At 35.1% G+C, this 71,912-nt stretch overlaps 5 protein-coding genes and 1 pseudogene across 6 annotated transcripts; 4 read left to right on the top strand and 2 right to left on the bottom strand.

Annotated features, from left to right (window-relative positions):
- Positions 1 to 486: 486 nt before the first annotated feature.
- LOC142643074 (myb-related protein 308-like) lies at positions 487 to 2,018 on the top strand. Its single transcript, XM_075817614.1, has 2 exons — positions 487 to 1,131; positions 1,427 to 2,018. The coding sequence occupies exons 1-2, from the start codon at positions 869 to 871 to the stop codon at positions 1,938 to 1,940; spliced, it is 777 nt and encodes a 258-aa protein (XP_075673729.1). The 5' UTR covers positions 487 to 868; the 3' UTR covers positions 1,941 to 2,018.
- A 15,375-nt stretch (positions 2,019 to 17,393) lies between these two features.
- On the bottom strand, positions 17,394 to 21,421 carry LOC142643798 (proteasome subunit alpha type-7-like). The gene is made up of 3 exons (XM_075818514.1): positions 21,060 to 21,421; positions 19,025 to 19,439; positions 17,394 to 17,736 (listed from the first exon to the last, which is right to left on the bottom strand). Exons 1-3 carry the CDS (start codon positions 21,230 to 21,232, stop codon positions 17,572 to 17,574), a joined length of 753 nt encoding a protein of 250 aa, XP_075674629.1. The 5' UTR covers positions 21,233 to 21,421; the 3' UTR covers positions 17,394 to 17,571.
- Positions 21,422 to 33,704: 12,283 nt separating this feature from the next.
- LOC142643072 (amino acid permease 3-like) lies at positions 33,705 to 37,266 on the top strand. The gene is made up of 8 exons (XM_075817612.1): positions 33,705 to 33,836; positions 33,920 to 34,055; positions 34,682 to 34,915; positions 35,163 to 35,256; positions 35,452 to 35,666; positions 36,002 to 36,162; positions 36,291 to 36,518; positions 36,632 to 37,266. The coding sequence occupies exons 1-8, from the start codon at positions 33,789 to 33,791 to the stop codon at positions 37,055 to 37,057; spliced, it is 1,542 nt and encodes a 513-aa protein (XP_075673727.1). The 5' UTR covers positions 33,705 to 33,788; the 3' UTR covers positions 37,058 to 37,266.
- Positions 37,267 to 38,875: 1,609 nt separating this feature from the next.
- On the top strand, positions 38,876 to 57,172 carry LOC142643071 (amino acid permease 5-like). 2 transcript variants are annotated; one of them, XM_075817610.1, is made up of 4 exons: positions 38,876 to 39,028; positions 39,222 to 39,440; positions 40,224 to 40,380; positions 56,742 to 57,172. In XM_075817610.1, the coding sequence occupies exons 2-4, from the start codon at positions 39,358 to 39,360 to the stop codon at positions 56,826 to 56,828; spliced, it is 327 nt and encodes a 108-aa protein (XP_075673725.1). In that variant the 5' UTR covers positions 38,876 to 39,028; positions 39,222 to 39,357; the 3' UTR covers positions 56,829 to 57,172. The 2 variants fall into 2 exon arrangements, with proteins under 2 accessions (XP_075673725.1, XP_075673724.1); XM_075817609.1 differs by having other exon boundaries at positions 38,888 to 39,440.
- On the bottom strand, positions 40,948 to 44,984 carry LOC142643070 (protein EARLY-RESPONSIVE TO DEHYDRATION 7, chloroplastic-like). The gene is made up of 4 exons (XM_075817608.1): positions 43,988 to 44,984; positions 42,769 to 42,935; positions 41,739 to 41,823; positions 40,948 to 41,330 (listed from the first exon to the last, which is right to left on the bottom strand). The coding sequence occupies exons 1-4, from the start codon at positions 44,896 to 44,898 to the stop codon at positions 41,141 to 41,143; spliced, it is 1,353 nt and encodes a 450-aa protein (XP_075673723.1). The 5' UTR covers positions 44,899 to 44,984; the 3' UTR covers positions 40,948 to 41,140.
- Positions 57,173 to 60,619: 3,447 nt separating the features above from the next.
- LOC142644654 (pentatricopeptide repeat-containing protein At4g13650-like) lies at positions 60,620 to 62,750 on the top strand (annotated as a pseudogene).
- Positions 62,751 to 71,912: the final 9,162 nt, after the last annotated feature.

Raw genomic sequence — 71,912 nt, 5'->3', positions numbered from 1 at the left:
AGGACAAAAAAATCTGCAAACAACTCACTATTAAGCATTAAGAGCATCTAGACAGTATAAAAACTTAAAAAGAGCTAAGAAATCATAAAAATGTTTAGTAATCTCTATGCTTACTAATGAGTCACGAGTTCTCAAGAAAGTGCAATCTTATTAATAAACAGCTCAGTAGGGCCTATTAAGAATGAAAGGGGAAAGGGGTAATTGGTCCAAAAAGATGGGATGTACCTTTAATTTCAACAAAATCCCTAGTGGCTGTTAGTTAGTTCCAACAACATGATAAAAAAATCTAAGCTGTACATGTATTCTGGTACATATATGTGTTGTCTAGTGAATTGGAGAAGTTTTTTAAGAGATTAGCAAAATAATTAGAAAATAATTAGGGTAAAGTTGTGCAGAGTATAGACAGAGAGAAAAAGTAAAAGGCAGAGATCACACCTTGTCTTTCCCATACTTTAATATACCTTACTTTACACCTACCTGAAGGTTGCCCATAGTTAATGTTCCTTTAACTTATTGTATGATTGATGCCAATATCATCAAGAGAGACGCCACCAGCCACTCCCTCTAACCTGTCTCACCAACTCACATCTAGAAGCAATTAGAGTCACTTCCCTCTTTTCTCTCTCTCTCTCTCTCTCTCTCTCTCTCTCTTATAGTCAAAAGCCTATAAAACCATACTGAAAAAGCTCTCACAAAGGCCGGCCTTAATGTTCCAGCAACACAAATAATATAAACTATGTCCTTCATTTCCATCCCTTCCAAACAAAACAAAAAATCATTCCAAAGAGAGAGTTATATACTGCTATAGCATTAGCAACAGCAACAACCCACAACTACTACTACTGCTTCTACTTGTAATTCCAACTCAATGGGAAGGTCTCCTTGTTGTGAGAAAGCTCACACAAACAAAGGAGCATGGACTAAAGAAGAAGATGATCGTCTTATTGCTTATATAAGAGCTCATGGTGAAGGGTGTTGGCGCTCACTACCTAAAGCTGCTGGCCTTTTAAGATGTGGCAAAAGTTGCAGACTCCGTTGGATCAACTATCTCCGTCCTGACCTCAAGCGTGGCAACTTCACTGAAGAAGAAGACGAGCTCATCATCAAACTCCATAGCCTTCTCGGGAACAAGTAAGTCCAACACACTCCCCTAGGCTTCCCCTATTGTCAAAGTTGAATCTTTCTACTGTCACAACAAACTGGTATCAAAGTTTATGCTTTCAAAACACTTTCTGCTATGGACGTAGGCTGCTAATTGTGAAAGCGGAAGCTTCTATTGCCACAACAAACTGGTATCAAAGCTTCCGCTTTCACAACACCTTTTGTTGTGGACTTAGGCTGTTAGGTCAAACCATGTTAATTTTTAGTGTTGTAAATTGTTAATATTTTCCAAACATTAATGGGGTTTCTTGAATTTTTGCCATAGGTGGTCTTTGATAGCTGGGAGATTACCAGGCAGAACTGATAATGAGATAAAGAACTATTGGAACACTCATATAAGAAGAAAGCTTTTGAACAGAGGGATAGACCCTGCAACTCACAGGCCAATGAATGAGGCTGCTGCAGCAGTAGCAGCAGCAGCAGCAGCAGCAGCTCAGGTTGAAGCAACCACAATATCTTTTGCTGCTGTGAAAGAAGAAGAAAAAAGCGCTAGTGGGTTTAGTGGGAAAGACACAAAAAACCCAGTTCAAGAAAAGTGTCCAGACTTGAACCTTGAGCTTAGAATTAGCCCTCCTAGCCACAACCAGACTGAGCCATTGAAGAGTGGTGGGAGGGTTACTATATGTTTTTCTTGCAGCTTGGGTGTGCAGAATGGTAAGGAGTGTAGCTGCAGAAATGATAGTGTTGGTAGTAGTAGTAGTGATAGCAGTGCTACTGGTTATGATTTCTTGGGGTTGAATGGTGTTGTATTGGATTACAGAGGCTTGGAAATGAAATGAGATGGGGAACTGGGTTTGAAATTATGTAACATCATCAACAGATTAATGGAGAGAATTTGAGAAAGAGATTGGTATTAATTTGAATCTCTCTAAATTTCTCTTCCTTTTTCTTTTTTTTTTCTTTTTTTTTTTTTCTCTAGTTTGTATAATTAGTATTAATATTAAATAGTTATATAGTACTAGTACAGTTGATCATTATCATTATTGGTGAATGTCTTTCATTTATTGGTGTATTCAATGTTTTGGCCCTTATTTTTTATTTTTTCAATTTTTACATTTTAGTTCATCAGTTTAAAGGGAAAAAAACAAAGCTCAAAGGGGTCATGTAAATTGTCACTATTGGTGCTACAGCAGATACAGATAAAAGAGTTGTTGAAAATAATCTAGGATTGGGTTTTGAGTTTTATTTATTTATTTATTTTTTTGGGGGAAATATAAAATCATTTCTTTCAACTATAATTAATTGTAACCTCTTATCTTTTTTTAAGATAGTCCAAAAGGCATGTTTCTCTTTGATATTATCTATCTTTTTGATGAATCTTTTATTATAGTGTAATATTTTATTTATGTGATACAGATGAATTCAATTTCATGACCACTTTCCATCCCCTTTCTTTTCTTTTTCCCTCATTTCAGATTCTTCTGAGTTGTCCTTTTGGGTAAGAGGGTTGGATTTTAATTTCAATGGATAAGTTGTGAGAGGAGGAGAAATCAGGAAAAGATGGAAAGGTGGGTAACCCATCCTTTCCAGTTTCCACTGCACAATTTAAAGCAGAAATACACTACATAAGAAACGTGAAGAAACTAACAACTGTCCTTACTAGTAGTACCATCTTTTTACCAACCTGTGAGTTGTTACATTTATTATCTAAGCCATAACCCAACAAACCTATAATTAGAAATGGCAAACCTCTTAATCATTCAACCTAAAGCCCCTTTTGCCCTATAGAGTATTGACCCTTAAGCTTCCCCACGAGGATTAAGTCTCAAATTATAAATCTAAAAGGTATATCCCGTATCTCAGTTTTATGATTCCTTGTGTATAGTTAAATTCAAGATCTTTTTTCCCTTCTTATGAGGGAATTTGACTTTCTCCAATGATATAAAATGAGCACCCTTTTTTTCCCCCTTCTTTCAAAGGAAATGTTTGAAGGGGACCATGCTAGTCCTTGAGCATGTCACCACACTACCAGGTGATAGTAGGTAAAATCTTGAGAATGGCCCAAAACAATTGGTTGGGTACTAGTATTTTGGAATTAAGAGTGTCAAGAAGACCCCAAGTAAAGGTTTTATAGTTATAGGGGTTTAGCCCCAAGCTACATGCTACAAGAAAAGTACTAGCTCTCAAGGTGAGAAATTCTTATTTATTTATTTATTATTATTTTTTTACATATAATTTCTAGGTTAGCTCAAATCATTAGAGTAGAGTTAATTTAGTGGTATATTTTGACAAGTAAGAATAAATTTGGTTGTGCACATGGTCCTATAATTATAGCACGATGCCAACTTTTTAAATATTTCCATTCTTAGTGGTTTTGCTTCGAGATATAAGTTAGTTAGTTTGTAATGTTTGACTAAAGGTTTACACTCTAAAGTATTGAAAGCATTATCTTTCCATTTTTTGTTAGCTTGGTACCAACTATGTGAAAGATGGAATGCAATTATTTGATCATGAGAAGTTGTTGATCAATGTTTTCAGGTGTTAGTGTGTATTTCATTTCATAGGTTGAAGAGGGGAAAAAAAAATCGAATTAAAGGGTCATCTTGGTTATAACAATAACAAAAAATTGAAATACCCACACAAAAAAAAAAAGCTACACAAAAAATGGATCTGAAAGAAGTCTCATAGTGTTGACTTGACGTGCCTAGATCATGTATATATAAAAACAAAAACAAAAAAGGTTGGTTCAAGAAATAATATTGGTAATATAGTTGATCGAATCAAGCCAAAAGAAGAAGAAAATATAAAATAAACATTTCTTGTATGTTTCTTTGTCTTATTGTCAGAAGAGATGAGCCAGACACATTTAATCTAATCATTCCAGAGTCCATGCCACACATACCAAAGATGCCAAAGAAATCAACATTTTTAACATTTAAAAACCTAATTAAACCTTTCCTGTCACAATGGTTGCAAACAGCTAGCCCAGAAATATTGAAGTTTATTAAGGATTTAAAATTTGTTTTAAGAGGCAAATACATTCTTTTTTGGAAAAAGTATTTTGGAAGTAATAGGAATATATGACAAATTATTAATTGGAAGTTTGCTTAGAAGGTATTTAATAATCAAACGAGGCTAAAAAAATTTCCATTTTAATATAAACACAAGCACCTTTCAAACAAAGTGTTCTTTAATTAATAAATGGCAATTAAAGTTTGGAATTTTCTTAAGGAGGTATTAGAAAGACTTTGCCACTGGCTGAACTTGATTTGCTAACTTATTGTTTAAAAGATTTCATTTTTCCAAAATAATGATTAATTATATTTGATTTTGATTTCTTAATCTAGTCTATTCAGCATGTAACAAGATTGCTATTTTGTATTAGGTTACTTTTAAAAAAACATGATTAAAACACCCGATGTTATAATGATTTAGACCTGATTTTTATTGAAGAGTTAAACCTTAGCATTGGTTTTAAATTATGGGTTAACAAATCAAATTTGATGACCCAAAAAATTAGGTATATATAAAAAATGTGCAGCTATGCCGAGATAACTAAGTGACATATACAAAAGAATGCTGTAGAAGGAGATAGACAGTAGGGCATGTATATGAATCAAAAGATTCACAAACAGTTCAGGCTTGGTTTTATAAAAAGTTTTTTCATATTTGTTTATTTATAAACAATCCAAACGCAAGTTTTAATTTTAGGTTGTTTAATAAACAAGTTGTAGACAATCAACAAAAAAATGTCTGTGAACAAGCCCATGAAGAATATATATATAAACAATGAAACTCGGTAACAAACAACCTAAGTCTAGACTTATTTATGAGGTTGGTGTAAGATTGATAAGAGATTGAAAAATTAAATTATACCTCACTAAAAATTTAATTAATTGGGAGTAGGGACCACTTGTCCAAACCAAATGAGATTTATAATATTTTTTAATATAAGTTTGATAACGTACTTTTGTTGAATCTCGAGCTTGAGCTTTTGGACCTTTTGACAGGCTCAAGTTTGAACATTGGTTGTAACCTTGGTTTGAGCTCGAGCTAAGCTTGAACATTTTATTTTTATTATTGAGCCAAGCTCAAATATTTAATGCTCAACAAAATTAGGCTTGTTTATAGCCCTACATAGATAAAACATGTAAAATGAGATAATAATTATCTCTTAAAATTTGGCTTGTAATTAGTGTTGTGGAGTAGACACAGACATATCCAAAATTGAACATGTATCAATCTTGTTGTACTCCCATCTAACTCCCTAAACGGCATCCTTACCATATCTCTTTAATTCTTTATATTGGTTACAAAAGTTAGGACACTATGTTTGAAGTTATAATTCTCAAACTTATTAGGTAATAAAGTTAAAAAGGATAATGGGTCACCGAGACCTAAATTACCCACCACCCAAATTCTATCCACCAGCATTAATTTATAGTTTTCACTGCCTTCATAGTTGAGTCTAATCTGTGCTAGACCTTTCACTAGTTTTTGGGTTCAATCTATAATGTTCTTTATGACGTTAGCTTAAGATTACACCTACAAATTTTATAATCTTCTTCCTCTTGTTTGTACTTATCAAATATTTTGGTTTTTTTTAGGTACCAGCTAATCTATTAAAAAAATTTCCTAAAATTAAGATGTAGAAACTATTATATAAATTTAAGAAGAAGCTAAAACAGTGAGCAAAGAGAATCTCCCAAAGAAGGAAGAGTTCCAAAAAAGCAATCTAAAGACATCTAAGATAGGCCATGAGCAAAAGGACACATTAGTTGTAGTTGCTACCTATGCTATGAAAACCCAAAAAACAATGGCCCCTTCTCACATAATATATATTAAAAAAAAAAAAAAAAAAAAAAAGGGTGTCACTTTTCAACTTTTTTTTGTTCACTTTTTTCAAAGGTGTTAGGTAGAGACATTAGAAGCTTCCATAAGATATTTATTTATTTTTCTTCCCTATATCTTGCTCTAAAAGAAAATTGTGTAACAAGGCTATGATGTTGTTGTTGTCTTTTTTTTGTTGTTTTGTATTTGTTATTAAAAATTATTGCTTCTCTCAACATCAAGGGGGTAATTATTCTTCTGCCTTCTTTGTTAATGGGTTCAACTTCCACCAACATCACATGCATGATGGTCATGGTGGGTCCTTTAGGTTTCCTCTTGAACCCTACTTTAGCTTAAAAGCACCTTATGGGTTTCAAAATATTCAATTCTTGTATTTAATAATTGTCTACAACTTATAATGTTTTTAAATATTTTGTTGGTTTTTGGAAAGTACTTTTATCCAATTCTTTTTTGATAGATGACAAAATTGAAAATTGTGTAGTACCAATATTATGGCAAAAATTTATGACTTGTGACTGATTCAGAGACCCACCTTGCAATCAAAGCCATTTTCCTTTTTTTTTTTTAATATAAAAAAAATTAAAAAAGTCAATATAATACACTGCATTTGTTATTTATTGAAGTTTAAACTAACCAAATCCATATGACAATGTTATGGGATTGTCATGTTTTCTCTGACAATTTAAATTAATGAAAATGACTATTCTATCTTCTATCAATAAATATTATCTACCTAGTTAGTGATATATATGAGTTTGATTAAACAAATATTTAGTTAATAATTTTTATCAAATTAATCTTTGTTAATATATAATTCCTTCCCATGACCGTTATATCTATCAAGTACCAACATGCTAGAAAAATTATAAAAATAAGTAGGTGTATAAGATCTATAAAATGTTTTAAATTATAGTTCATTAATTTTTAAATAGATAAGAAAATTATAGATAAAATTATTATAAATTAATATAATTTATGTGCATTAAATTTGACGTGTCTTACAAGGATTTGGAAGATATATATAATTCCCTGATAGACTCACAGAGTATTTATTAATTGAATGAAAAGTTTACATCAAAAAATTGAACAAAAAGTTGTTGAATGCTCTTTAATACTACAGTGTAGTATTCAACTAGACTGATGTGAATCAGTCATATGGTACTACCAAAAAAGTAGGTGTACCATCTTTTTTTGGGAGTAACGCAGATAGATCCTAATCCAAACTGAAGAACTTTGTATAACTCTTTATTTCTTGGGATTCAAAAAGATCATAATGTCTCTCAGTCTCATGTAAAAGGGGAAAGAAAAAGAGAGATTAGGGGAAAAAAAATAGGGATTTTTACCAATTTGGTTAAAGAGAAATGAAAATGGTGATGCATGAGATTTTTCACCGGAGCACACCTTTTTTTTTAAGTTGTATATGATTTTCAAATTAAAAAAAAATTAAAATATTTTATAATTGGAATAGTTCTTAATTTCCAACTATTTTTTTATTTTATAAACAATAAGGGTATAAAAAGATGGTATGATTCAACGATGAACATATTTTAAAATAAAATAAAAAATCAAAAAAGTATAAATTTATTATATGGTGTAATATTGACAAAAATAATACAAAATGTAACTTGAACCTAGGGCTTGAATCATTATTTCATTATTGAGGTCCAAAAACATGAATCAATTATTAATACCAAATTTCAAGAATAAGTGTTTGTTTGGCATGGTTTAATTTTGCAAACTTATTTTATTATTCAGTTTATTTTTACTATTATTTATAGGTCCCGCTACACTTTTTGGTACTATTCATGAGTTATATTGTACTATTTCAGTTAATTTTTACTTTTATCTACAATATTTTTAACAAAAAATTTTTAATTTCAGCAAAATAAGTAGATCTCAAACAGACCCTAAGAAATTAATACGTAACAACCCAAACTATAATATATTCAATATTAATAAGGTATAAATAAGAATAAAAAACAGCAAATAAATATTACTTAATATATTTCTTCTTAATCATTTATCAAAATAAAACTCGAAGATAATAAATTTCAAAAATCATATATTATTGATCGCAAATTAAAGTTTGCAGTAATTTTTTTTAATGTACAAGATTAAAACATTCATCATAAAATCATTTCAATTTGTTACAAAGTCTAATTTCGACATATATTATTTTGATATATGTCCAATATCTTTTTTTTTTGTTACTGCCAAATAAAATCACATCCAAGAGAACTGTGTAAAATATATTAACGCCATGTTTGCTAGTCCTTGAACTAAAGAACCTATTAGAATGCGTTTGGGAGCTGCGTTTTGCGTCCACGTTTGGACGCAAAACGCGTTTCAGTAATTTTTTTTTTTTTCGTTTCGGCTGCGGGGGGACAAAACCGCAATGCTCGCACTGTACGTGTACTGTTCATGTACTTTTTTAAATTTTTTATTAAAACTGGGTCCCACGGTATTATTTATATATTAAAAAATTATTTTGCTACAGTATTTTTCAGTTTTCAGTTTTCAGTTTCAGCTGCATCCAAACGAACAATTATAAAAAAAAAAAAAAAAAAAATCCATTTTCATGTTTATGTTTATGTTTTTTTTTTTTTTTCGGTTGAAAAGCTGATTCTTTTGAAGCACCCCATATTCTTAGGGACCACATCAAAAAAATAACATATTTGATGGATTAAAATAAAACCAACTCCATATTTAATTAACCTAAATTGGTTGACCCCACAAATGGTGGGGCTAAATTATTCCTTTTTGAAATTTAAATGGCCAAATTTGAACCTTATCAAATTCGAAGGACCAACATCAAATTTTTAATTCAAATTTTAAGAACCAAAATTCTAATTTATCTTATTCTATAACATGTCCATTGTTTTTCTAATGTTTTAAGTAAAAAGAAAAACACCCAAACGAATTGTCTAGGTAGAGAGCTACACAATAACATGGCAACACTAAGATATCAATGTCTCAAAACTTTTTTACTTTGGGTCTCAATTAACAAACAACTAGATTTTAAGAGACAAAGTACAATTTTTTTCATTAAAAGTCCAAACTTTAAAATTGTTATTGGGTCAATGGCTCTCTTGTTCAATTCATAGTTCCCACTCCCCAATCTTATAAAAGATCACATATGTTAATAGCATTTCCATTTGGGATTTCAAAAAAATTCTATTTTATAATCTTAAAACCTAATTTATCTATTTTATCATCTTATTTTACAATTCACCCAACATTTCAGTTTCTATTTTTATATACAACTCATTAAAATAATATAAATTACAACATCAAATAATATAAATAATCATGTATCTCTCTCTTCTCTTTCATTTCTTTTTCCTCTCTTCACATTTCTCAATTAAAATAATAGTCTTTTTTTTACATCCAAGTGAACAGTATCTATATATAAGAACCAACTTTTCACAGGTTCTAAAATTTTTTAAAAATCCATATCTAGATGGAACAACATTTTTGAAGTTTTGGATGTAAAATAGCAACTGGGGGTATTTATACCCTCAATGCTAGTGCTCTAACTATTTTAAGTTTGTGCTTACAAACCGAGTATAATCTATATATTTTTTCTAATGTGAATGGAATTATGGAAATAACTTAATAATGATAAGAAGAAGAAGAAGAATTAAAATTTGGGTTGTAATAGTTTAAGAAAAGTGGGGGACCTCAATTTGGAATTTTGGATAGAAGATCATAGGTAGAGCTTGGAAGCATGTCTCTATCCCAAACGCTACCAACTCCTCTCTTTTTGGGCGGTAGTTGGCAGCCGTCCGACGTAGGATCATGTGCGTTGTTGCGGCTCTGGGGCCCCCACCAGTCACCGTCGCAGCCTATTGGGCCCCACCCTTTTAATTACATACACATTGATACATTACATACAACTCTCTCTTTCCTTCTTATGAATCTTATCTTCTTCCCAACTTTTTTTTCCCCTCATAGCCCTTTTCTTTTTTCTTTCTTTTTGTACTTGCCTTTTTTTATATTATATATTTTTGGGTTGTTGTCAAATAAAACCAAAATATAATATATATATATATATATTGAAAATTAATTAAAAATAATAATAACCTCTCTTTCTTTTACAACCATGTCAAACACTTAATAAATTATATATATATATATATATATATATATATATATATATATATATATATATTTCAGTACTTTAACTTTAAACCAATTTCAATTTAGCCATATTATGTGTGCGTTTAACTCCAGTTTAAAAAAGCAACTTATTTTACTATTTAACTTATTTTTGCTACTATTTTTGGGCTCCATTGCACTTTTTACTTTTTAGTAATATTCATGAGTCTCACTGTATTATTTCAGCTAACTTTTACTTTTATCTAAAGTAAAAAGTTTTCAGTTTCAGCAAAATAAGCTGATCTCAAGTGAACCCTATATGTCTAGTTCCATTCAATTTTGTTGTTAGTTTTAGTATTTTTATTTATTTAAAGAAAACTTTTTTTAAAATGACAATTTGGTGAATTTATGGGAATTGGATGAAGGATGACAAAATGACCTTATTGGAAACAAATGGAAGTTAAAAAATTGAAAAAAAAAAAAAGGGACTTAGAAAACTTATTGAAATATGTAAAAAGTAAGAATGTGTTACATATAACTAAACTTAATTTTTTTTTATCAATATGATAAGATTTGAATTTATGAAATTCGCTTCATATTGATTGTTTATTTATTTATGAAACTAAGAAACCAACAGGTTTCTTTTTGGTTGGTATGGAATTAGATCTTAAATCCCTTATTGAAAGACAATAAATTTCACCTATTAAGCTTGTTTGAACAGAGAAAAGTTATTTAATCTCATACTATAAATTTGCAAAACAACTTTCAAAATTTTAATTATGACAAAGTTGATATTTGCAAGAATAAATGAGTGTGACCCCATCCCATGAAAGCTAAATGGGACCTTAGATTCTCGTACAATAATTAAACGTAACCTAAAACAAGAAAAGGGGTTAGCCTACCAACTTTGGCAATGTTCAGATTTGTGAATACAACCAGTTGTATATTTTTGGTCCTTCTAATTTGACAATGTTCAATTTATAACACAGTTTGCTTGTATATTAGCCATTTTGATGAATAACGACATTTTTGAACTTTTTCAATTTTATGACATTAATGTTTGATAATACCTTTTCTCTCAAAATATATTAATATATCTTAATGAATAATGTTAGGAATCTAATTTTTTTCCACAACATTTTTTAATTATTATGCTAAAAAGATAAGTTGTGATTAGCGCAATATTACCTTTTTGGGGGTTAAAACTTAAAATGGCTAATATATTAGGCTAAATAGAAATATGTCTATTACAAATGTTTGTTGATTTATCAAAGATGAGCAAGTTCTCCTCCACATTTGATAGGTGATGAAAAATTACAAATAAGAGTTTAAATTAGAGCAATATTACTTTACTTTCATACAACTCCACCACTAACATCATTTTCATAATATGTTGTCTCAACATTTGTGGGGAAAAAAAAAAAGTGAAAAATTTGGTGAGATTACAGTTGTTATATGTTAACTCTAAAATGATCCAATTGTCAAAGAACAGGAGCAAATATGGTGATTTTGTCAAAATGTGAATCTATAAAATATGTGGGGGGGCACTGTTTTAATGTCTTTTCCTGCTCAAAATAAGGTTAGTATAAGAGAGTTATGGTGTGGAATTGCTGTCATTTGCTGAGTTTCTTTTCAGTTGGACCTAAAGGCTAAAGCTTTGCCACTCAAAACACAAATTAATTCAGTCAGTCGATAATACCAAGAGTTCATATTTTTATGCATGAACATCACATTTGGGTCATCATGACCTATGGAAATTGAGACTTTTATCAAATCCATTATTTATGTCATTGTTATATCCAGATGAGTGAGGCTTTTCAATCAAAACGAAAGGTAAATCGAGGGACCGAATAAAAAATTTTAAGCTTTAAAGGAGCAAAATCAAAATCACCAGAACCTTAAAAATATGATTTGTAGTTTGCTCATATAAAGAAAAATGAAAAGATGATGACTTTCATTTTTTATAATGTGAAAAAACTACGAAGAAGAAGCAACTGATAAATGATAGTAATGTCTTATTGTTTTGGATAGTCAGAAACTGATAATGGTTATATTTGGCCTAATTAGGTACAGTGGTCCACAGAGAAAATGGTCCAGTGCTCAACTTCCCTTAACGGCTAAACACAATATTGAAAGGTCCCAATATTTTGGTGTTGGGTCAATTTTGGTGACTTTGATGAACACTACTGCTGTCCCTGACTCCCTCTCCTATAGGCTTTACTAATTTTGCTAAGTATAGTGAAGTGAGCAACACAAAATTGTCAATGGAAACCCTTTCCTTGCGTTTAAATTTATGGAATATGATAATAAGTGTACTTAGGCATTTATTAAAGAAGTATCAAATTGGGTCCAAATTTGCATTGAAAAATAGGGAAAAGAGCAAAAGTTAATTAAAATATAAATTTCTCAGTGATTAAAAATGGCTCGATTCATTGTTTACTCATAAAAAGTAGCTCGATTGCGTTGAATTTTTCATCAATAGGATTCCCAATCTGCACGTCGAATCCCTTCCAACTTTTACCTAAAAAAAAAAAAAAAAAGCAACCTTAAAGTCTTGAGAAGCTGAATTTTCTCATATTGATTGAGGGTGTAAAAATAATCTGTATTACTTTTGACTAAATCTTTTGAATTTTTTTTTTTTTTTAATATATGGTTTAAGAAACAATATTTCACATCCACCTCTCATATTTGATAAGACCTACCGTATAGCAATGGTAAAGGGAGTGACTAGTGAGTGAGTCCTAAAATTAGACATTAAAAAAAAGAGGTGACGAATTGCTAGCAACCTATTTTCTTACTAGCAACCTAGTAGAAGTCTGTATTGGGAGGTCACTAGTATTATATTTGTAGTTAGTATACAAATAATACAATAATAATGATGAAGATGATGATGGTGATGGTGTACAATGAGTGAGAGGAATGGTAACCAAGGGGTATGCAAAATGTGCAAGATAGTGAAAGATTAGCTGGTTGGAAAAGTTAATGAGGTTTGGTGGGATTACATACTACTCATTGATGAGAAATATCACAAATGCGACATTTTCACAATATGTTCTATGCAGCAAACTATTAGTGATAGATAAAAAAGTGAAATTAGTGATAGGTTCAGATGAAGACTAAATAATTAACTATTACTTAAGATTGCTTACAAAAATATCGTAAATATAGCACTTATTTTTGTTAATTGAGAGAGAGAGAGAGAGAGAGAGAAGGGGGGGGGGGGGGGGGGGGGGATAAGCACAAAGTTATGTTAATGTTAGAAGATGGGAGGGAAGGATAGGATTGAGTAGTATGTGGCTGAGATCCATGGATGCGAATGTTGTTAGGTGGTAGTTGCTTTGGTGATTGTGATGGATCCCAAAGTCTTTCCCCTTCGTATGGGTCAACTCTATGTCCCTTTCACTATGCTCAACCTCACACACACACACTCTCTCTCTCTCTCTCTCTCTTAGATAAATTTATTGGAGGCCTCGTTCTCTCACTAACTTGAACCCCTTCTATAACCTAACTTTATTCTTAAATATCCCTACCTGCCCAACATCTTCCACTCTTCCAGCATCATCATAATAAAGTAAGTTTAATGACATAATTTTTGTTTAGAGTCTTTTGAAGTCACATATTATAATTAGTGTATAATAAAGATATACAAGTAATGAGTTAATTATGTGAAAATAATATTACTCCAATGATAACTTATCACAAAGTATAGGATGCAAGTGATTTGCTTTTATAATTGATCAATATATGAGAGAAAGAGTTCGCATTTGAATTTTGAATTTGATTTTCTTTTTTTGGCAAATATAAGGTAGATTATTTAATGTAGATAAATGGATGTATTTCAATGGGGTCATGATGGGATTTTTGACACCAAATGTGAACCGTCCAGTGGCGTTTATTGTTTTGTCAGGAATTTAGTTCTAAGTTCTAACTCGTGAGGTACGAGTCAATTTGTATGAAACATCATATCACATAATGTAGATAACTTTACATTGCAAGATAAGAAAAAGAAAAGAAAAGGTTTGGAAGAGTCTAAAGCCTAAAGTCTAAACTGTGATAACATTGATTATCTCATGCCTCGGTTTCACGGGGGTGGACCTCTCTAATTACAAGGATTTTTACGTATTTGGCGAATTCGCATGTTGTGAACAGTCCGCCTATGGCTACGGATACTACTATTTTCATGTTTAAATTTCACAATTTGTTAACGTTTGCAATTGAAAATGGGTAAAGTAAAATAGTGGGTGTGACAAAACAACAAGTTGTAAAATTGGGTGTGCAATTAATTGTTTGTAGAGTTATTTTAACCTCTTTTTTGTAATTTAATTGTCAGATGTGTGTGAAATTTTTTCTTGGAAACTTGAACTTCAGCTCTTGCCCCCCCACACCTCACAAGTATTTATACTTATGGAGTGACCATTGCACCAACGGTGTGCAGTGGTATTTAACTATGCGGTGGTAAAGCTGTACAATTAAAAATCTATAACTAAAGATTTTAATTCAAACAACAATTCCAAACCAACCCCCTTGCAGCATTGGAAAATTAATGCCAAAAGTGTGAATCACGAAACATACTCACCACCAACTGCCTTTTCAAATAGTGATGTTTTCAACATTTTGTTATCTTGAATCTTGATGTTTCAGAGTTGCAAACTCAAATTGGGCTACTGAAGCTGTCTCTTGTTGAAATTCCACCTTAATTTGCATATGTAATTAATGTTCTCTAGCAACAACTATGCCACACATTGATATGTTAATGTCCAGAAGAATACAAGAATTGAGGTCCAAAATGACCCATCCAAAGGAGTGCAGAAGAAAAAAGTGATGTCCAACAGCAACTTCACTGGGGCAAATGTGTTTCTCAAAGGGAAGGAGCAAGTTAAAGATGCAAGAAAATCTATGTTTGAATGATTTTCAACATAAAAAAATTGCATGCTCATCATGATGCATTAGACTTTTACATGCAAAAACATTTTCTGTGTGCCAAAAATTTCAAAAGAGATACACGGGATCCGCATATGGAGGACTTTTACCTCAGGAGCAGACAAACCTTACAAGATTGGGCAGCACAAAATTCAGTCCATCCATTGGTTTTGTTTTGAGGATACGGTGCAAAGACAAAATTCAAGTTTTTAATCATTAGTTGCATAAAGATTTCAACATAATTAAGTACAGAATTACAACAAAATGATTTCACAAGCTTATAATTCTTGCAGGATAATTGAAGCAACAAACATATGTCACGGCGGTTGATTGCTCTTTAATTATGATGAGTTCTTAAAAAAACAGTATTAACTGTGCTATTAGTTTATTTAATATTAACTGTGCAGTCAAACCCATGTCTTGCCGCCTAGGATAATTTTTAAGGTTAAAACTTTCTTCCTTTTTAGAAACATTAAAGGTAAATCTTAGATGTCATTTTTTTGCTTCAGTATCTTAAGTTACTCAATATAATTCAATCATCTATACTATATAGTTTATTAAATTCGTGGTTGAATTTAATTGTCTTTGGAGACCACTGCGCGTGTGGGGGGCAAGAGCTAGTGGTGAAGTCTCAAAGAAAGTTTCACATATATACATAGGGCTAGATCTATCTCAGATTAAAAAAAAAAAAATTGTATTAGGAGGAAAATAACAGACTTTGTAATACATTGACTAACACAACAAACTGCTTGAATATTATTGAAGAATCTAAAGTACAGCTGCATACGAATTTGCACAATTTTCAATAACTTACGAACTTGTCCAATTTTCAATAACTTTCTTTCCTTAGAAGTTTTTGGAAGTGGTTGGAATTAGATGGCTGTGTATATCTCAGCAAGTCAGCAATATCATTGTCTGGTATGTGGTCAAGAACACATGCTTAGTTACAGACGGCAGGTGAAGACTTGAAACCAGGTGTTGTCAATTGTTTCTGAACTTTACAGCAAAACACACTACCTGATACAGTAGCCCAGCCAGTCAGAATTTGCTAAATTGTGATTCCAACTTTGAAGAACATTCTCTAGAAACTGTTTTAATTTTCCCTTACGTTTGTGCCACAATCTTCTGTTGAAAAATGTGTCATTAACATCATGTTATTTTGGGAAGTCATAATTAGGTATTCTACAAATCTAACAAGACAGCTTTACGTGGAAACGAGTAGTTACAACACCGTTATACTACTTTTAGTGCCTCTTAGTCTTTAGAGATGAAGTGGGTAATAATATATGATGAATATGTCAAAAAAATAAAATATAATACCAAGTCACTACAAAGTAACCTTACAAGCTATGTGTTACTTTCACAGGACAATAATCTCAAAGTATAACAGTAAAGAGTCACCGGTTAAAATAGGAGAAATTATTCAATAACATGGAGGAATAGACACATGGTCCCTCTAACCAATATAAAAGATAATGTAATTCTTATTCTTAATCAAATTCTATTTTTTATTTTTTTTTTAAATCAACTTCTAATTTTATAGTCGGTCAAAAACAAAGAATAGTCGAGAGAGTTGGTATTGCCTAATCTCATTTATAACATGCTTAAAATCTTCCTTCCCCCATAACTATCAAAAAAAGAACTTGATGGAAATCATGGATCAATACTGATTATTGACCACAAAGTTCCTTACGAGCCCACCTTAATGAAGAAAAGGAAAGAAGCAAGTTGCAGCAACATGAAAAAGCGACTGGGCAGCAAGAATATATAGTAAGGCCCAACAAGTTCACCTGGCCGAACCAAATATACATTGTCAAGCACTTCAATTAAGAGCAAACAAGTCAACTTGGGCCATCATTACCTCGATTTTGATGTTAAAACAGATTGTTGCAAAATAAATAAATAAATAAATCCAAATGGACTCTTTTGCACCTTGTCCAAAGAAAATCTGATGGCTAATTAGTCTACTTAAGAAATTTTGAGGGACTAAGGCCAGTGATTATGACTAAACACAGAATTATTGGTTGAAAATTCTAGTGGACAGACTAAATTTGGGTGTCAACCTAGTATTGAATCCTAAAGCAGCTAACATCTTCTGAACAACAAGATTAATTACGATTAGGACAGCACAAAATGTGTGAAATTATTGAATAGCTTCTTTAAAAAAATATGTAACTAAACAAGAATTTTTTTTTTTTTTTTTTTTGGGTAGAAGTCATGAATTTTTCTAGGACAGTATCAAAGATCTCATTGAGAACTTACAGCATCTTACCAAACAAAAAGTATGAGAAAAAATAGCAGACACCAATTAGATCCTTTCTCTATCCATACTAAAGGATCTTGGCATACCTATTTCTTCAAGGTTTGACTATGAACAACAGCCTGCAAATAACAAAAAGCAACATACCCATTGCACTGAAAGATGACCATCAGCAATTCCAGAATAAATAAAAGAAAACAGATGGTTTGAGAAGAAAAGTATTGAAATCAAGTCCTCATTGAACTCAGTGTGGATGCTAAAGTTACATGAAACAGTGATGTTCAATGGCAAAAAATTAATTGACTCGGAAAGTGCAGTTGAAATATGATAATAAAACAGAATTAGGTTTCCTTTGTTGCAGGGGCATTCTTTGCAGCCTCTGCTGCCGCCTTTTCTGCTTCAATTTCAGCAACAATGGCATCAATTTCAGCTTCCTCGAGTTGGTGCAGCCCATGCTCTTTTGTCATCACAGCAATTTCAATGTTCTTCCCTCCACTCTCAACAACCTAATAGGTAAAATCATAAAACATACAACAGGTAAAAAAACACCAATTAAAACTCCAGTAAAAGAAAGATCAAAATAAATCACTACCCAGACATGTAATATATGTCAAATTTGTTCCTCCATGACAATGCACCCTAGCTGTATAAGGTTTCAGTTTGACCACCACAAAACCAAGACTGAGTTGGTTTACTGTTTATATTGCAAGAATCCAATTTGAGCTCTGGTTAGGTTAATCAGGAATCACACTTTTTGGGCTTTTTTTTGGGGGAGGGGGTATAGGTCGATCAACCATAACTAATGCACAAGCAGCCCATTAAGGGCAAGTTATGTGTGCTTAGCTATTCTTGTCTTCTGGCTTGGGTTTCATTACTTGTTTTAAGTGGTTCTCCATATTACTTACTTCCATTAATCCATTTCAATAACATACTCTCTTTTCTGACAAGAAAGAAATGCAAAAAACACTTGGAAAACATAGAACAATACATGCTTGGGTGCATTCATCCTTAAGAGACTAAATAACCACTTTTATGCACTACAACATCTGGCCAATTGTAATAGCTCATTTCAATCCACAAATAAAATGTAGAAATACTTTATCTAAGCAATGCAATGATAAATGTGACTTTAATACATAAAGATGTGAACTAAAAAATAAAAAATAAAAATTTTGTGTACTTAGCTACAAGCCAGTGATTAGTTGTAAAAGACTTTTGATAAATGCATCATGATATGACTTGATCATTTAGGCTTTAGCCAACTAGAAATATTGAGGACAAAGGGCATCAAAATTACTGGATATGCTATATGAATGGACTACTCCACAATAATTTAGTAGCTCAATTTATGTTAGTCAACGTACAAACGAAAAGGTGTAATTGCTCAGCACATACAATTTAGCATGGTTTTTAATTCAAAAATTTATAGGCCTATTTAAATTAATAATTTTTATTTAGAGATAAAACTCAAATCCAGTTATTCAACAAAGTGCCTCGTATAAATTTCCACAATTTTTGTTTTGAATATCCACAGCCAAATTACACTATGTTCAAGTAAAAGGGTAAAGTATTGTAGGTTGCAGAGATCCTAATTTAAAGCATCTCACATGAATGGACTGAATTGTGAGCATAGTACATGCAACATTAGTCCAAAACCTGCAATTTTGATACAGACCAGTTCTGTTCTGGTGGTCTGAATATATCAAACAATAATAAGTCCAGAATAACAAAACAATGGCATATACAGACAGATTCACACGCAAGCACACAAACACAAGACCAAGTGTAACTTACTTCAAGCAAAGCACGAATTGCCAACTTGACAGTTTCTTGTCCAGAAGTTTCTTTATAATTCTTTTCCAAAAACTCCCTCATTGAATTTGAGTTTCTCCCCGTCGCATTGGCTTTCCATGCCTGAAATGTTCCTGATGGATCTGTCTGATAAAGAGATGGCGTGCCAGTGTATGGGTCAAAACCTGCAATCAAAGTTGAAAGCCCAAATGGTCTTACACCCCCACTTTGTGTATACTTTTGCTGCAGGCCTGCAATGTGACGTGTTATATATTCGACGGTTGCAGGATCCTCAACTGTAAGCCTGTGGCTTTGACATTCAATGCGTGCCCGATTTATTAAGACACGAGCATCTGCTTTCAACCCAGCACATGCTAGCGCAATGTGATTATCCAATGACACAATCTTCTTAACTGATCTGAGAACAGAAGCAGCAAAAAAAGATGAAGCACACAAAACTGGCAAGTATACTAAATAAGGGTAATGTAAATAGCTGCTGCTCATATATGGTGACCAATTGTTCTAAACAAGGGTAATGTGAACAGAAGCAGTAAATAGATGATGTAATTTTATTTTACTTTTGATTGGTCATATAAACTAATAAACATGCACCAGGTGGGTTTTGAACCTACAAACTAACTATCCACCCATTCTTGTGGGAGAAGGAAGTACCATTTGAGCTATAGCTCATTGGTTGAGGAACTAGATGTAATAATACCCGCAGCTCTTAATATACAAGGCAATAATAAAATCCGACAACAAAAACAACATCAATAATTAAGATAGAAAGCTAAGGTGTCGTTTAGCTTTTTGCTGTAAATAGCAAACTCAATCCAACAACAACAAAAACCAAGTCTTCATCTCAAAATTTTTGGGTTGGCAATGAATCCTCAATACACTAATCAGGTCAACTACATATATTCTTTTTTCCATTCTATTCTATCTGAAATCATATTCATAGTTTCTTTTTTACTTTATATGCTGATTTTACTACTTCTACTGATGTTCTTTTAACTCTTCTTCTATCATATTTCGTTCATTTGACATGAACCAACTCACTCTTCCTCGCTGGGGAATTAATCACTCACACTTGCACATGACCAAACCACCTCAAACGACTCTCTCTCTCATCTTTTTTATCAGTAATGACCACCCTTATTTGTAAGAGAATTTCCTCGTATCAAATAGTATCTTTCCTTATATTGCAACTTATCCATCTAAACATTATTATTTCAGTTGCATTCATTTTATTACTTCTTAACAGTCCAACATTTAGACTTATCAAAAAAAAAAAGTCCAACATTTAGTACCACAAAGCATAGCTGATATTATAGCCGTCGCATAATATTTTCCCTTTCAATCAATGGGCATTCCACAATCACACAATACACCTTATGCATTTCATTCACTCTTGCTCATATCCTAAAATCTCTCGCTATCTAGTATCTCTTGATCATCAACTCTTACAAATCCCTCACATTTGTGCTCTATTTTAATCTTACTTAGCTCATAGCCTTTAAATTCTGCCCACCACTCCAAATTTCTAACTCTGCATCTAGATTCATCCACTAAAACTATATCATCCGGAAAAAGCATACGCCAAGAGACTTAATCTCGAATCAATCTATTAAACTTAATGCATACTGTCTCCACTTGTTCTCATCTTAGATACACCTTCGTCATACATATCCTTAATCAACTTAATACACTCTAGACGAACTCTTCTCTTCTCTAGGTCAATAAAAACCATCTGGGTATCTTTATATACCACCCTACTACCTAACCCTTCCTCACTTTCCACTACATCCAGGTCCCGCTGCAGCTGCATTGCGACCAGGCAACCCCACAACGAGTATTCATAACAAAAGTAACTAAAAATCTCATTTTTTTTCTAGGCTTGAAACTCACTGTGAACAAAAATAAACAACACTAAGCAGCAAAACCCATATGGAGTTAACATTAACAAAACTAAATCCAAAAGAACCCAAATTTTAAAAGTGATTTTAGAATCACTACTTGCTAGAGAGAGAAAGGGTACCTGGAGTCTTGGAGTTTGGGAGTGGATTTCTTTTCGACGCCAAGAACGACGGCGTCTAAGCCACGGACTCCGACGGCAGCGTTTCCTTTGCGGACGGCTTCGAGGGCGTACTCCACCTGGAACAAATGGCCGTCCGGTGAGAACACTGTTATTGCACGATCGTACCGAGCCATCTCTCTCTCTCTCTCTCTACTTTCTTCTTCTTCTTCTTCTTCTTTAGCTGTTTTTGCTTTTGCTTTTTTATTATTTGAGTGTGTGCGCGATCTGTGACTTCTGAGAGAGAAAAGAGGGAAAGAATAAATTAAACAATTTCTTTTGCGACAAGGCACTCTCTGATAGCGAGTTTATTCCAGGCATTCGCTACTCAAACGGTATCGTTTGGTTGAGTTTATTCAAAGGCTTTTTCTACCCACAAGTATAAGTGTTTTGTTTGGAGAAATAGGGTAAAGATTGAGGTTTAAGTTTTTAAGAATGCTATCAACTTTTTTTTCATTCTATTCTATCTTATATAAAAAAAAAAAAAAGGGTAAAATTTTATTTCAGTGCTCAACGTTATTAAAAATTTGTTTTTGGGTCTTAAATTTTATAAAACTTTTTTTTTTTTCATTCTTAAAGTTTGTAAAAAAAATATTTTTCCAATAATTTATAGAGACAATAGTGACAAAGAATTTTTTTTCTCTAGTTTAAGGATGAAAAAATATTAAAGGATGAAAAATAATCTAATTACATTTTAAGGATGATTTTTTTTTTTTGTAAAGTTTAAAGACCAAAATAATATTTTACTATTTTTATTGATTGTGAGGGCCAAAAACCACAATAAAAAAAAGAAAAAATAGCTGAATGGATCTTATGGTGATTGACAAACACAATTTATTCAATGAAAATATAAAGGGAAGACTCCACAATGAGAACTCAAACAATTGATTTATAGAACAAGATTACATTCACATCAAGGCATGCTCAGTACAAAGGAACAAACCACTCTTTCCCGCAGTATTGGATTACCAAAGACAAGACTTACTCTCTCTCTCTCTCTCTCTCTCTCTCTCTCTCTCTACCCTTTTTTTTTCGATCCCCCACCATTCGCCAGTCCCCCCCCCCCTCTCTTTTTATAGACATATTCTCTACCCTTATCCTCCCAGCTATCCTCTTCCTAGCCGAATTCTCTAGGATTCCCTTCTTCTTTATTAGGTTCCCCCATTTCTTATCCTGAAACATGATTTTTGGGAGTGTTTGTACTGTTCAGGTTATCTCATACGTATTTAATGTGACAGAGATTAGGTAGAGAACTCCTTATTAATATGGAGGTAAAGATCTCTATTATCCTTATCTATTGGGAGGATTTCCCAAGGTTATATTTGGGAACAAGGTGGATTATCCACGTTCATTACCTTGATAAGGCTTCCTGAGATGTAGCCTATTGTCAATTTCGCGAGAACGACCCGTAGGGATTCCCTTTGCTTCTTAAATAGATGGTCCTGTCTCATTCTACTCCATGGGATCTTCTAGACATTTAGACCTTATTTTAAGTAATGCGTTTGGCCCATTCCACTCCATGAAATCCTCCATGCATCTGGGCCTCAGTCCTGGGTGTAAATTCTTCCATCCCCCCCACATTAATAAATACAATAGTATTTCAAACTCATATCTCTTATTATTATTATTATTATTATTTTAATGTATGTGATATAATTTTAATTTATGGTGTCTACTTCAAATTGATTGCTCTTTATTATTAGTAGATTTCTTATTCGACGATAAGAGACTTTACCAATTAGATTAATTATAGACTTTTTCTAATTATTGGTAATAAGCATTTTCCTCATTGTTTTTACCGTTTATGTCAAATTTAACAAAAATCCTAAAAAATTGTTGATTTTCCATCAAATTTAACGGATACCCTAAGAGAAGGGATTAAAGTGTTTATTACTACTAATAGTTAAGGAGAACTTTGTTTAGTTTTAATGTTTAGGAAGATACTGAAATTACAACATGATTGAGGAAATAAAGCACAATTAACCTTTCTTCTTTCTTCCCTCCAAAAAAAAAAAAAATACCTTTCTTCTTTGGGTAGTGTGAGCCCAATGTATGGAGCAGGTCACTCACAATTTGTGAACCAATCCAACTAACCCACAATCCATGAGTGGTCAGCTCCATGTATATAACGGGTTCACTGCTTGGGGTGGGGGTCCGGTACTTCAGTTTGTTTATTTAATTATGTCAACCCAAATGCAATAAATTGGATTGGGTCCAAAGAAATCCTAAGCTCAACCCAATCATGAAGGGAGGGCTTGACCCAAGCTCATCCCAATCTAATTTGGGGTTCATCAAGATTTTTTGACCACTTTAAGTTGGGTGCAGCTTCTGTCCAGTGCCTTCAGTGCACTGAACCCGCTATGATCATGACATATATCCATATTGTCATGATTGTGTTGGTCACGTTTTTCACTAATCAGCTTTTACGCCCTTATCATTATCTAAAAAATAAATTAAAAAAATAAAGAAAGCTTTCATGCCCATGTTTATTTTGGGAACATGATATGACTCTAGTAGAGCATGTTACGTAATAGTGGAAATTGAATAGCTTTCTATGACAGTGATTGATTATGCCCAGATTCAGATGATGTGAGGCTAATTTGGCATTGGACTAATATAAACAAATTTTAAAGAAAACCCCGTTTAAGAAAAATGAATATAATTTAATTACCTTGTAATATAAAAAAAAGAAAATGTACGAAGAGAATGTTGAATTATGAAAAAAAAAAAAACTTATATCATTTACTTTTCCTAGATATTGAAAGAGTTTACACTTTAACTAAATTAAATCATTAAAAAAAACGACAAAAAATTAATTTGCAAAAGTAATGAGGAAAGTGTTAATTAGGGTTGAGGTTTAGAAGATGTTCTAAGACAATAAATTTATGATATTTTTGTACATATCTTTAGCTTGTGACAAATTTTTATGTGAAATTTGTTTAGTACTTTAATTGAAAAGTAGACACTAAAGACTTCAAAATAGATATTGATTTGACCAAATTTTAATTTTAAATAAGTGAGGTATGGTTGTTTATAGTTAACGTCATTGTGATGTCTCAAGTGACTAATGTAATGACCAAACCAAGACTTCACTCGACTTTTGCTCAAGCTAATTTTTGCTCAACCTTTACTCGAGTGAATTTAATGTCGTTTGTTTTCCTTGTTTATTTTCTTATCAAACCTAGAGTTTAATCAACCTATAAAAGTCTCATTTTGCACTTTGCACATTTTTTCAAAAGAGAGTAGCAACCGTTCTTTAGATCATTAAGTGAGCCATAATTTCCTTGAACCTAAACTATCGAAATATCTTAATTTCCTTTGGTTTTCTTTTTCTGAGTTATTCTCAAACCATGTATAGCCTTCATATGCATTTACATATTTCATAGAGGCACTCTAGAGCAAGGAAGTCAATACCGTACCGGAGGCTGTACCAGTTTGGCTACCGGTACGATATATTTCAGATACCGGTTAATACCGGTGTACCGTTTCGGGTTTACCGCTATTTTTATATATATATATATATATATATATATATATATTATATACACACACCAAAATCTTTAGAACCATGTTTATAAGCATATAATATTTCACTTATATTATAGTAAATATAAAAGTTTATTATAAAACATTACCTCAATTCAGAACAAATTATTCATAATTTTAGACTTTAACATCAATTAAAAGGAAAAAAAAAACATACAATATAAAAAATAGAAAGCTTAGTTATTCATTGCATACTAAAAAAACAAATAATACTAATAATTAAGTTAACGTAAATAAGTTACTATTATGCCTTTAAAAAAATTCAAAAATTACAAAACTAAAAAAAAAAAAAAAGCTTTTTTCTGTACCAGCCGGTACGCTCGGTATTGCCCGAAATTGGCCGGTACAGCCGGTATTGCCCGAAATTGGCCGGTACAGCCGGTATTTTTTCCGGAACAAAATAGAAGTGTACCAGTACCGGTGCACTGGCCGGTACCGGTACGGTATCGACCACCCTGCTCTAGAGAGAGTTTGAGTAACAAAGTTTAGGGTTAATGTAGACTATTTTGTTGGTGGAGGAAGTTCTAAAGAAGAAGGCTGGAGTTTTGGGGTCACAATAGTGGGAAGCAAACAACCTTTGTAACTGCAACAAAAGACTTCCGAAATGGTTTCTCTTTTGAAGAGTTTTCCAAAAGTTTTTCACTTCCTAACCAAAAATGCATGTTCTTTTTAATTATTGCTTTAGATTGTGGTGATTTTTATCGCAATTGTATTAGTAGTTTTGCAGTTAATTTTGGGACATACACAATCTCTAATCCATTGCTTCATTAACTGTGATCGATATATTTTTTCATCACCATTTAAAAAATCTAAATTTCACAATGATAGTTCTGAGTTGAGACTAGTGATGGTGTGACTTTGCAAAATGTTTTGTGCCTCCAAAATTAGGAAGGAATTTTTTTTTTCTTAAAAAGTTTCTTCAATCTATGACGTCCGCTCTTGATAATAACTTTTTTATTATCAGATCAAGATACCAGTCAGTTTTTGGTATAGGTATAGACGGATACTAAACCCTAGAATTTTTACTTTACCATTAAGAACTTTACCAATTGAATTAACTGAAACTCATTTTTATTTTATTTTATTTACATGACTTATGGAGATTTACCTCATGAAAATCCATTATGGATAGTTTACCCCACTTTAAAAAAAAAAAACATATTAAAATGCATATGGATCAAAAAGATGTTAATTACTATTTCTAGATTCTAGTTCGACTTTCTCACATTATAAATTATAATATGAGAAAAACGAACTAGAATCTAGAATTAGTAATTTTTTCACTTTATTTGAAAACAAGATAAGAAAGAAATTTATAATTTATAAATATAATAATACCACTTTTCTCATATAAACAACGAGTGAATTAGTGATAGCCCTCTCCATTAAGAAAAATTATCTTATAAAATGACTTTACGTCCATTCTTTCACAGTATGTGAAATTTTTTATAAACACGAATCCTATGCGTCAGAGAATAATCAATAATTTCATGGAATCGTTCCATGAGATACCGAGTCTTCCATAATGCGTCAATGGTAGGACCATTGGTAGTACTGCTCATTTGGGTGCTGGACCGGAAGGTCAGCCCTCTTTCAACAAAATTTTTTCCTGCATGTGTGTGAATGGTGTGGTTTTTAACAGAGGTAAAAGGCATTCCAACACGTACAAACTTTTTGACTGTTTTTAGGTGTGGTATTTTCTCATCTGCCAATTATTCCAATCATGAATTTTGTACATCTTCTAGTTGCCACTATCAATACTGTCCTTTGTTCACCACTAAAGCACCAATTAGCAATGTTGCTTGTCTTGCTTGAGCTTCATAATTAAACATGTGCAGATGTGCTTCACATGTAAAGTCGTGGCACTTGACTAGCAAGCTTTTCAAAAAAATCTGACTCTAACAGGACAAACATGCTTGACTTCCACCAATGCAATACGATGAAAGTCTTGTTTCTTATTAATTAGTATTGAACTGAAATATTCTCTCAGATTTACTGAATTTGTACGTTGACACAATACACTGAGGAACAATGAAAAATCAATCATGTTTAGGACCAATGATATGTACAACCGTACAAGTGATAGTATGAATGTATGATACTATGCTTATTATTAGCTGAAGAAATACAAAAATATCATAGCAAAAGGCAAACTCTCAGCTTATATTCTTTGCGCTTTAATCGTTTTGTTGAAGATTTCATGTATATAATCAATGTTAGTGTGAAAATAAGAAGAGAAAATTGAGAATTCCACTATCTGAAAAATAGGGTTTAAAATGAATTTATATTGTGCCCAAAAAAACCCTAATCCAATATATTAAATTTTCTAATATACTTTCGTCATACCCCCAACTTATTGTTAAGTCGAGACATAACAAATATAATTTAAAACTATATATATTGGACCTCATAAATTCCGTTCCATTCCATTTTGTTAAGCTAAATTAAAAATCAGTGTTACTTTCTCATCAGAACATTAGCTACTATTACTAACATGTATTAACCCTAAAAACCTGTCATCCTTTGTAGTATAAGCTTGATTTGACCAAGCAAGAGGGTTAATGTAGTCAGGAATAGAGTTGCCACTAAACTTTGGTTGTATTTTTTACTTCTAATAAAATTCTTATGGATTATCAAAATGACTGTATCTCAATAAATAAAAAAAATCATATTCTTAGAGTTCTCAACGGGAAACCAAAGTGTCCAATTTAGGCAAATATCTTTAAATAAGATGGTTGTTGAAAAAAAATTGAAACCAAATTTTCACTGAACCAATAATTAAAAGGTGCTATTAGCAAACCCAAAAAAAAAAAAAAAAAATCTAGTTGTGTGTAGTACGTGGGCTAGTAGCCACATCCCGCATATCTTATTTGCATAAGTTAATTTCAAGAGGCTCATCAACAATCTCAAAGAACAAAAAAAAAAAAAAAAACCCAGATGTAATAAATTAATAACTTATATATGTATTTTTTAAAATGGAGTGTGGTAGATATCAAATTATCAAGTGCTAGGCTTTAGGGTTCTGGCGATTGTGGTGATAGAGTCAGCAAGCACTTGGGGGTGCAAAAACCTTCACGAAAGAAAGGGAACCTTAGAAGTGCTTTATATTTGAGTCTTTTGAGACTAGTCATTGATAGTTTTTTTTTTTTCTAGTCATTGATAGTTGACACAAGATGAGACTCCACTTTCCATATGGAGTAAGATTGGGATGGTATTTGCCTGTTAGTACATTACCATAAGACCCTTGTCCTCGAATAGAAGAAAAATGTCATACAAAATCTAATAATTAAATAACTTAGGACCCTTTGTATGTTGTCTATAATGGAAGTTAGACATACTAGCACTTGGTTGTGATGAAATGAAATATATCCAAATTTAAAACACTTAATTTCCACTATGAGAATCAAACAAAATAACTATTATTTTGGGTGATGATTAAGACGTAGACCCTCCAATTAAGTAGTGATTGTGTGGTTCCTATTCTGCCACAAGCATTTGTTAGGTAAATTGCTTTGCTACATGATGAGGATGAATACCCTTTATTTCATTGTATTGCATGATGTTCCTAGAAAGAATAGGACTTCTCATACTTTTATCTAGATAAAAGTAGGAGAAGTCCTAATCTTTCTACCCAACACTTTCAAATGGAAGATCTTCCATTTAAAATCAAAGTCAAAATTAAACCTTTTTACCCTACACTTTTGTTCCATTGACAATTTATCTCCAAACTATTAATTTGCTTGATTAACACCCAATTTGAAAGAATTGGATTAATGTGTCCCATGTTGTCTAAATTGACTGTTAAATAAGATGGAAATTTGTTGTAATAATGAAATTACCCATTGGTTGCAATGAAAAACTATCTGAAAGTTTGAATTTGTGCTAAAACCCAAGAGCTTGTTTGAACCCCCAATTAAAAATTACGGCTAGATAGCTTTTACTCTAACTTAAGCTAAGTGCGAAACTAGAGTAAATGAGCGCAATGAACAGATAAGGTTACCCTAAGCCATACTCATCCATCATCAACAATAAAATGAAAGCTTAAAGACTAAGGAAGAAAAACAAACCGAAGAACTCGACCCTCCAAGTTAAAATCGATCCACTAGAGAATAAAGTTGGAGTACAAGAACAACAAAAGACCCTCCAAACCTAGTCTACCCCATGTACTTGAGCCTCCAAGCTCCTGCTACCAACAGACTTCTAGGAATCTTGTTTTCTCTAACTTTCTAGATCCTGCAATTCAGCTCGATTGCATCTGCCAATGATTGACTCTTCTAATACTTTCCAACAGTACCAAAATCTCACTTGACACTCAGAATGGGTGTGATAAGTGTTTGGGCTAACGACCTCACAAGGATTTAGAAATAGAGAGATAGAAGTTGAGGAAAACTACAAGGAAATGTGTAGATGATTGTGATACAACAACCTTTAACTCTCAAGTGTATTTGCTATAGTTTTCTCTCTGAAAAGCACTCTTTACAATTCATGGGTAATGAGGGTATTTATATCGTGGTTAAAGACTTTGGTAAAGTATCACAACTTTTTGCCAAACTGAAACTTTCACAAGTACTTCGCGAGATGACCATTTTCGCGAAACACTTGCAAAATTTACAATCTGTCATGACTCTTCATCTTCCAGTCATGTGCTCCACACGTGGCCTTTTTGCGGGTTGCTTCTCGCGAGCTAGTCGTAAATTCCACTGATTCACCTTTTGAAGCTTAATTCCTCACCGATCTCTCACACTCATCCCTTACAAATAAACCTACATACATACAAGGAAAAAATAATTAAAGAAATTACAATCAAATTTGGCATGGAATTAAAACCAACACAATATAATTGGAAATCACAACATTACACCATCATTTTCTCTCATTTAAATTCTGATTAGACAGACAAAGTATATTGATATAAGTCTTTTCAATTAAGGTGTCAATCAAGGAAATTGATAGTTTGGAGGGGGGAGGATATTCAAAATTAGACAGAAACTAGAGCGAAAAATGTAATATGTCCTAAATTGTAGGCAATACATGGAAATGTTTCAAAATTGAAGAATGTCTCATATAATTTGTTTTTTATTGGCTAAAAACTTATTTTCGTCCCTACATTTTCACGCGATTCCCATTTTGGTCCCGAACTTTTTTTTCCACCACTTTTACTCCCTATCCTGGCAAAACACGTCTCGTTTTTATCCCTGCCGTTACATCAAAGACGGAAATTGCACATGTGGCAAAAAATTTTATTTTGGCATTAAAAATGTCACGTCAGCATCTAAATTAAAAAAAAAATTATTAATTTTAACTATATAAAAAAAAAACAGAAATAAAAGCCAAAAATCACATGAATTAAGATCTAAGTGTGTCTTGAACAAGAACAACAAGAACACAAACCCAGATCTAAAACCACAAAATTAAAATCCAAAAATCACAAATCCAGAAATTAAGAACAACAAATTAAACTATAGGTCCACATCAAATTAAACATGAACAAGAAATTAAACATGAAAACAGAGTGATCCCAGCCATGGCCGACTCTCATTCACTCTTATTTTATACTTCTTTTTCTTCGTTCTTTCTAGATCCATTACTTGCTCTATTTGTGTTTGTATCTTTGTTTTTCTTCTTTCTTTTCAGATCCAAGACTCTCTCTTTCTCTCTCTCTTGGTGCTTGTTTTTTTTCAAATTTTGAATTTGTGATCTTGTGCTTATGTTCAAATCTCAGCAGCTGATGGGTGTGGCCATGGGTCTCGGCCATGAGGTGGTGCAATTGCTGATCTGCTTTTGGGCTGCTTAAGAGCCTTCCAGGCGCCGCACCGGTGCTTGAAGAGAATAAAGGAGTAGCCTTTGGCCTTACCAGAGATGTGGTCGGTGATTGCCTTGTAATCCTCGATCTCGCCGTACTTGCCAAAGACGGAGGTGAGGGTTTTGGCGATGGTGTCCCAGCCAAGGCTGTGGATGAATATCTTGAGATGGGCGGGGTTCGAATTGGCGAGCTCACGCACGATTTTAACCAAGTCTGGGTGCTTGTTCACTCCCTTCTTGATTAGAGCCACGAGCTGGTCCTTCATGAATGGCTATAGAAGCTTCTCCACGTCTTTGTCCTCATTATCGTCAGTTGCTAGGTTTGTGTTTGTTGCTTTTGTGTTTGGTTGACAAGGAAGATCTGTTGCTAGGTTTGTGTTTGTGTTTTTGTTCTTGCTAGAAATCAATTTGTGTTTGTGTTTTTGTTCTTGCTAGAAATCAATTTGTGTTTGTGTTTTTGTGTTTAATTGACAAGAAAGGGCAAGAAAATGCTAGAAAATTTGGGCACGTGTTCTTATGTTTAAATTTGAATCTGTGTTCTTTAGAGTTCTTGTTGAAGATGAACTAGATTTTAATTTTGTTTTTTTCTTTTTTGTTTTAATTTCTTGTTCATCTTTAATTTGATGTGGATCTATAGTTTAATTTTCTGTTATTATTTTCTAGGTTTGTGATTTTTGGATTTTAATTTTGTGGTCTTAGATTTGGGTTTGTGTTCTTGTTGTTCTTGTTCAAGACACACTTAGATCTCAATTAATGTGATTTTTTGTTTTTAGTTCTGTTTTTAATTTTTTTTAATTAAGATGCTAACGTGGCATTTTTTAATGCCAAAATAAAATTTATTATTATTATTTTAATAGTTCTGTTTGCTACATGTGCAATTCTCGTCTTTGATGTAACGAGAGACAAAAACGAGATGTGTTTTCCAAGATAGGGAGTAAAAGCGGCGGAAAAAAAAGTTAGGGACCAAAGTGGGAACGACATAAAATGTAGGGACGAAAATGAGTTTTTCACCTTTTTTATTTATGCATTTTAAAATTGTTCTTGCATGGTAGGATTTGAACATGTTAGTTAAGGCCTACCTTAACTAATTAGCAACTTGTCCCATCCCTCAATTACCCTTTGAGCCAATTCAACAAGCTCTTCAAAGCTTATGAAAAAAGAAAAAGAAAAAAAGAACATGCTCTTTAAAAAAGACATCGTCAAAATGATTGTGGAAAAGAACCAAAATGGTTGCAGCGCAAACCTTTTACATTGTTCACCATTATAGCTTTGACGTATTCGTGATGGTGTCCTTGCACAAAAATGGAAACATCTTCAATGGTGGGAGCTATCTAAAACTTGTATGCGTCATCTTGCTGAGGTCAAATCCTATTGTGCATGAGAGAAATCTAAGTATTACACTTGTAATTGGAGACAATACGTAGCATATGTAGTATATTGTAAGTTTGTAATAGAAAAAAGAAAAGAGGAGAAAACAAAAACAACAAAGTAAGAAGAAGAAGAAAAAGCTTTGCTTAGGTTTGTAAAGATGTGCCTCGAATAATTCTAAAGTGAGTGCATTATGCTATAGTATTGCCTATTGGCTATTGCTAAGAAGTTCCTGTCTCCATCGTGGGCCTCCGATCCCCAAAAATATACAAAGAGATTTGCTGTCTAGATTTTTCACTTTACTTATTACCAAATGACTAATGTGAGCAAATTTAACCTTTGCTTGATCTAATTTCTCTAGCCAAATCATTTGTTTGAGTGATTGGCTAGCTTTTATAAAAGGATTAGAGACCTCTAATTAACTAGTGCTTTGCGCTTTCACCTAAAGCTATTACTGAGGTTGACTCTGCTACACCTCCACACCCACATAATACATATTTGCATTATACATGGTTATCCAATCCTATTTTATGTCTATTTTTTTTGCTAACATAACACGTAGGTAGTGCCTAGAACTCTTAAGAGCACTTAACTCATATCTGGAAGAGTATAGTCCTTTCATTTAAATCATGACTAATAATCTTGATTCAGTGTAGCCCTCCAAGCAATTACCTTGAGAATCTGAGATTGACCCGAAAGCATTGGATAGGGGCACGCTCATTTGGTAACACAGTATGCAATCACTCTTTTTCAAGATACAAGTTTTTAAAACTTCATTTTTTTCTAGGTGCAATATTTTCAAACAACTTCATTCTCAAAAAGTTGAAAAATAAGTTGTATCGAACAAACAATCCATGATTTAGGGATTACATGAGACTTGAAAATCACTATATGAACTACTTGAGATTAATCCTATGTGTATGTCTATTTATACATAATGGTGCCTTATAATTAAACAGTATGATTGTAAATTGTGATTTGGAAGGGATTACACTTTAAAGACTATTCCTACTTCTATTGGATTTGATACCATGTCTTAATGTTTAGCAGTGTCATTATGTCTATCTGTAACATTTTTTTTAAGGTCTAAAGCGATTATATCAAAAAAAAATTATTCACTTTATGTTTTAATTTAATCAAAACTGAAGTGCATAAAGTAAGAAATGAATTTTAAGCCCAAAAGGGTTTTGTGCAATCGGCTGAGAATTACTCATTTAATAGGGTTTATTAGTTTGAATCTCTCCCTCCTATTCTCCACCTTACTGTAAAAGAAACTTACTCGTCTAGAAAAGATGGGGGGTGGGGATTGAATCTTGTATGAATAAAATTCTAAGAGGAAATTTTGGAAAAAAAAAATTAGAAGTGTGTTCCATTTGTTCTATACTCCAAAAGGACTAATTATGTTGGCATTATCAGGTTACCTCTAATACTATTGTCAAGACCCTAGGATGGGCTAACCACATCTTCTTTATATCCCAACAAGACTAGTCAATTTACAGTTAAGATTCTTCGTAATCACGTATATAGTCCAGTTCGACCTAGTAAACACTTGATGTATGACTTAACACATGGCCACAACACACATTTATCTAATCCAATCCATGTAATCAGACATATGATAGTTAATAAGCATTTTGCACTACCATTTCTTCCTAAAAAACTTTACTAATTATTTTTTTAAAAATGGTAAGAATTGAATCTTGTACTAATACTCTAAAAAATTATAATGTTACTATTTGACTTTAAATATAGGAAATTTTAGAAAAAGCACTAGGAAGTGTGTTACATGATTGAAAACAAGTACGTTGCACTTCTCTCTCTTCCTCACAGTAGTTTAGATCATTATCTTCTCCTGTATATATAAGGCCACTCTCCTTATTGTGAAGTACCCAACACCTTCAACCTCTCTCTCTCTCTCTCTCTCTCTCTCACACACACACACACAAAAGCATACCATTTTTACCATTACAAAGAACCATGTTGGCAAGAAGTCGTACTCTTCCATCCAGAATACACCATGGCGCTGTAAGACCAACTTAAGCCTTTTATACCTCTCTCTCCTACTTGAAGTACTTATTTTTCTTCTTACATGTATGTTCATTATTCAGGTAGAAGAGAGGCATGACGTTAGGCACTACTTGCAAGTAGAAGTTCAACCAAAAACTCAGGCTGAGACTGAAGCCATAAACCCTCTGTCCAACTATTCCAAGTGCTTTGATGATGATGGCCGTTTGAAGAGAACAGGTAAATATAACATAATTTAGCTTTAGTTTAGAACTTTAATTAGTATGTCTAGTTTCATGCATGAGGATACCATTTTTAGTAATTTATCATTCTTTTTGGATAGTAAACTTACCACTGAAGTAGAAATAGTATGCCTATGTTTTGTAAAACTGACACCTAATCACAGAAGAAGTACACTAATTATACCTTTGCTTATAAATTCACAATCTTTTGAGGCTCATGGGGAACGCCTTTCTTCAATTTTTTACAATTTTCTTAAGTTCCAAGCACATCATTTACTCGTAAAAAGTCATGAAAAAGCCATTATCTATATTACCATGTACATAGAAATGGTATACAGTCCATTTTTAGCTTATTTCTACAACTTATTTTTGAATATGGATCCTCAATAGACTAACTTGGGTCAGTCACTTGTATTCATTTTTGTAACTCTATTTTATTCAAAGTCATACTCTTTGTTATCTCTTTAATTCACGTCATTTTATTATTACTTTTTACTAATGTTATTATTTCTTTCTAAATATATAAATTGATCTGTTCTCTAGGACCAACTTATGACTTCATTGTAAGACCATATCATCCAATGAGTACAAAAAACTGATTACGATAATGATATGATTGTGCAGGGACTTTTTGGACTGCAACTGCACATATTATTACTGCAGTTATTGGGTCAGGAGTCCTCTCACTGGCATGGGCCATAGCTCAGCTTGGTTGGGTTGCAGGACCTGCTGTCCTGATCCTATTTGCCCTTGTCAACATCTATACTTCGAACCTCCTAGCACACTGTTATAGGGCCGGTGACCCTGTTACTGGACAGAGAAACTACACCTACATGGATGCAGTCAAGGCTAACTTAGGTGAGTGAGATGGTGTCTATAACTATAAGATAGGAACATGATTAAGATTTAATTTCCAAGATCTAACAGTGTTTAGAGTAACACATCATTTAAAATTTTAAAATAACGTGGCACTAGATGCATCTTTAGGTTTGTAATATTTAATTTGAACCATGAAATGGATCCATTTCAAATGGAAAGGATCCTTTTTCCAGCTAGGAGAGTATTTGTTTTTGTGAATCTAAACTTGATGTCCATTTGGCTGCAGGGGGAAGAAAGGTCATGTTATGTGGGTTGATTCAGTACCTGAATCTGTTTGGCATTGCAATTGGATATACAATTGCAGCATCAGTCAGTATGATGTGAGTTTCCCAAGTATACTAACTCGTGTTTTGCATTCTGTTTTAGAATATATACATATATATTTTTTGGTTGAAGCGTTTTAGAATATTACTAGTTTGTAACAAAAGCTTGCATGTTATGTGAGAGGAGAGAAAAATAATTTTTTACTCGAGATATATCAATATCCTTTGCTCTTATGTTTGTGTTTTATTCAGGGCAATAAAGAGATCAAACTGTTTTCATAAGAGTGGTGGGAAAGATCCGTGTCACATGTCAAGCAATGGGTACATGATAACATTTGGAATCATGGAGGTGTTGTTTTCTCAGATTCCTGACTTTGATCAAGTATGGTGGCTCTCTATAGTTGCAGCAATTATGTCATTCACATATTCAAGCGTTGGTCTTGGTCTTGGCTTAGGCAAAGTTGCAGGTATATACATACTGATAATCTGTAGTAAAATTTGTAGATATATGCAGGCCACACTTGAGCCAATCATACGCGATTTATTTACTCAACTATGTGATTACTAGATATGTCATCACTCATTGCACATGGTTGGTATTAGCAACTAACAATATTGAAAGCCTAGAAACTGAGATCATTGTTTTCAATCTCCCTTTCCTTTTTTTTTTTCTTGTGACCAACCTCACTCATTAAAAAATAAGAAAGAGAGGAAGAAAGAAAGAAAGATTGAAACTGTTTTCTGCATAGAGAACCAAGTCACCAAGATAGGTATGACTAACTGCTACCTTTGTTATTGGCAGAAAGTGGGAAATTCAAAGGAAGCCTAATGGGTATTAGCATAGGGACATTAACAAAAGCAGGAACAACAGTCACTGCTACTGAAAAGATGTGGAGGAGTTTGCAAGCTCTTGGAGCTATTGCCTTCGCATATTCTTTTTCAATCATTCTCATTGAAATTCAGGTACTTCATTTATATATGTCCGGCCAGAAAATTTAGATCATTTATATTGTTAATGCATCCATGACAACGATCATGATCAAATACCATTCCAACATATCAAATAATTTGTGAAATGCTTGCCTCCATAGGATACAATAAGATCACCTCCTGCAGAGCACAAGACCATGAAGAAGGCTACTTTATTTAGCATCAGTGTAACTACAGTGTTCTATTTACTGTGTGGGTGCATGGGATATGCATCCTTTGGTGACCTTGCCCCTGGAAATCTTTTAACTGGCTTTGGATTCTACAACCCCTACTGGCTATTGGACATTGCCAATGTAGCAATTGTCGTTCACCTTGTTGGTGCATATCAGGTATATATACACTCTCAAGCAGCAATTAGAAATAGATTTCTGTACACCTTTTGGTCTTAGTGAGATTAAGAGTCTTTCTTTGCATCTCAAATTAATATACATATAAACTGCAGGTCTTTTGCCAGCCTTTATTTGCATTTATAGAAAAATGGAGTGCAAAGAAGTGGCCAAAGAGTGACTTTGTAACAGCAGAATATGACATACCAATCCCCTTCTTTGGTATTTACCAGCTTAACTTGTTCCGTCTAGTATGGAGGACAATCTTTGTTATTATGACAACCCTCATATCCATGCTCTTGCCTTTCTTCAATGATGTTGTTGGAATACTTGGAGCCTTTGGATTCTGGCCACTAACAGTTTTCTTCCCAATTGAGATGTACATTTCTCAAAAGAAGATTGCACCCTGGACAAGCAGGTGGGTTGGGCTGCAGATAATCAGTGTTACATGTCTCTTCATTTCTATAGCTGCTGCTGTTGGCTCCTTTGCCGGAGTTTTTCTGGATCTCAAGACTTACAAGCCATTCAAAACTAGTTACTAAAAGAGAGCCATTAGTTTTTTATATAGTTTTATAGATTACTTTTGGGATTCTAGTAAGGAATAAACCAAAACTAGCTTCCAAAAACACCACTATACACTTGCTGTATAATGAATGGCAAAAATATTGTATATGCTGTGTTGTCATGCCAGGGCGCTTGGCCACAAAGCTGGGACTCTAATTTGAATCAACCCTTCATTTAAGTTTCAAAATCATGTTTGTTTTTAATAACTTAAGTCTTTGCTCCTTTCTCCAATATGGCCTAACCTCACATATCTACACGCATGGATCCAAATACTTATTTGTTGATTTGGTAAAAGTTGAAAAAGGCACAGTTGTACTGAGAAAAAGTAAGTTTTAAAAAACAGTACATAAGCAATAAGTTAAAAAAGATAGATGAAAGAAAAAAGATAATCCAAACTCATGTAAATAGCTTTTATATACCCTGATATCTATGTTAATGCAAATGCAAATGGACTATATTTTTTGGTGAAACTAACCAAATTAGAGAAAACATTTGACAAGCTTTATTTATATACTAAATCATCCATTGAATTTTTATTTGAACTTAATACAATCACTAACAGCTACCAAGAACCTTAGTCTATACCAACTCAAAAAAATAAAGATGAAGTGTTTATAGTATCTCTAGATATATCTGGTATTCATACAGAGGAGAAAAACTCAATGGCCCTGCCGTTACTTCTTATATTTAGACTTCAGTGCAGCAGAAATTGCTTCAGGAGCAGCTTTAGCTAGAGTTGTGGGTTTGAGAATGCTCTTTGGGTTAAAAGCCTTTCTGATCTTGAACACAGCCCAAGCAGTACCAATAGCATGTCCTGCACCTCTTCTGCTTGTTCTCCATACCTGCAATGACGAAAAAAAAGACCTTCAATATTTTCATTGCTTAAAATTATACTCAAAAGAGAACAAAGAAAAGCGGGCACAAACAGTATATCTTGGCCAAAACCAGGTCCCATTCCAAACATGGGAGACAGCTTGTGCTGTTTCCCCAACTTGTACCTGTTTTGCATTGAACTACTGTCCAAAAAAAAGAAAAAAGGTTAACTTGGAATCTTGAATGGAATTATGGTATATGGGGCACAACTCAAGATAAGGTTTTCCACATAGGCTGCTGTGTAGCAACCCAAAATTAGTGGAACAAGACCTCAACCAATGGCAATAAAAAGTATCCACTAAAAGAGAACCGCAACACTACAAAAAAATTATGACAATCAAGATTGTACCAATATTGATTAGAGCAATATTCTTGATGACAATGATGATGCAGTTGTTGCATCAATGTTGTTTTCATATTAAGAATTACCTCTGTGAAACAAGCCCAGTAGTTGTCTATCATTTTGTCTATCATTTTGTTTTCTACAGATGATCAACTTAGCGACATTTTTACCAAGAGTTTGCCCACGAATCGTTTCCAGATTCTTTATTCCAAAATCTTGTTCACTGTGGTGGCCAAGGTTTTGATGGGGGATGAAGGCTAACGGCTAGTTTTCAAATACAACCAAAACGGTATCGTTTCACATTAACATAAACGTTGCGTTTTTGGTCAGGAAAATCTAGCTGTAAAAACATCAGCAATAATCTATATGTATTGTCGGTGGTGATGTTTTGGACACTGCCAATTGAACTTATATCCTTCTGTAAAGATCAGAAGCCAGAGTTTGTTAGTTGATGACGTGTCAATCACGTGTGTAATTAGAGGTTGACAGTTCCCGATCTTTACGGATCTTTAGTTAGGTAGTTAGATTAATCTATATGTGAAAGCTGTATATATTATAGTACATGTAATGTGAAATATCGGTCAATGAAATAGTTGCTAATCATTTTTTCTTTAGTCTCTCAATTCACTCCCTTTTTCTCTCTGAGCCTTACCTTCCGCCATTGTTGAAACCTTGATTTTACAAGCAATCTTTCACAACTTATCTCTTCTTGGTAAAACTAATATCATCCAATGTGAGTTTCCCAAGTATACTAACTCGTGTTTTGCATTCTGTTTTAGAATATATACATATTTTTTTTTTGGTTGAAGTGTTATAGAATATTACTAGTTTGTAACAAAAGCTTGCATGTTATATGAGAGAAGAGAGAAATAAAATTTGTACTTGGAGAGAAATCAATATCCTTTACTCTTATGTTTGTGTTTTAGTCGGGGCAATAAAGAGATCAAACTGTTTTCATAAGAATGGTGGGAAAGATCCGTGTCACATGTCGAGCAATGGGTACATGATAACATTTGGAATCATGAACGTGTTGTTTTGTCAGATTCCTGACTTTGATCAAGTATGGTGACTCTCTATAGTTGCAGCAATTATGTCATTCACATATTCAAGCGTTGGTCTTGGTCTTGGCTTAGGCAAAGTTGCAGGTATATACATACTGATAATCTGTAGTAAACTTTGTAGATATATGCAAATCACACTTGAGCCATGGGAATTTTCACGAATTTTTAAACTTGTGAGAAATAAAAGTAGAAAAAACTCCTAAACTTCTGAGAAATAAAAATAGAAAAAATATACGTTAAAGAAAAAACAATCACACAATCAGACAGTATTTACGTAGTTTGGTAATTTACCTCCGTCCATAGAGTTGCAGGAATTTCACTATTATCAGAAAAAAATACAAATGGCAGCTACAGTCCTTTTTTTCTCTCAAAAAGGACAACAAACCTTAATCACAAAATAGCGTTTTCTACCTTCTGTGCACAGGATTCACAATGGGCTACAAAACAGGCCAAAAATTTGGCCCAACCTTCCGCTCCATGAACTAAGCCTCAGAAAATCTCTTATTAAAAATCATGCAACATTATTCGGGTTGAGTTGGGTCGTCAATCAGATCAAACACAGCTAGGCTCCACAAAGCCTAACAAGCCAATCATATGTGATTTATTTACTTAACTATGTGATTTCTAGATATGTCATCACTCATTGAACATGGTTTGTAGTAGCAACTAACAATATTGAAAGCCTAGAAACGGAGATCATTGTTTTCAATCTCCCTTTCCTTTTTTTTTTCTTGGGACCAACCTCACTCATTGAAAAATAAGAAAGAGAGGAAGAAAGAAATAGAGATTGAAACTGTTTTCTGCATAGAAGTATAGAACCAAGTCACCAAGATAGGTATGACTAACTGCTACCTTTGTTATTGGCAGAAGGAAATTCAAAGGAAGCCTAATGGGTATTAGCATAGGGACATCAACAAAAGCAGGAACAGCAGTCACTGCTACTGAAAAGATGTGGAGGAGTTTGCAAGCTCTTGGAGCTATTGCCTTTGCATATTCTTTTTCCATCATTCTCATTGAAATTCAGGTACTTCATTTATATACATCTGGCCAGAAAATTAGATCATTTATATTGTTAATTCATCCATGACAACGATCGTGATCAAATACCGTTCCGACATATCATCTGGCCATTAGTTTCTTATATAGTTTTATAGATTACTTTTGGGATTCTAGTAAGGAATAAACCAAAACTAGCTTCCAAAAACCCCACTATACACTTGCTGTATAATTAATGGCAAAAATCTTGTATATGCTGTGTTGCCATGCCAGGGCGCTTGGCCACAAAGCTGGGACTCTAATTTGAATCAACCCTTCATATAAGTTTCAAAATCATGTTTGCTTTTAATAACTTAAGTCTCTGTTCCTTTCTCCAATATGGCCTAACCACACATATCTACACGCATGGATCCTAATACTTATTTGTCGATTTGGTAAAAGTTGAAAAAGGCAAAGTTGTACTGAGAAAAAGTAAGTTTTAAAAAACAGTAAGAAAAAGATAATCCAAACTCATGTAAATAGCTTTTAAATACCCTGATATCTAGGTTAATGCAAATGCAAATGGACTATATGTTTTGGTGAAACAAACCAAATAAGAGAAAACATTTGACAAGCTTTATTTATATACTAAATCATCCATTGATTTTTTTTTTAACTTAATACAATCACTAACAGCTACCAAGAACCTTAGTGTATACTAACTCAAAAAAATAAAGATGAAGTGTCTATAGTATCTCTAGATATATCTGGTATTCATACAGAGGAAAAAAAACTCAATGGCCCTGCCATTACTTCTTATATTTAGACTTCAGTGAAGAAGAATTTGTTTCAGCAGCAGCTTTAGCTAGATTTGTGGGTTTGAGAATGCTCTTTGGGTTAAAAGCCTTTCTGATCTTGAACACAGCCCAAGCAGTACCAATAACATGTCCTGCAGCATCAAGCCCCTCACTTGTCACCTGTGCTGCTTGTTTTCCATACCTGCAATGATGAAAAAAAAAGACCTTCAATATTTTCATTGCTTCCAATTATACTCAAAAAGAGATAAAAAATTATACTCAAAAGAGAACAAAGAAAACCAGGCACAAACATTATATCTTGGCCAAAACCAGGTCCCATTCCAAACATGGGAGACAGCTTGTGCTGTTCCCCAACTTGTACCTGTTTTGCATTGAACTACTGTCCAAAAAAGAAAAAGGTCCAAACCAAGTTACAAGAACTTAGAATCTTGGATGGAATTAGGGTATATGGGGCACAACTCAAGATAAGGTTTTCGATATAGGTCGCTGTCTACCAATCTCGAATTGTACCGATATTGATTATAGAAATATTCTTGATGACAATGATGATGCAGTTGTTGCATCGATGTTGTTTCATATTAATAATTACCTCTGTGAAACAAGCCCAGTAGTCACAACTGAAGTGGTTGACATAACATTCCTTCCAGCAACTTCAACAGCATCACAGACCCTGCCTGCATACATACATAAATAACACAAACTTGAGTGGCAGAAACATGAAACCTACCATAGATTCTACAACTGGACAAAGACACTTAAAGAAAGAAACACTTGCTCCATATCACAAATTCTTTGGTCGTTCCCATTTTCAAGACCCTCCTTTTGTCTTCTAAAACTTCCAGTCCCAAATTAACCCTCCATAGATATGCTTTTATATTTCAGTTACTAGGTATCTAATGTATTATAACTATATTACATCTAAAGGAAGTTTATATTTCACAGTTCCAAGCCGAACAAATTGTCATCAAATTTGGCTGCAAGTCCTAATACTTGACTTTCTAAATAAGTAGCTATCAATAAACTAGAAGTCTGAAAAAAAAAAATCCAAGAAGCTGCCTATGAGTTGAAAATTTGCTCTTCTAAAGTAACATAGTAAGAGTAAAAACAAGCAGCTTCACCTAGTGTCAGCTTGCTTTGGTAGCTATTAAGGCTGTGTTTGGTTGGGAGTATGAAAAAGTGGAGAAATGGAAAACTCTTTGAAAAAAAGGAAAAAAGAAATAGACGTTTAGGAAGGAGGTGAGCTCCCTCCCCCCATTTTTCTCCCCAATTCAGGGAGAAAATAGAACACCCCAAAATGGTGGGCCCAAGGAGAAATTATCCGAGACCCACCAAAATCACTACCCCCTCCCTCCCCTGTCCCCCAAACCAAACAACCCCACTATTCAAAATCCCCCCTATTTTCTCCTCTCCATTTTCCATCCCCCACAAATCACACCAACCAAACACACACTAAGTGACCTGAGAAGAATGCAAATGCATTTTAGCGTCCAAGAGTTGATCAGTCTAAACAAATGATAAAGGGAGAAAGCCTCTCCCCGCCTCTCTCTGAACATAAAATAAGGGAAAGGAAAGAAAAAACCTCAATTGACAAATAAATAAAGAATCTTAGATGAACTTACTAAATCCATCCAAGGAAGCAAGGATAATCTCTCCAGGGAGGAGGCTAAAAAATTTCTTGCCCACTTTAGAGTTCACTATTGAGGTTGTGAAGAATCCTGAGACTTTGACAACCCCAGAAAGGACTCCAGAAGCCATCTTCTCCGTCATCTTTGTCAACTTTTTAACCCTAAAATGATCAACCATAAAGTAGCATAACATTACTTATCCAAATTAAAATTACATAATCAAGTAAAAGGTAAATAAATAAATAAATAAAAAAGCAGGGGTGGGAGGTGAAGGGATGAATTATATCAAAGACAACACAATCAGCTAAACTGACTTATAAAAGTCAACAACTATATCCTATATTCTTTGAACAAATATGGGACCTGGTTCTAGGAGTGTGGCAATCAACCATTCTGTAAAAAGGTTTGCAGAGTGTAACCATTTTAACAGCTAAATGGAAATTCAACCTATCATCTCCCTGGCACTGCCAATTATTATTATTGTTTGAGAATTGTAATAACAAGGGGTAAGGAAGATTTGAACCCTAGTTCTCTTCATAAAGAAGACCAATCAATTGAGCCACAAGACTCTTGGCCCCCACTGCCAATTATTATTAGTCCTCACTGGAGATGGAGGACTGTCCAATAAAATGCAATGCCTGGGTTAAATCTTTTACCAAAAACACAAAAGTATCCCAACAATGTTTTGAACCAGGTGTTAGGCAATGCAAGCAGCAAACGGATTTTCATGTACATACCTCACCACCTCCCTAAACCGGCCTCAACCCCAACAAGTTCACCATATTAACAGTCCAAACCCCAGCCAACATCTATCAGAACTACACATTACATGAAACAAAAAACTAACAATAGGCAGAGTTCTGTCATGATAGCTAAAAGAGCAAAACTTAGAAGTTTCTTAGGTATTGTACCTTACATTTCCCAAATAAATTCAAACACATGGCTGCGTTGGCCAATGCAGGCTATATGCAGCACAAACAATGTTATTATGAGCTGTACCTAAAATTTAATTAGAGAAGCTAAGATGCCACGCCTAAGAAAATATACCTAAGCTTACCTATAGCTAAAATCACAAGTATTCTGAAAATGAACATATACAAACCAATCTACCACGTTAACCAACTAAAATTAAAGGCCAAACAACACAGATACAATAACAACCAAAGAAATCAATTATTCACAAAACACAATTTCTAAGAGATTAAATTCAAACCTTTCGATCCTCCTCATTGTTTCCGGACTAATCTCTGAAGTAGACCCTGGCCCCATCCTCTTCTTCAAGAACTCATTCCCCCAATTCAACCTATCCACTGTCACATCCCCACACCACAAAATCCCCCTGATCAATTGCCCTGACCCCGCTGCAATCAACCTCGCCACCCTACCACTATAGTCCTCCACATTGGGCGCCAATGTAGTCCAATACGCTGCCGAGCTCTGCACCATCAATTCCCTCTTGTCCTCCTCCTCCAACTCCTCCGGAGCCATCTCTCTGGCCACGAAACCATCCAACACCTCACCATCCCCAACTTCCTTCACAGAAAAACAACTATACCTCTCCAAAACCTGATCCAATTCCTTCAAAACACCCTCTTGTCCTTTAGACGCAACCGTCAACCCATAATTCAACATCTCACACTCTTTCCCACCAAAATCTTCGGCCTTTTCATCATTTTCCAACGACCCAGTTGCGGGAACACGAAGAGAAAAGAAGTAATGAGACTCATCAAGCTTCACAGCCGCTTCATCCTTCGCTAACGGCCATTGAATTTCATCACCAACGCGGGCAAGAACAGCCACGGTGTTGTTACCTTGGTTAAGACCAACTATGACAAGTTCACCACAAGCGAGCTCTACGCTTTGATCTTTCTCTATGAGATGAACTACCACGCCAGGAACTCTAACAAGAACATTCTCAGAAGAATGTAAAGTTGGGGTATGTGAAACAGTGTCATCTTCAGGAAAAAGATTCTCCGCTAATTCCTTCGTTTCAACAGAAGGGTATATAGTAGAAGCAGAAGATGATGATGATGATGATGAAAATGGAGAATTGGCATCTGGGTTCGAGAGAACGACTTCTGGGTACAGCGGATTTGGGTTTTGGTTTCGGTTTGAAGCAGACATGATTTGAGTTTTTTTTTTAAGGTTTGATTTTTGGGGTTTGACTGTAAAAGGAAGCGAGAGAGTTCGGATATTTATAAAAGTTCGAGGAGTCTTACGATTGAAGGAAAATGGAAAGGGCGTGTCGGTAAGATTTGAAGGAATCTTAGTTAGCAAAGGAGCGAAACGTGGCATGTGGTGCATGAGCCGCGTGACAACCGTAGACCTGGAGGTTTCTTTTTTGTTGGCAAAGGTAAAAGGTTGTCTGATTGTACATTAATAAAGCTGTTATTCTCTCTCCCGCGCTTCGTAGTGACGCCTGTTTTAGACTTTTAGTTATGATTCTCGCCAATGGGATCAAGATACTAATTTTGCGTAAGATATTTTAACACTTTAAAGATTGGAGGAATTATATTCTTCTCAAAAAAAAAAAAGGAGGAATTATATAAAGTTTTGAATTTAAGAATTAAATAAGAGCCAAAGAAACTTGAAGTTGTTATAAATAAAATAAAATTAAAAAAAGAACATTGAAGTTTTTATTTTTTATTTTTGACAATTGAGTATTTGGACATTTTTTAGTATCTGACTATTTTTTTTAAGTGTATGCAATTTTCTTGTTTCCACTCACACCAGGTTATTATAGGAAAGAATCTTCTGAAGGTCACACAAAATGCTGCAAAAGGTTTCAAATTTAGAGTCTCATAAATATCATAAGGCTTTAGGAATCACCATGGTTTTAAAAACCGGTACGATGAACGAACCGGAAAAGCAGCTAATTACCGATTTTAAGGTCGGACCGGGGTCCAACCGATGGTCGAACCGGTGACGTAATAAATAATTTAATTATTATTTATTTAAATTATATAAATAATTAATAAATTTTTTAAAGAAGTATATAACATTTTTTAAAGAATTTAACATAAAACATTACAAAAAAATCATGCTTAACATAATAAACTATCAACAAAACCAAATAAATAAGTTCCTTAGTCATTATATTTACATCCAAATAGCAAATAACAAATAAGTTCATTACATCCAAATAGCAAATAAGTTTTAAAGTTTCAAACAAACAACTAATAAGTAATAAGTTTGAAAAGTCAAGCATCATTTGTTATGAAGAAAATTGAAATCAATATCATCATGTAAACCAAATGCTCCACCACTAGCATCATTATCATCATCCTCATCCTCATTTTCTTCATCTTCAATACGAATAGGATGATTTTTATCTCTAAATCCGGGAGGAGCATCATCTTCATCACCAAATGATTCCAAATTGATGTCATCATCATCCTCAATCACTTCATTATCCATATCTATACAAATTTCAAAACCAAAGAACAATAAATGAAATAACGATTCTAATAATCATTTATCATAAAATCATAAATAGTCTAATTAAAATATGCAATTAGGCAAAGAATTGTTATAAGCTAACCTCTTTGTACATGACTAGAAGACCCTTCTTCGATTGGATGAGCTCCCTCTTCATATAATGCATTCTCTATCTCTTCATGATCCAGAAATGGAGGTTCCTCATCTTCCACTAGCCAAAATTCAGTTTTATCGATACTTGCATAATCAATAGGATCAAAATTGAACTTCTTCCTTTTGACTCTATATCACAAAATGAACATAATGAATAATTGATAACCAAATCACTTATATTTCACAATCACAAAGAACCTACTCAACCAAATTAGTGAATCACTCATATTTTCCCACAACAACGTTAATTAAAAGAGATTATATAATATATACCTTTCTTTCAATCGGTAGTTATAATGAATATACACAAGATCATTAAGTCGTTGATGCTCCAATCTATTTCTTCTTTTGCTATGTATTTGTTCAAAAGCACTCCAATTCCGCTCACATCTCGAAGAGGCAGCTGTTTGGCTAAGGATCCGAATTGCAAACTTTTGTAAAGTTGGAGCACAAGATCCAAACAACTTCCACCACTCATCTAAGTTCCATATACAACACAAAACAAAGATACAATGAATCAATAAACATACTTATTCCAAAAATATAAAAAAGAGCTATAATCTTTAAAACATAATTAACTAAAGTAAATGATATCTTACTCGGCTGAGATGTCTTGGCTGATTCTTGAGCAAGTTGGGTTCCAAAAGTTTGTTCACGCTCTCGAAATAGCCTTAATTCCTCCACCAACTTCAATCGGCCAACTGAAACTTTTGATTCAATCACATCTGTCACAGCAGATTGTGTCTCTAGCCTCTTATTAAGAGTAGATGAGTCATATAGGAATGCAGGATTCAACCAATAAGCAGCAGCATGAATATCTCTATAGAATTGATTATCCCAACGATCCTTGATAATATTAACATAAGGCTCCCATAGTCTCTTCTTGTCCTTAAAATTTTTTTTTATTCCATCAATTACTCTATACATGCCATCATATACATAACCCATAGCTAGTTTTTCATCAGAATCAACAATGCGTAATAAACGAATCAATGGTGACATAATATGCACAATTACATGACAATCATTCCAAAATTGATTATCAAGAATGATTTTCACCACTGCCTTTGCTTTCTTATCTTTTGCATATCTTGATTCAACATAAAATTTGCTAGTCACCAATGCTTGTAAGTCATGCTTATGTTCCTTAAGACTCCCTAAGGCAATGAAAGTAGTAGCAAACCTAGTTGGCCCTGGACGCACAATTTCCGTCCAATTTTTTCTAGTCCTCAACCAAGCTTGCAAAGCCACATGATTATAGATGAACACTGTGATCTTGGATGCACGCTTTGCAAGTTTAGCTACATGATCCATCTTCCCAATCTCCTTAAAAATTAAGTTTAGTCAATGTGCTGCACAAGGTGACCAACTAATGTTCCTATATTTTCCATACAAAATTCTTCCAGCAACTACATAATTTGCAGCATTGTCAGTAACCAAATGTACTATATTTGCAGGACCAACCCAATTAACAATTTCATCAAACAAGTTACTCAAATTAATAGCATCCTTAACCAAGTCAGAAGCATCAACAGAACGTATAAAAACAATTCCTTTAGGACAATAAACAAGGAAATTAATCAATGTTCTATGTCTAGTATCAGTCCACCCATCAGCCATTATTGTACAACCAGTGTCAGCCCAATATGAACGATAAGAATCAACAATCAATTGGACTTCTCTTTTTGCTTCTCTCAACAAAGGCATTCGAAGGGCATGATAATTTGGGCCTCTATATCCAGGACCATAAGAAGCTACAGCATTGAGCATAGGTTGATAATAACTAGAATTTACAGCATTAATTGGAATGCAAGCATCATACATCCATCTTGATACAGCCATATCAACCCTCAATTTCTTTTCTTTGCCAGCAAGAACACTTTTAATAGAAGGTTGAGCTCCCGGTGTTGTTCTAGGAGTGAAGTAATTACCAATGTCACCAACCTTTCTCTTGCCAAGATTAGATCTTAATGGAAAATTACTAGGACCACCACTTCTATTTCCCCTACTTAACCCCTACCTCTAGGAGTAATTTCTTGGACATCTTCAAATTCTGGTGAGTCCTCTAATGGAGAATAATTAGATGCTTCTTGATCCTTTTTTGTTTGTTCTTTAGATTTAGAAATTTCCTTCAAATTCTCAACCATTTGAAACCTAACATCATAAGGTACACCCATACATGCAGCTACATCACCTTTAATTCCAGCTAGATGTCTTTTCATCCTATTAATGCCCCCTCCTTTATAACTTTTCCCACAATGTATACATCTATAGCTACTTTTTTCGTCTTTCAACTCTTCAGTCACATGATCCCATGCAGGATCACATTTTGCTCTCACAGATGAAGAATTAACATTAGACCCGGTTGTAGAAGCATGTTCATTAGATGGTACAGAGGCAGACTCCATTTCACTCAACAATTTCAGACTTGCAGCAACTATTTTACCAACAAATAAATTCATCAACACAACAATCAACATAATGACATACACGTATAATTCTCTATAAAAAATATTTCGCAAACAATAATCTCTGTAAATCAAATCCACAACAAATCCCCACCATACAGAGAATCCACAACATGATCAAAAGCAAAATCAAAAGGAAAGAATGTTACCTGATGAACCCAAGCAGAGACACAGAGAGCAACACGTCAGAGGAAAAAAAAAAACCCAAGAAACAAGAATTGAAAAAAACCCAAAGAACAACACTTCGTACTTCGTAGTCCACGATCACAACCATAAATTTCTCCTGAAAACAAGAATTGAAGCATGGAAATGAGAAATTTAAGTGAAAAAAGAAAAGAAAAATGAAAAGAAAGAAAGGGAAATTGAAATGAAAAAACAAAGGCAAAAATGAAATTGAACCATAGTTAGTTAGTTACCATACCCATTTTTAACTATATGTGGAGGCAGAGAGAGTGATCGTGGGTGTGGCGAGGGCCGGGGCGAGGGGCCGGGGCCGGGGCTGGGCTTGTGCGCGCGAGGGGCCGGGGCGTGCGCGAGGGTCACGGTGGGCCGGGGCCGGGCCTGGCCGGGGCTCGCGCGCGCGAGGGGCCGGGGCGCGCGCGAGGGTCGCAGGGGCTGGCCGTGGGCGCGCGCGAGGGGCCGGGGCTCGGGCGCGCGCAAGAGGGCGAGGGGGCGCGGGCGCGCGCGCGGGGAGAGGGGGCGAGGGGAGAGGGCCGGGGCGCGCGCGCGCGAGGAGCTTGGGTGTGCGCGAGGGCCGCGAGGGTCGCGAGAGGCTGGGGCTGGGGCGTGCGCGAGGGGGCGAGGGGCTGAGAGAGGGCGAGCGCGAGGGGGCGAGGGGCTGGGGTGTGTGCGCGCGCGCGAGGGGCTGAGCGAGGGGCTGGGGCGAGGGCGAGGCGCTGCACTGAGCGGTGAAGGCGTGAGGGAGAGCGTGATCACAGGGCTGAGAGCTTGAGGAATGAGTTGAGGAGGCTGGAGGCGACTGAAGAGAAGTGAGAGAGGCAGAGAGCTGAATGAATCTGATAGGTTAGGAATTAGGATTGATTAGGTTTAATTTTTTAGGCAAAACGGCACAGTTTTGCCAAGTGACCGGTTCCCGGTTCGACCGGCCGGTTTTTCGGTTTTTAAGGTTGAACCGGCCGGTCAGAACTGTTCACCGTTTTTAATGTTATTTTTGGTTTTACCTCATAACCGGACCGGATTTGAGGCCGGTTCCCGGTTGAACCAGTCGGACCGGCCGGTCCGGTCCGGTTTTTAAAACTATGATATTTGCATAACAGGTTCCAATTTATAATTTTATATGTTATATATAAACTAGGCATGAGACGCCTTAAAAATCATAAGAATTGATAGTATGATGGATGAAATTTAAAATTTTTAAATTTATGACACGTTTTTCAAATTTATTGAGCTTACTATCTAAGTATCATAGAAGAATAATATGACTAAAAAAAAACCTTAAAGTGTAAGTTAAAAACATGCTAAAGTTAAATAAAAGTGCTACGTCCACAATATTTTCATAATAAATCATAGGTGGTTAGTTGTTATTGGTTTAAATTTGAATCTAACATTAAGATTACTGTAAGGACCTAAAAACTCAAAAACCCGCTAAGTATCCCACTGCTGGTTCCTTGACCAAAGGTCCGAATACAATATATTTGGTAGAGAGGGTCGAACAACAAAAGTCCCCCTTCCATATCTTCCAGCCCCTATTTATATCATTCGTTCCTATTATCTCAGCCTTACACCTTGCCATCTATCAAGTTTTTCCCCCCGACACCTGTCTGTCGGTAACTGAACAAAACTCTAACTCTACGTTACACACTGTTCAGGTCATATCTACATTAATGCAACAGACAAAGTTGGTATTTTCTAATTAATGCGGCCAGAACGGTTGGTGCCAGACATTTAATGCAATCTTCTAGGTTATCCTGCCACATTCAGATATTTGCAATATGTCCCTTATGTCACCAGTGCCCATGCTACCTCATCTTCGAGTATTATCAGGTGAATTTCCTTATTCCTTTATTTCCTCTTGCTTGCTACGTGTCGGCCTTCCCTTCCTCGGGTCCTCGGGTTCCTGGGTCCTCGACACCTCACAATTACTTTTTAGCCTTTAATAATAACTTGTAACAATCTGCCATTTAAAATTTATTGTAAAAATATTATAAACATATCATTTCTCAAAGGTAAAAGATATAATTTATAATTTAGGCTTCTTTCTTTCTATAGCTCCATCACTCAACCATTTTCGTATATATATTTTTTTCACTTCAAGTCTACACATTAATGGACTTGGAGCTTTGGACTGGCGGAGGCCCTTAATTGGTCCACCCAACATGTCGGACAAAATATTAAGCCAGGCCGAAGTCTCGAATGAGCCCAATGCCTGAACATGCTAAAAAATAAACATCCAGCTCTTTACATGCTAAAAAATAAAAACAACTCTACGTGATTCATGATCTTAAAGCAGATTAAGAGAGTCCCATTTGCTATTCTGCAATTCAAAAACTTTTCCATTACATCACAACGTTATTGACCAAGCATTGACCCATATGACAACTCCAAACTCTTACGCAACTATCTGAAATCCGGAAGGATTAAAGATGCAGAGAACCTGTTCGACAATATGCCTGACAGAGATGTTGTCTCATATTCTATAACGATTCATGGCTATGTTGTCGGTAAGATTTGAGGGAATCTTATTTGCAGAGGGGGGAAACGTGGCATGTGATGCATGAGCCGCGTGACAACTGTGGAGGTCTCTTTTCTTTTTCGTTTGCAAAGGTAAAAGGTTGTCTGATTGTGAATTAATAATGCTGTTATTCTCTCTCCCGCAATTCGTATTAAGAGCATTCACATTAATTGATGGATAGTCATGTATAATATAAAATTTTTTTAATTTTACACATTTTGAGAAAAAAATCTCCTACATTAATAGAGCTAAAACTAGGTAAAATCGTGCAAAACCATCTACGAGCTACAGTAACTATATAAATACACACGGCTACTATAGCTCGTTTGTACAATATTTTATCATTTTCTCCTTCGCTCCTTTTTTTCTCTCTCTAATCCGTACTCAACAAACTCCATTCTCTCATCTTTTTCTCAACACAGAATATACACAGAGATATACTTTGCTCAACAAAAAAAAAAACACAAACATACACAAACAAATACAGATCGGTGCTTGATTGGTCGAAGCTCCTGGGTCTTGCCGCGGATCGAAGCTCGCAGATCGCGATCGGACTCGCAGATTGCCGATCAGAGCTCGCAGATCGCGATTGGAGCTTGCGGATCGCGATTGGTCTCGCGGATCGCGATCGGACTCGCGGATCGTCGATCGGAACTCGCGGATCGTCATCAGACTCGCGAATCGTGATCTGAGCTCGTGATCGGAGAGGGAGTTGATCGAGAGGGAGAGGGAGAAGGAGAGTTGATCGAGTGGCAGAGGGAGAGGGAGAGTCTGAGAGAGAGAGAGAGAGAGAGAGAGAGAGAGAGAGAGAGAGAGCAAAAATCAGAATTGAGTTGGGAGAGAGAGAGCGCGGTAATTATATGAGGTAGTTGGGAAAATAATAAAATATTAAAGAAAATTTATTATTTAATTAAAAAGAGTGGTAGGATAGATGAACTGATATGGGTGTTTTGTAAAATTGGATGTGTAAAATAGAAAAAGTGGATTTTTAGTATAAAAGTGGATGTGTAAAATGAAGTAACTGATGTGGATGCTCTAAGGGTGTGTTCGTTTGGGTGAAAATAGAGAGAATGAAAAATAGAGGAAGAAAAATAAGATGAAAAATGTTGTTTTTTACTATTCGGTTGGTAAAGATGTGTTAGTTTGGGGTGAAAATAGGGAGGATAAAAAATAGAGGGAGGAAAATAAGGTAGAAAATATTGTTTTCCACTATTCGGTTGGGGAAGGAAAATAGGGAGGATGGAAAACCTAGAAGAAAGTTTTATCTTTGAGCTTACATTTTTTTTCCTCCTAAATTGGGAGGAAAATGTGGGGAGAAAAGTGCTAAAGTAGAACTTTTACAAAAATGCTCCCTTCCCACCAACTCATTCATGACCACCTATTACCCTCCCATCTATGTAATAAAATCAATTTATATAAATTACATTTTCTATCATTCCCTTTTTCTCTCCAACCAAACAAAAGAGTTTTCCACCATCTCACTTTTCTACTCCTCCAACTGAACACATAAGAAGGAAAACTAAATATTTTCTATCCTCCTACTTTTCCATTCTCCCACAATTTTCCATTCTCCCACTTTTCTACTCCTCTAACTGAACGGACCCTTAGTGACGTCGTTTTAGTTATGATTCTGGCCAATGGGTCCAAAATACAAAAAGATATTAAGGCCCTATTTGTATTTTTTTTTCATCACTCATTACTCATCACTCAATTTTCGTCATTCATCACTCATCACTTAAAATACCCCAACTCCCTACACGAAGTCTGTTTGGCACCACCACTCAACTTGTCATCACTCAAATATTTTTACTATTTTGTGGGACCCATGTCTGACTCACTCACAACCCCTAATAACTCTCTCTCTCTCTCTCTCTCTCTCTCTCTTTGGTCTTTTCTACATGGGTTGTATGGAGACCTCTCTCCACCCTCTTCTACCGATGAAGACAAGCCCAACAACACCACCGTCTGGTCCAGCAGCGCAAAGATGGCTCTGTCAACTCTCCGCAAGTCCTCTTCAGTCTTCGCTTCGCCGCAGACCATTCTCAAATCTCAAACCAAGGCCAAAACCCCCAATCCGGCACTGGCGGCACTGTCGAAGAGTGTGACATCGTTTGCAGCTTTGACAATGCCATCGCTGATGCAGGAAGACTCGGTGCAACCGGCATTGTTTGGGGTGACGTTGTTGGTGATCGAGGAGTACAATTCGGCTAGGCCGAATGACTATGAGGAGTACAGGAGGGAGAGGAAGAAGAGGGAGATGGAGGCAGAGGTGCGGAGGGAGCTCAAACCCAGTGAAAAAAAAAAAAAAAAACCCAAACCCAGTGAAAGAAGAAGGAAAAAAAAAAAAAAAAAAGAATAAGCCACCTAGTGTGAAAGGAAAAAGATAAAAAAGAAGATGAAAAAACCAAACTCACCGAACCTAGTAAAGAAAAAAAAAAAGGGGTCAAAATTTGCGGCTGACTCTGACCGTGGGACCTAGTATGTAGTTTTAATTACGAAAATACAATTAAAACCAGAGTTATGGAAATTGAAAACACCTAAAATGTGTTTTCAATTTTCATAATGCATCACTTAAGAAGAAGAAGAAGAATAAGAATAAGCCACCTAGTGTGAAAGGAAAAGGAAAAAAAAGAAGATGGAAGAAACCAAACTCACTGAACCCAATGAAGAAAAAAAAAGGGTCAAAAGTTGTGGCTGACTCTGACCGTGGGACCCAGTATGTAATTTTAATTACGAAAATGTTATCGAAACCAGAGTTATGGAAACTGAAAACACCTAAAATGTGTTTTCAATTTTCATAACGCATCACTTAAAAATTAGAGAATTGAGTGATAGAAACAATAACTGGAAACAAAATCCAAACAAGCCTCTCAGTCATGGGTCTCACCATTTTTGAGTTATGGGTGATGGAAACAAAATTATGAGTTATGGAAACATGAAATCCAAACACCCCTAAGGCTGCATTTGGTTCTATGTAAATCGAATTTCGAGGGTAAAATGAATGCAAGTGAATTTCTGTAAAGAAAATGAAATTCGGGTGTTTGGTTTTACAATGAAAAATCCGGAAAACGATTTCCGGTGTTCGGTAACATTCTAAAAATGCTATTTTCCTTATACAAAAAATTCACATTTTCTTAGCTACCAAATAAATTTTAGAACAAAAAAATTTCAAAATATACACTAAACACAACCAAAAATCAAAATAAAAACATTTACATGAGAGATCGGTGAGAGGAGGAAGAAAGAGTGAGAGATTGAGGGAAAGAGAGATAGATCGGGAAAGAAAGGATCGGAGTGGATGGAGGACGACGGTGGCCAGATCGGGTCGGTTTAGGGGTGGAGTGGAGTGGGCTAGTGGTCGGTGGCGGCCAGATCAGTGACATTGAGTAAGAGGGAGAAGAAGAGTTGAAAAAAAAAAAAAAAAAAAAAAAGCTTAGCCATCGTGTGATCTAGGCAGTGGGGCGGTGTGATCTGGGCGATAGGGGCGGCATGATCTGGGTTGGCCAGAGCTTGGTTGGGCGGCCATTTATGCTCTCTCTCTCTCTCTCTCTCTCTCTCTCTCTCTCTCTGAGTCCTGGAAATCATTTGAAGGTAAAATGGAAACTGAAATGAATTTATGGCTTAGGAGGTTTATTTTACAGTCAAACTGAATTCTATTTTCAGTTTGACTATACTTTCAAGTAGTGCCAAACACACACTCGGATGTAAAATGTTTTCAGATTTTAGTTTACCACTGAAAAAACGCAACCTTAGATTTAAGATAGGTGGAATTAGGCATCAAAAGATGGGAGGAATTATGTTCTTCTTAAAAAGAGAGAGAGAGAGAGAGAGAGAGAGAGAGAGAGAGAGAGAGAGAGAGAGAGAGAGAGAGAGAGAGAGAGAGAGAGAGAGGAGGAATTATATAAAGTTTTGAATTTAAGAATTAGATAAGAACCAAAGAACCTTGAAGTTGTTGTCAAAAAAAAAAAAGAACCTTGAAGTTTTTCTTTTTTATTTTTTTGGCAAATGAGTATTCGGATCTTTTTAAATATTTGACTTTTTTTTTTTTTTTAGTGTATGCAGTTCTCTTGTCCCCTCACACACCAAGTTATTACGGGGAGGAATCCTCTGAAGGTTGCGACAAAATGCTAACAAGAGGTTTCGAAATTTGGATTTCATGGATATCATGAGGCTTAAGGAATCACTTAGCCAACTCCTCAGGTTCAAAATATTAAATTGAATTGGCCAGTTTAATTGAAAATTAAACCCTTTTCAATTCTTTGATCAATTTGCTCTAATTTTTAAAATCATAGTTCGAATCCCTATTATTAATTATGGAATTGTAAATAAAGAAAATAAAGAAATAATGTTATTAATTTATGATTATCATCTTGTTTTTTATGGAATAATTTCTCCTAAAATAAATATATTTTTTTAAATAGTTAGAAATATATATATATATATATATATATATATATATTAGTATGCTGTGTCATGTACGACTTTTTTCTTTAGAGAGTTTTAACATATGGCGTCCACTCCTGATGATAGCTCTTATCATCAGACCAAGACACCAATCAGTTTTTTGGTGTAGGCGGGGATTGAATCCCAGATCTCTTATACAACCATTAAAGACTTTACCAGTTAAGCTATCTGAAACTCACAACCATGTACGACTTTTAAATAGCAATATATATATATATATATTAGTATGTTGTGCCCTATATGGCTCAAGCCAAAGCACTCCCTTTTCTCCATGCACTTAATACATGGGTAGGTACCATCCAAACTAATGAGTCGAGTGGTTCCTAATATAGACACTTAAATATTTGCATAACGGGTTCCAGTTTATAACTTTATATGTATATATATAAACTAGCCATGAAGCACCTTGAAAATCTTAAAAATTGATAGTATGATGGATGAACTTGGAACCTTCAAATTTATTACACGTCTTTCAAATCCATTTAATCTACCACCTAAGTGTCCTCAAATAACTATAAATAAAAAATAAAAATGAAAAACCTTAAAGTGTAAGTTAAAAACATGATACAGTTAAAAGGATATAATTCATAATTTAAACTTCTTTCTTTCTATAGCTCCATTACTTAACCTTTGCTATATATATTTGCAAAAATTTAAAACTGACCCTCTAACTTTCAACTTTTTTCATTTCAGTCTTTTAACTTTCAGTTTTGTCATTTTAGTCCTCTAACTTTTAATTTTTGTCAATGCAGGATTCTGTTAGAGCTCAGTTAGGGGCTGCCATTGCGGGTACTGAAACAACACCGTTTTGCCTTTTTATTTATTTATTTTGGAATTAAAAGAAAATAAGAAAAATCTGTAAAAAAAAAAAAAATAAAAATTAAGGGTCGTTCCCCTTCCCCTAAAATCAAAACAAAGAAGTGAAGGGGGATGACGACGTTGAGTTCACGTGGACATGGTGGCAATCGTTGATGTTCTCGTTATAAACAACGGTGGCGGCGATGCTACTGAACCGGTGGCTACGCTTCATGTGGTCCAAGAAAGTGCATTTGAATTCTTCGGAGTATCCTTCGACAATTTGGGTCGGGTTTTGGTCGAAAACTCCATCTGATGCTGGTGGCTCTCGCTCATACAGTGGCACTTAAAACTGTTCTCATCGCGACATTGCTTTTGGCACATCTAGCAGTACTAGGGATGGCAATGGGGCGGGGTGGGGCCAAAGGATGGGATCTTCGCCCCCACCCCGTATAGATTTTTTTTGCCCCATCCCCCCCCCCCCCCCCCCCACATGACGGGGAAAATTTCTTGCCCATCCCTGCCCCTTAAAGCCCCGCGAAGACCCACGAAGTCCCGCCCTACACCGTAAAACTTTATTACTTGTTAATTTTTCCTATAACTATTACCATTTCTTCAAATAAAATGACATGTTTCAATATTAAAAATATACTTGAAATTATAAAAAAATTTATCCTATCAAATCAAACTAATTTTTAGCAAAAACTAAATAATATTATCTAAATGTTTAACAAGACAATGTCACAACAAAAATCTCATAGTATGACACAAAAATCTCATATTATGTTAATGATGAAAAGTAAGTTGAGAAAGACATATGAATCATGAATGAAAATACAAAAAAAAAAAAGAGAGTTAAAATTGGTATCTTATTTCCAACTTTGCTTGAGAGAAAAGAGAGGTAGAACCACGTTAGGTAGAATAAAATAGGCTGATGATATTTTTTTTTAAATAGTAGGCTTTTAGAGTATGAAAAAATTACGACGTAATCCTTATTAACGCAGGATAGGGCGGGGTGGGTCTAAAAAGTGTAATCCCCGCCCTGCCCCATGGTGCGGGTCTAAAATTTTTTCCCATCACCTTTGTGGGGCGAGGAAAACCCGCATGGGGCGAAGCAGGGAGGGGCGGGTCAAGCAGGGCGAGGAAAAATTGCCATCCCTAGGCAGTATCATTAGAGCTTCTGGAGCCCCTTCGCTTTGATCCAATTTACAATTGCTTTTGGCATTAGGAACTCATTCTTCCCCATTGAGATTTGTAGTTGTGTTGAACTGTGATGTATTTGATTTCTTTGCCTTCCATGGCGGAATCGAAAAAACCCTAAAATCCAATCAGGTTCCAAGAGAAAAAATAAAAAATAAAAAGAAAGAAAGTGAAGGAACGAATCCTAATTTTGGAATCCAAATTTTATTTAAATGATTTTTCTTATTTTCTTTTAATTCCAATTTTGGCAAAATGGCATTGTAGATACTCGATTTTGCACTCATGATTTAATTAAAGAGAATGACTAGAATGACCATCCATGTACCCTAAAAATCATAATTGCATTACATGCATCAATTTGTTCTCGCATTACGTGCATCAATTTGTTTTTGCATTACATGCATCAATTCATTCATTGCATATCATAAAAATGATCTTGAGATTCTAACGGCCGCAACGGTGTGTCTAGTTTCCAAATCGAACCATCGGATCGAAAGATATCGCATAATCAAGTTTACATGGTCAACATGCATTATGTCTAAGTAGAGTCAACCACACATGATTAATTTAAATTAATTCTGATTGTTTAAACAATTAAAATTCATTAAATATTTTTGTGATTGGTTGACAATTGGTGTTTAAAATAGGGATGCATGCACAGGAATAAAAAGGATGATTGGATAACAATAAAATTGTGGATAATTTGAATCTTATCAAGATTTATTTTAAGGTATTTATCTACAAGATCATTGTTTCCAAAAAGTCTAAATTATCCAGAAAAGAGATAAAAATCATAGATTAATGATGAAAACACGTCTAGGTACAAGGATAGGATAAAAAAACCCTAGAAAGAGAGTCCAAAACGCACCCGAACACGAAAGTGTGTTCGGCATCCAAGAGCACCATTCGGCACTTTTGGTGTGCTGAATTGGCTCCTTTTGGGCTTTGGCCCAACTCCCTTTGAGTGATGATAAGGTACACCTTTTTCGATCTTTTCGCAGAAGGATGAGTCCTGATTTGCGTTCTACGTGTTGAAGCTATTTTTTAGAGTCTTCTAGCCTCTATAAATAGAGTCTGGATCTCATAATTCAAAAACTTCTTTAGGTGCTCTGAGAGGCATACATTTTTAGGCTCTCAAAGATAATTGAATAAATTTCTTTGAACCCTAAATATCCTCTCAAGAACAAGGAGTAGTCATGCAAGAGGTTGTTTTCAATCACCCTTTTTTTTTTTATGCTTCTTGTTTATGATGATGCATGCTTTCCTTTTTCCCTAATATGAATTGTTAACCATTGCTTAGATGATCTTGATTTTTTTTATAATCTCTTTCTTGTTTCAAAGATCTGCATATAACTAATTCCTTTTTTTAAATAAAAAAAGATCTGCATTTTCTTAGATGTAGATCCAAAATTCTTCTTTAAATAAGAATGGATCTGCATCTTCCTTAGATGCAGATCTGAATTTTTCTCAAATTAAAAATTGATTTGTATCTTTCTTAGATATAGATCTGATTTTTCTTTAACATATGCAGATTTTGAAACAAGGAAGAAGATTATGCATGATTGTGCTTATGGTTGTTTGTTTTATTTAATTCATGTAGCATAAATTTATGTTATGAGTGAAATTCTCTTCATAAAAAAAAAATTTATATTTTTAACATATAAAAACAGATCTGATTTTTTTTATTATCAAAAACCTTTTTTTTTTATCATCACAAAACAGATCTGATCTTCTACAAACTTAAAACCATTTTTCTTCATGTTAAAATAGACCTGATTTTTTTTTTTTACAAACTAAAATAAAAAAATTTTAAATCACCAAAACAAATCTGAATTTTTCTCTCCAAAAAACCATTTTCTAATTACAAAACAGATCTGACATTTTTGACAAATAAAAATCAATCTTTTTTTAATAAAAATAGATCTTAATTTTTTTTAACACAGAAGATGATGCATTCATAAAATAAATTTGTGTGATTTAATTTTGTTCATGTGTTTAACATATTATTCATGTCATGCATAAAAATAGTACATTGTTTACAAGAGTCTAGAAGGCCAGACTCTGTCTAGGCGGAATGGGTGCCTAACACATTCTCATTCCGTAACTTAGCCTTTGAATTTAGTGTCTTTGGATAGGTAGACCTAGACTTTATCTTTGTTTTTATTTTGGTTAGATTGTAACTATGACAAAAAGTCATGTAATTATTTGTAACTAGGACCCAAAGCCATGTAATTTTCAATTTTTCAAACATGTATTTTATTTAATCAATGATAGAGGAACAATTTAGTTATGTATTTGTATTTGTATTTTTTCTTTTGCTTTTTTGTATAAAAAAAAAAGGTGGCAACTTTATACCTGTTACCCAAAAAGAGAGGTGCCCTAAAAAGCACTCCAAAAATCTCTCTTTTTTGAGAGGCACTTTTGAGGTCTCTTGCAAAAACTGAGAGTTAGAGGACTAAAATGAAAAAAAAATTAAAAGTTAGAAGGTCAATTTTGATTTTTTATTTTTTTACTTATTAGTTTTAGTTTTTTTCACTTCAGTCCTCAGTCTCGCAATTTTTGTGAGAGGCTTGGAAAGTGCCTTAATGCTGGCGGAGGCCCTTAATTGGTCCACCCAACATGTAGGACAAAATAGTAGGCCAGGCCAGGCCGAAGTCTCAAATGAGCCCAATGCCTGAACTAACATTTTATTAGCAACTTTAACATCCAGCTCTTTATAAACATGCTAAAAAATAAAAACAACCCTACGTGATTCATGATCTTAAAGCAGATTAAGAGAATCCCATTTGCTATTCTGCAATTCAAAAACGTTTCCATTACATCACAACGTTATTGTCCAAGCGTTGACCCATATGACAACTCCAAACTCTTAAGCAACTATCTGAAATCCAGAAGGATTAAAGATGCAGAGAACCTGTTCGACAATATGCCTGACAGAGATGTTGTCTCCTATTCTATAATGATTCATGGCTATGCTAAATATGGGTTCCACAAAAAATCCATTGATTTATATTCCCATATGCGAATTTCTGGTTTGGCTCCGAATTCTTTCACCATTGTTGGGGTGCTTGTTGGCACTGCAGGCTTGCAAAGCTTGGTGCTTGGACAATCCATTCATGGCCTGGTTGTTAAAACTAGGTTAGAGTCTGATATGATTGTAGGTACGGCTATATTAGATATGTATGCTAAATGTGGAAGTATGATTAATTCATATATAGTATTTGAGGGAATGAAGAACCCGGGTTTGATTTCCTGCAATGCAGTGGTAGCCAGGTTTGTACGTAATGGACTCTTTGAAGAGGGCCTTGTGTTGTTTAACCAGTTCCGGAAGTTTGGTTTGGTACCTAATGTCGCTTCGATGTTAATTCTTATGAAGGGTTGCATTGGTTTGGAGTCACAAAGGCTTTGTGAATGTGTTCATGGCTTCATTGTTAAAGTTCCTCTTGTTTTGGATGTATCCATCAATAATTCAGTTCTTGATATGTACTCAAGTTTGTTGGATTTAGATGCTGCAGCTAAAATATTTGATGAGATGGAATGCAAAAATGTTATCAGTTGGACAACAATGATAGGTTTGTTGATTGATCTTGAATATGCCTCTGATGCACTAGAGCTTTTCAGCAGAATTAGGTATGGTGGGATCAGTCACGACACAGTGGTTATCATGAATCTCATTTCAGCTTGTGCAATCATTGGGGATTTGAAGAGAGGCAGAAAAATCCATGCTCAAGCTGTTGTTTGTGGATTTGGTTCTGAGCTCACTCTTGTGAACTCTCTAATTGCAATGTATTCCTGGTGTGGTGACTTGAATTCTTCTAGAACTGTTTTTGATCAAACATCTCAAAAGAGTTCAGTTTCATGGACAGCTATGATTTTGGGCTACGCACAGAATGGACGCCCAAGAGAGGCTTTGAATCTCTTAGTTGAAGTTAGACTAGAGGAAAACTTTTTCCTTCATCCAACAATGTCGGTTAGTGCTTTAACTACTTCTGGTGGACTTGCTGCTTTAGAACTCTGCCAGCAGCTCCACTGTTTTGCTTGTGAGGCTGGTGTCTCCTCGCATAGACCGGTTCAGAACAGTTTCATATGAACATACTCAAAGTGTGGGACTGTGGAACTTGCTCACACTGTTTTTAAGGAGATGGGTTATCTTCGAGATGTAATCTCTTGGAATGCAATTATAAATGGGTATGGGATCAATGGTAATGGAGATCATGCAATTGCTCTCTACTATGAGATGAGGAGTTGTGAAGAAGGTCCTGATAGTGCAACCTACCAGAGCATTTTGAGTGCTTGCAGTCATGCAGGTTTAGTGGACAATGGTCTACTGATATTCAATCAAATGTTGGAAGAGAATAAAATAAGGCCAAGCCGAGAGCATTCTGGGTGTGTAGTTGACTTGCTTTCAAGAGCAGGCTGCTTGCCTGATGCAATTGTGTTTGCCAGAAAATTTTTGGATGGAACAGGTCCAAATGTTTGGAGAGCTTTGCTTAGTGGATGTCTTCTTCATGGCAATGTAGGGCTTGCAGAACTTGCAGCGAGCAGGACATTTGAGCAAGATCCAGAAGGATCCGACCAAGTTGTGCTTCTTTCAGACGTGCATGCATCAGTTGGTAGGTTTCAGGAAGCTGAATCATTGAGGTCGAGTCTGAAGATGAAGGGGTTATTAAAAAATCCTGGGATCAGCTTGCTGAATGGGATTCCATATGATTTTGGATGAGAATTTTTAAGCTTTGCTAAAAGGTGATCTTGTGTGTTAGCGCTAGACTATCACATTCCTAATGAAGAAAACCTGCACAACAGTCTGATATGGGAAAGAATTAAGAAATGGAGATAAATTAATTTTATGTGCTATGTTGACAGTATTACATCAAAGATCAAACCTGACAATATCATGTCTTTGTCTACGACTTGAAAGCCAGAACATCATTAAATTGACAGGCAAGTGGATTGATCAAATTATAACAAAGCTAGACTTTTTTGAAAAAACTAATGCATAGGCAATGGGTGACTCAATTGATAGAGTGCTAGCTTAACTTTTTTTTAAACTGTTAGTAGTTACAAGGTTTTCCATCGTTTTAGGATTATGTATATGTTCTCAACATTGACATGCTAGTAGTGAGACTTCACAGCCATAACTAAGTGTAGGTTTCCAAGTGTAACCCTGTGTCTTGTATTTGAAGATTCTGCCTGTTATTTACCAAGGCAAGTGCTTGATTTTTTATGTACACTAGGTCATGCGAAATAGAAAATTTCTGTTTCAAGATATGTTATGCATAATGTTGGTAAAACTCATCCATTGTTATAATATATTTGGCGTATAGGTTTTTCTAAAGTGTAATCACCATATTTTCTCTTCTTTGTAAAAGTAAACAATGTTAACTACCTTTGTGCCATTATAAATGTAATTTAGAGTTATGCAACCACATCTTTCAATTACAAAAACTTTTTCCCCCGTAATCACAGACAATTCTATCATGATTTGAGTGACCCAATATGGGTTAAATGATTAGGATTTCTGCGAGGTATGGTTTGAAGTCAACTAGGCCTTTGTTGACATAACTTGCATCCATAGCTTACAGCAAGCCTTATTATCCCATAAACACCTGAGTGGGATGTGCAAAAACTCAATGAAATTTTTGAATTGGAATCTGTGGAAATAACTAGAAGAATACCTCTTCCTATGAGTCACTAGGAAGATAAACTACTTTGGGTGCTGAATAAGAAAGGAGCCTTTTTCAGTTAAATCAGCTTATGGGGCCAGTCAAAGCCACAGGTTCAATTATAATAATATGGAGGTATGTAAACTCTTTTTGAAATCAAAGTTACACAAACGGCTTAAATTTATTTTTGTGGAGATTTGTAATGAATATTTTGCCAACCAGAGCTTGCTTGAAGGAGGGAGGTATTGATGGTGTTCTCTATTGTCCTCTTCGTGGCACTGGGGAGGAAATGTCTGCACTTGTTCCGCTACTTTCGTTTGGCTGAAGCAGTTTTATTTTTTTTAGATTGGGGCCTTCCTATGAATTTTTTTCACTTTGATTCTCATATGGGTTAGTATTGTATCTTTTAATACCTTTTTGATGATAACGGTTGCTGGAGCCTAGTCATTGTGACCCCTTCGTGCGGAGGCACCCCTTCTCCCAAAGTTACCGGGCTATTTTGCCAATTGCCATGTTATTTAGTGGGATTTTTATTGCACCTGTAGGCTTTTGGTATGTTGGACTAAAGCATTCCTAAAGATCAATCCATCCTTATGACTGATAGATTTTAGCTCAATATGGAGTTAAGAAACAAAGTGATATTTTCAAAAGGGAAAATGTAAACCCAAGGGGTTGGAATAGTTGGTTGGGCTCTCGGTCTCAAGGTGCTTGTACTGGGCTTGACTAGGTGTGCTTCCTAGTTCGAGTCCTGCTACCTGCACTTTGAAAAGAATTTCCTGAGTTAGCACTTTACCCTTTCGTGGGCCCACCCAGTGCGAACAGTAATAATCTCTGGTTGAAAATTTTAAAGAACACTGTGGGAAACCAAAAAAAAAAAAAAAGGGGAAAATGTAACAGAGATGATAGTTAGAAATCAATCTATTTAATGTTCTTCATAGTGAGGTGGGATATGGATCCAATTGTCCTTGGAGTGAGGCAATTGACCGTCACGTAGTCACTATGGTTAAGACCACCACAAGCAACTTTAAAATTTCACTAGTTTTTGGCGCCGTTTATGCTCCCTTGCTGTTGATGAAGCCATTGCTATCAGGTGGGCTCTAGAGTCTAGAGTTAGCAGAACATCAACAACTCCAAAGAATCATTGTGGAGTCTTTAACTCTAAAGCGGGTGTAGAGTCCCTCGAGAGAAGATTAACAAGCTTGCCTTGGGAGCTCTAGACCTCAATGAGAAATGTCTCGCAACTATGGAGTTTGAGAAGGTTTCCTTATGCTGGACTAATGGGGAAGTAAACACTGCAGCTCACCTTCTAGGTGAATGATCTCTTCAATGTAATTCTTTTAGTTTTTTCCCTTCTCTATCCTTACCCCAATTGGTACACATGTATTACGGTTTAAAGAGGGGTGTTTGTATACTATTTGAGTACCAAAAACCAAAACATGTTGAACATAACTTGTTTCTGACCCGACCTGACCCGAAAAATACCTGACTCGAAGCCGATTTTTTGACCTGAAGTAAAAATGGGTTAACCCGTGACCCAACCCGATTTTTTGTGGGTCAACCCGACCCGACAAGGATAACCTGTGACCTGACATATTAAAAAAAATTCACTAAAAAAATATTTAGACTACGTCTTCATACTAGGTGCATAAAACACAAAGCACCCGAATCAATAGCCAATAAATTATAGATATAGACAACAGACAAGATAAGACAATAGCTTCACATTTAATTTGACTATTTGAGTTTCACAACTAATAAAACTTCACAAACATAAGAGAATGAAACAAGACAAGACAATTATTAAAAAAAAAATCTCATTCAATTTGATTAGTTAACTAGCGTACTCCAAAGTCAAAGGTACGATCACAAAAGTGAAACGTAGTTCCTCTGCTCTTGTCTCTTGCGCCTCTGCCTTTCTTTTTACACTTTCACACCTTTGACATTTCACACATTTGCTACTCTGGTCTATGACATGTAGGTTTTTATTTTTATTTTTTTTTTGTGGAAATGATATTACTAGTGATGTAAACTTAAGATGGTTAGATGGTTTGCTAGCTTACTTGTTTTGTTTGTTTGTTTTGAGATCTTTTTTTATTTTTTTTGAAATTATAAATTTATAATTATATACATTTTGACAATAAACTATTAACATTAAAAACTTTTTCTATTATAAATTTATAAATATAAATAATTTTTATCATATTCAAAACTGTATAACTAAAAAGATATTAAAAAGTGACATTTAGTACCTTTATTTTCTTAATTAATTTTATTTATTCTTTATTCATTCTCTTGGCTGTGTAGTACTACTTGAATGACATCAAATCGGTGGCGAAGAATGATGTTATCCAAAGATTTTGGACAGAGTATCTTGAGCCGCAGATCCGGGCAGCCTATTGTCGATTCAAGCAGTTTCTGCGATCACAATAGTCATGGCTTAAGATGAGCTATAAATGCGTATCTTTTTTTTTTTTTTTTTTGAAAGGCACAAAATACAATGAGCTAGAAGTGGCACCCCAGTTCATTTATTCGAGTTTCTTACAAGTTCTCGAAAATTTCTGACTTTAATTAATTAGAAGCAAGTTGAGGACTATGGAAGAGTCTGATAGCTACAAGTCCATTTTTCTTAGTTTGTGACCAAAAATCTTTTCCTGTAGGCTGTAGCAAACAAATAATCCCAAGTGACTAGGCTAGGCAGCATCAATGACTAATGAATGATAACAAAACTCACCAAGGCTCATAGATATCCCACCCAGCTTTTTTTTTTTTTTTTGAGAACAAGATAGAAAAGATATCCACACAGCTAAAGCACCACACATGGTGGAAAATTATTGGGCAAAATGGATATAAAAAAAAAGACAAACTTAGATATAATTCCTTAGATGATATAATTCGTTCTCTAATTGAAATCAACCACATGGAGTATTGACCAATGCATCATTGTCTTTTCTAAGAAAAATTAGTTTAACATAAAATTCGTTAGAGATTAGTACATGCTACTATATAATTGACTTCAATTGGTAGAACATAAGGTATAACACTTAAAGAATTGTACTTAAATTTTATCCTAATAGCATTCAAAATACATAATCATACACAAAGATAATGCTTGGTTTTATCTCTTTCTTGTGCATGACCTAAAATCAATTATACTGCAAGTTGCCCTCATTTCACCGTCTTCTTAGCCATCCAGCTAGTCCATTGTCCCATCTACATCAGCTTTACAAACACTAGAACATTCCATGAATTTCTAAGCCTTCCCTCTCATTCTGCTTCAACTTGTTCTAATAATAGACCTTTCATTTATGGTGTTTATTGGCTATATATACTCTAGTAAGCCCTTGTTACTCCTCACCGACTTTTCATTTTGTATGTAACCTAAGCATGAGGACAGCAGATATTCTTGCATCCAACTGGAACTACATTTGGGCTTTCTTTATCTTGCTCCTAAAGTCCCTACAAGTTACTGGTTTTTTCTCTCTGATAGAGGGAAAAACCTTCTCCAGCCTTATTCTTCTTGTTCTTTCTGCAGCCATTTCTTTCATTCTTATATTTGTTGCTCTTCTAATTGACGTGCTAGTCATACTTCATTCTAATGCCAGTCATGCTGGTTTCAAGATCAGCAATGGAAAACAGAATTGCACTGGAGGCATTTGTTGGCACATTGTTCATGATTATCATTGATGATGCCAAAAATCATCCGTGCCTCACGTGCTTTAAGCAAGACTTGCACAACACGGGGAAGAAGAATAACCTAAGAAGGGTACCGGTGTGGTACTAACCGAAGATCCTCCGACGGTCAATTTAGAGAAATCTCTTGTTCACAACTCCAGAATGCTAGAACTAGGGTGGATTAAGCATACCTTAGTTTGTGAGGGTTTTGGGATTATTATAGTAGCATAGGGTTGACATTCGTTTCCTAACTTAAAAGATCTTTCCTTGTAGGAGAGATCTTCTTTAATTTGCGCATCTTGTGGAATCCTTTCCTTGTAGGAGTTTTTTTGGTTAGGATTTATTGTGGGGCACAAGATATTTCCTTATGTATTCATATGTGGAACTCAAGTAAAAAAAATATGCTGGACTCGTCAAGAGTTTGTCTTGCCCCCGTCAACTTCAGGTCATCAGCTTGTCATTTCGTCTATGTCTTATGGCCGTCACATAAAGGTATCAAGGATCTTGAGGCACACCCATCAGCTTTGGGATGAACCCGTCAGCTTTATGGTGCCGTTTTAGAATCCCTTATCAATTGCCCCCTACTCCATAATCCCGTTAGCTTTAGCTAATGGGTTGTGGACTTTGATTTGCCCTTCTTTTATCACAAATACATTTTTCAAGGAAATGAGCATTTATTGTTTGATTCCTTAAGCAACCATTATTAAATGTCAGGACACGTGGCTCAAGCTAGTTGGCCTCGCTTTTGGACGAAGGTGTCACTTCGTCTTCCATGCACCTTTTACCCTATATATACTTCACCCCCTCTCCTCATTCTTCTTATTTCAACCTTACTGATTTGAGAGAGAAAGCTCGTCATTTTTCTTTCATCATCCTACTGATCTCGTCGCTTTTGCTAAGGTCGTCACTCTCCAAGGGACCATCTACTAACCTTCGTAAGTCTTCCCCTCCTTTTATTTCATTTTACATTTTGTTTTTTATAGTTTAGTCATTACCTCTCTAGAGAGGCCGTCAACTTAGGTTCTTAGAACACCTCCGTCACTTGTAGGTGTAGATGTCTAGAGAAGTGATGAGTGAGTAGTCATCAGTCCGTGAAGGAGTGGGCTACGACGAAGTCTTCCAATCAGGTCATGAGCCTGATGAGGCTTCTCCTGGTCCTCAAAAAGGGAGCCGTCAGCCCATTCTCCTGACGTAGAATAAGAGAGTTACGATGGAGAGGTAGATGAAGGAGAAGAGGGAGAAGAGGATGACGAGAACGAGGTTGAGGGTGATGAGAGGGCTATCGAAGGAGATAGTTTAGGAAGCCCAGATGGCCATACCCGTTCGTTTATCTAGCCCAAGATATGGACCGTCAATGATTTCAGGTCGAAGATGACACTTAATATTTTTAAGGACCTAAGGGATCGTTACCAAATCCCAAAAGATATTCCCATCTGTCTCCTTGAGAAGTTTGAGAAGTGTTATTCGAGGAAAACCGCAGACGTCGACATGTATAATGCCATGTTTGCTACCGGGCTGAGGCTGCTGCTGACAGCGTTACACTGTCAGTTGGCAAATTTTTTGGGAATATCTGTTAACCAGATAGCTCCCAATACTTGGAGGATTTTTATTGGGGCGGAAATCCATTGGGGTCGTCGTAGCGGCGAAAATCGTCAAGTTACATTGGACGAGTACTTCTGGTGCTATCATCCTTAGCACATTACTTCGTCCCAAGGAATATTCCATTTTGCAACAAGGAAGAAAACACTAAGGCTGGTGTCAGACATGCCTGACTCCAATAGGAAGTGGAAGAATAGATATTTTTTTGTATAAGGGACGAATTGAGTATGTCATCCAGAAGAGTGGGTTACCATGCCTCATGGTTTTGACAACACTTAGGGCATTGTTAAGGAGTTAGGTTTAGCGTCGTCTGCTTTTACTTTGTTTTCTGTCTTTTAGATTTAATGTCGTCTACTCTTTTAATCTAATGATGCCGTCTGCTTCTTTTTTCAGCGAGCGTCTGTCCACGCATAACTGACGAGCAAGAGGAATTCATCCGTTGGGTCCTTGAAGTTCCATTTGAAGAACAGAAGTGCAAGGACTTGATTACTCTTGATATAGTGCACACCTATTGGGGTGGTCCAGTGCCAACGCCAGCAACACGTAGGTTAAACAATTACTTTCATCGACGTAAGTATTTCAATCCCTTTTTGGGTTGTCGTTATTTGTATGTTATCTATGTATCTAACTTCGTTAGTTTTCCTTTGCAAAAATGGAGGCAGCTAGAATGAGAGCCTTAGTGAGGGCAGCTGCTGCTCACAAGAGAGAAGAGAAGGGTAAGGAGGTGGTGACCTTGTCAGCTCCTAAGGTCGTTAGGAAGGGGGTGCCCAAACGCAAGGTTGACGGGAAAGAGGACCGGCCCCTAAAGAAGGGCAAGGTTACCCTCTCAATAGAGAAACAGCTAAAGAGGTCGTCGCCTCCCAAGGAGACGGACCTAGATCCTTGTGGTAATCAAGAGATTGAGGACCTAGGGTCGTTAGGTCTTTTTGACCTTTCTAGGGTACGTCTCTTCCCTTTGACACATATATACCTCGTGACTCTTCGTTTCTTAGCTGACGATTATCTTGCCTTGCAGGCGATGGTGCGTATGAAGGCCCTCCAAGAAAGGTGTGCTGCTGAGGAAGGGGTGATCCATCGCCTCAGGAAACATAACGATATCCTAACCGAAGAGTAAGCACAGTACAAGGAGGACCTTCGCACTGTGAACAAGGAGGTGGAGAACTTGAAGAAGAAGTTGATGGAGGAAGTCAACCTTAGAGAAAAGGCTAATGAGGCAAAGGCAAATTTAGAGAAAGAGTTGACGGCTCTCTAGGAGCAGGTGGAGATGGCCAAAGCCGATGTCGTGATGGAGTTCAAGGCTTTGTAAGAGTTTATTGACTCTTGCGTCGTCTATTATGCTGACGGATTTGAGGATTGCCTAAAACATGCCTAGTCCGTCTACCCACACTTGGATTTTTACAAGGTTAGCATGGACAAGCCCTTGCCATCTACTTTAGTTGGCGACACTATCCCTAAGGAGAATGACGACTCTACCTAGTCAAAGTGGGGTCCAAAGGATGATAGCGTTGTTCTCGCTCAACCTGCCACGAAGAAGCCTGCCGCTCCTTTAACTTCGTCCCATGAAGCTTGAGATGTTGAAGACCCTCTTGTTCAAGTCGTCCAGGATCCTCTTGCTAAGGGTGACAAAAATCCTTCAGCCTAGAACGTCCAGGACCCTTAGCTTTTTGTTTTTTCATAATTTATTATGTACTCTATCCATTTTTCAAACAATGTTATTGCCCTTTTGTTTTTGGGCCTTTTATTGTAAACACTTTTTATGCTGTGACGTTTCTTTACATCCGTTGCTTTATTTGATCTCCATGTGTTACTTTAGTTAATCCTTGCATGTCTTGATTGGGTGTGCTTTCTGTTATGTGAATGTATCCTTCTACATATATCTATTTTTCGGATACTAGGGCTATTCTATCTGCTTGTGGACTTAGCCTCATCCCCTTGTGGACTAAACTCGTCCACTTTTGGCCTTTACCATTTCATCCTCCAGTGGACTTTGATAAGCTCGTCCACTTTGTAGGCTTATTAATAGGTTCGTCCATTTTATGGTCTTAGTGATATGTTCGTCCACTTTGTGGACTTAGTAATAAAATCGTCCACTTTGTGGACTTAGTAATAAAATCGTCCACTTTGTGGACTTAATAAAATTGTCCACTTTGTGGACTTAATAAAATTGTCCACTTTTGTTGACTTATAATAAATTCATCCACTTTGTGGATTTAAAAACTTGTCCACTACTTTGTGGACTTTTGATAAACTCATATACTCTATGGATTCAATATAAAAATCGTTCACTTTGTGGACTCAGTAATAAGCTCGTCCACTTCGTGGACTTATAATAAACTTGTCCACTACTTTGTGGACTTTTAAGAAACTCATCCACTCTATGGATTCAGTATAAAACTCGTCAACTTTGTGGACTCAGTAATAAGCTCGTCCACTTTGTGGACTTAAAATAAACTTGTCCACTACTTTGTGGGCTTTTAATAAACTCATCCACTTTGTGGATTCAATATAAAACTCGTCTACTTTGTGGACTCGGTAATAAACTCGTCCACTTTGTGGACTTATAATAAGCTCGCCTACTTTGTGGACTTATAACAAACTTGTCCACTTTGTGGACTTGGCATAAAACTCGTCCACTTTCTGAACTTAGCAATAAACTCGTCCACTTTCTGGACTTAGCATAAAACTCGTCCACTTTCTGGACTTAGTAATAAACTCGTCCACTTTGTGGATTTATAATAAATTTGTCCATTTTGTGAACTTAGCATAAAACTCGTTCACTTTGTAGACTTATAATAAACTCGTCCATTTTGTGGACTCAGCATAAAACTCGTCCACTTTCTGGACTCAATAATAAACTCGTCCACTTTGTAGACTTATAATAAACTCATCCACTTTGTGGACTTATAATAAAATTGTCCACTTTGTGGACTTAGTAATAAACTTATAGCTTGAAGGGGCAAGCATGCACACAGGTTATATTTGAATTACTCATCT

Source organism: Castanea sativa, chromosome 7, assembly GCF_040712315.1.
Source record: "Castanea sativa cultivar Marrone di Chiusa Pesio chromosome 7, ASM4071231v1".
Classification (NCBI taxonomy): domain Eukaryota; kingdom Viridiplantae; phylum Streptophyta; class Magnoliopsida; order Fagales; family Fagaceae; genus Castanea; species Castanea sativa.
The sequence above is the reverse complement of the archived record's forward strand: the minus strand, read 5'-3'. Positions and strand labels throughout refer to the sequence as shown.

Bases quoted from the DNA above. Each gene is read 5' to 3' on its own strand.
- LOC142643074 (XM_075817614.1), top strand. From the start codon at position 869: ATGGGAAGGTCTCCTTGTTGTGAGAAAGCTCACACAAACAAAGGAGCA. The intron at 1,132-1,426 runs GTAAGTCCAACA...TTTTTGCCATAG, and splicing joins CATAGCCTTCTCGGGAACAA to GTGGTCTTTGATAGCTGGGA.
- LOC142643798 (XM_075818514.1), bottom strand. From the start codon at position 21,232: ATGGCTCGGTACGATCGTGCAATAACAGTGTTCTCACCGGACGGCCAT. The intron at 19,440-21,059 runs GTACCCTTTCTC...TTCTGTTCTCAG, and splicing joins CCCAAACTCCAAGACTCCAG to ATCAGTTAAGAAGATTGTGT. The intron at 17,737-19,024 runs GTAAGTTACACT...TTTACCTATTAG, and splicing joins CAATTCGTGCTTTGCTTGAA to GTTGTTGAGAGTGGAGGGAA.
- LOC142643072 (XM_075817612.1), top strand. From the start codon at position 33,789: ATGTTGGCAAGAAGTCGTACTCTTCCATCCAGAATACACCATGGCGCT. The intron at 33,837-33,919 runs GTAAGACCAACT...TTCATTATTCAG, and splicing joins CCAGAATACACCATGGCGCT to GTAGAAGAGAGGCATGACGT. The intron at 36,519-36,631 runs GTATATATACAC...TATAAACTGCAG, and splicing joins ACCTTGTTGGTGCATATCAG to GTCTTTTGCCAGCCTTTATT.
- LOC142643071 (XM_075817610.1), top strand. From the start codon at position 39,358: ATGGTGACTCTCTATAGTTGCAGCAATTATGTCATTCACATATTCAAG. The intron at 39,441-40,223 runs GTATATACATAC...TGTTATTGGCAG, and splicing joins TGGCTTAGGCAAAGTTGCAG to AAGGAAATTCAAAGGAAGCC. The intron at 40,381-56,741 runs GTACTTCATTTA...TTGTCAATGCAG, and splicing joins TCATTCTCATTGAAATTCAG to GATTCTGTTAGAGCTCAGTT.
- LOC142643070 (XM_075817608.1), bottom strand. From the start codon at position 44,898: ATGTCTGCTTCAAACCGAAACCAAAACCCAAATCCGCTGTACCCAGAA. The intron at 42,936-43,987 runs GTTTGAATTTAA...TGATCATTTTAG, and splicing joins ACAATGAGGAGGATCGAAAG to GGTTAAAAAGTTGACAAAGA. The intron at 41,331-41,738 runs GTAATTATTAAT...TCATCATTGCAG, and splicing joins ACTGGGCTTGTTTCACAGAG to GTATGGAAAACAAGCAGCAC.